The 72,089-nt window shown below is 38.6% G+C and overlaps 1 protein-coding gene across 1 annotated transcript; it reads right to left on the bottom strand.

The window, feature by feature from the left end:
• Positions 1–28,661: 28,661 nt before the first annotated feature.
• Positions 28,662–69,953, bottom strand: LOC147627681 (uncharacterized). Its single transcript, XM_086814259.1, has 2 exons — positions 68,599–69,953; positions 28,662–28,809 (listed from the first exon to the last, which is right to left on the bottom strand). The coding sequence occupies exons 1-2, from the start codon at positions 69,951–69,953 to the stop codon at positions 28,662–28,664; spliced, it is 1,503 nt and encodes a 500-aa protein (XP_086670385.1).
• Positions 69,954–72,089: the final 2,136 nt, after the last annotated feature.

The raw sequence follows: 72,089 nt of genomic DNA, 5'->3' as shown, positions 1-72,089 counted from the left end.
TGTCTGTCAATTTCTTCTTTGACTTGTTTGGCATAGTTGGGGTTCATTATGTACCTCTGCTGTTTGACTAGTATGGCTCCTTCTTTTAAATTGATGCTATGCTGAAATAATATAGGGTTAACCAAGCAAAGACATCTTGGTATTCTTTCAGTAAGGACACCAACTCTTGCTTGAATTCTTCTTCCAGTTCCACACTAATCTTCACAGGATTTTCTTCTTTTTCATCTCCCAGATTCACCTCTTGTAGTCTGTCCGAGCTTACTTCCAAGGCATTTTTCTTTTGGTTCTCTTTTTGCTTCTTCACCCAATCATAGATCTCTTGAATCTCTGCCTCTTGCTCTAGATTACAGGCCCATTCAATCTCTTCTGAGGCTTTCTCTTGCATGGTTTTGCTTAGTTTTGTTCTCCTTGAGCCCTCTGGTTTTATGCAATTTGATTCTTTTTTCTTCATTTCTTTGGATGCTTCTTCTACTTTTTCATATTTTACTTCTGTATAGTGTCACCCCATTCCTTCATCCATATGTAACATGTACAAGGGCACCAAGTCGGGATGTTCACGGAGCATTCTATCTTCTTTATAATCATCGAAGCCTTCTGACATATTGCATGTCTCCACACATGAACTAACCTTTGAGCACGTGTTACCGATCCCTTTACATCGGAAAGATTAACATGGACTTTCCACTTCCCCTTTTTGATAGAGATTCTATTTCTGCCCCAATCCTGCTTTACTTTGCCATGTCTCAACCAGGGCCTTCCCCCAATAACATCTGGTAAGACCCTATGTGATTTTCAATGGTTATGACCACCAAGTTGACCTTGAAGTCTACTTGTTTGATTTTCATTTGGACATTCTTGATAATTCCTTTAGGAACCACCATTCTATTATCTGCCATTCTTATATTGAATGGAATGGGCTTCCATTTGAGACCCAATCCCACTACAGTTTCCTCAATAATGACATTCACTCTGGATCCACCATCCAGTATTGCATCATTGATGAGTATGTTATTTAGTTGGATTGTGACTTTGGCCACTTCATCATCTCTGTGGATGTTGGGAATTCCTCACCTTGCATTCTGTTGCATTCTGGGGTTTCTTCTTCTTTTGAGTGCTTTATTTCCTTGCTTAGTCCTTCAATGCCTGCTGCCATCAAGATTTTTGCCTTGAATCTTGGACATAAGTCCAGCACTTGTCTCAGCAAAGCTTGTCTATCTAATAGCATTGATACTACATTGGTTTGCAACCAATCAGCATCCTTCTTGCTTTCTTCCAAGCGGATTTCATTGTTGTGCTTTGCACGTATCTTGTGTAGATTTTTGCCTACTTCCAAGTGACATGCTGTGATGACTTTGCATGAGCCACCCTCCTTTCTGCTTGCCTTGCCTTCTTTCTATATCCTTAGTAGTTTGGATCCTCACCTTCTCCTATTGTTCCCAGTCCACAACTGCCTTCTTGCGGGCTTTGGGTGAGTCCTGATTATCTAGTGGAGTGATTACTACACCAGATTCATTTGTTTTGTCCCTTGTAACTGCCCCAATATGTCTTGAACCTCCATTTGTATGTCATCCACTTACATAATATTGACACTTGGCGGATTTTCTTTGAGTTCCATTAATTTCACCTATCTTTCTCCATCATATTTTTTCTTCATGGCACGTTCCACCTTGGTGTGCCCAGGCTGTTGACAATAGTAGCATGTGAAGGTTTTAGAGCCACCGGCATGTCCTTGGCTTCTTCTTCTTGAATAATTTCCGCGGCCTTTGCTCCTATATCTTCCCATCCCTGGGGGTCTTCTTTTCGCTCCTTCCATGCTGTTCACCATGGAAGGTTTAGATTGTACATGTTACAAATGGTACACGACGTTGGTGGCACTATGCATTCCTCCTTGAGGTGGCCTTCTTGTTTACATTGAGAGAAAAACACATTTTTATGGAATTTTGTGTCTCTTTTTCATCTCTTGCATATCAGCTACTTCACTTGTAGCACAAGTTCTCTGGGGCTTATTTGTGCCTTTGCGGTTTTCTTCTTTTTGTCCTTCCTTTTCTTTACTGCCCCACTAAAGTGTCCTCTGAGAGGTGTCTCTTGAACCATTCTCCTTAGTTGTGACACTTTTCTTGGGCTTTCTCTTTTGTCTTCTTTCTTGACTTCTTTTTTCTACCATTTTTGCCAACTCGACCAGCTCCTCAAACTCCTCTTCAGTTTTTGCCTGATTTGTGCTGACTGCTGCATGGATGTTCAGCTTAAGCCCTTGGAAAAACCAATCCACAACTATTTACATTGAGGGTCGGGTTTGTTCCGACACTCTCAACCTCAAGCTCAGTAGTTTTGTTGCATAGGCCTCTACATCCATGTCTTTTTGTCGGAGTTCTCTCATTTGATCATCACAGAGTTGAGTTGCAGACTTTAGCTTGTGGAATCTCCTTAGAAAAGGAATCATGACCTCTTCATAAGTCTAGAAATGGTTATCTTGGTATCTTGACACCCACTCTGTGGCTCTGTCTTTGAAGGTGTTCATGATGAAAGCATCTCTGTGGATTTCACTCAACTCTGGTTCTTCCACGTCCCGAGGTTTGGCCACTTTCTAGTATTGCTTAAACCTCCTTACATGCAGATTTGTATCTTCCCTTTCCTCTCTTGAGAACACTGATAAATTTGGCTAATGATGCCATGGCTCCCTTGAACCTTTTTTTGGGGTTTTATTGTTGTGGTTATCCTTCTTGGTTTTGTTACTCCACCCTTCTTAGGCTTTTTGGACATGGAATGTGCACAACTTCTAGCTCTTGGCACTCCTTTTCTTGGTCCAAATTGTGCTTGAAATCTGACGTTCCCTCTTGCTTGTGTGGGGCTGAAGTTTTCGCGCTCTCTTCCTGATTGAAATGTTGTGAGACACTCCCATCAGCTGCGAGCCTCCTGGAGGGTTTCTTGGAAGGCATTACTTTTCTCCATCCTTAGGTTCATAATCATGTAGAAGGCATGCTTGAATCCATTTTTGTTGGTTGGGTTGTGTGGTGGAAGGTTCTCAGAACAACTTGCCCAGAATCCATGCTATGGCTTCTCCCGTAGACTTGTTTTAGGAATCTAATTTTCGGGCGAGGGGAGTCTTCCGGGCCCGGAGGGACCACCCGGGCTAGCCTCTCATCTTGGACATCCACGGGCGAGGCCCCAAGTGTGGATCCCCGCTCTGCGCGGGAAGCCGACGTCGCTTCCGCCACGCCAGAACGTGCACCACGGAGGGGGCGAGGACCTCACAAGACCAAAGAGCTGAGATAGGACAAAGTGAAAGTAACCTGATCTAGATTAATCTAGCAGTCTCGGGGATTGTGCGCACTAGAATGGCAGACTCATACCAAGACCACAGGTCTATGCCCAACCTAGAACATAAACCCACTCTCCAGGGTCCAAAAACATCTTATCAAAGAGAGAGAGCCTACCCTGCACAATCCTATCAACCTTCCGCAGTGATGTACCAACAGTACTCACCCCGTGGGATATACCCTGGATACCATATGGGACCCTATAAAAGTACCAACCGGTCCTCCTTTTAGACAAGGACCCCCAATGGTATATCACCTGCCCTACATAGCTCCCCCACCTATCTTACCCCAACCCGCACTAGCTCTTGCCATGGCAGGACTGACAATGAAAATGTTGAGGATAGCCATGGAAATAGGGAGGGGGGTAGCTGTAGGAGTAACACCGGCACCGGCTTACCCAGTACAAGGGCCTAGATAAGAAAGGAATAAACTAGCCCACATCTCTAAATTGATCACCAAGTTTGATGGAACTATAGATCCCATACTGCACCTGAAGATGTTCAATCAAATTTGTGAGGCATTTGGCCACGTGGATGACCAGGTTAAGGTAAGTGCCTTCAGCCTCACCCTAGATGGAAAAGCTGGGCAGTGGTTTCAATCTCGTTGAAGGTAGAGGATAAAGCCAGCTTTGAAGCCTTGAAAGAGGCTTTCAAAGTGGGATACTCACAATAGGAAAACCAAATGGAGCCCAATCGAACAACTGTACAACGAAAAATGGAAGGATGGGGAATCCATCCGGGACTATATCGGGTGAGATACCTCTATTCCTGTTGTAATGGCAGAGACAAGTTCTTGGATGAAGGTTGATTGGGAAGTTCCTTGAGGCCCTTGAATATGTACCCTTGCACAACTCCTTATACGCTCTAGCCCACACCTCCTTTAAGCAATGTTGTAGGAGTGCTATGGACTTTGAGGATAAATTCATCAAGGGAACTTGTTCCCAAGAACTGCATGAGAGCACATCTGAGGCATCCTTCAAAACTACCAACATAAGATCTTAACAAGAAGGGAAAGAGTCCTCCTCAAGACAACAGGTTGAATAGTTGGCAGCAGCCTTAATGCAGCAAATGACCCAACATTGGAGAACGGGCCAAGGATGGGAGCGAGCGGGTAAAGAGGGAGTTAGTATGGTGCCCGATTTGTTGAGCTAACCATATGGAGTGTCCACATTTGAGACCCTATCCCACTCTCTACTGCACTGATTGTCAAAAATGGGGCAATCATGAAACCACAAATTGTTACCATCAAAGAGTTGGTCAAGCCCAAGCCCTATCCCCAAGCTTTTCCCACAAACCCTAGACAACTGCTGGCCTTGCCAGCACTGGCATTACATAATGTACCTCAATCAGGCACCATGAAGTTACTCAGAGAGGAATTCTTAGGATACTCAAAGTTCCAGTTAGTTAACCATGAAGTTACTCAGAGAGGAATTCTTAGGATACTCGAAGTTCCAGTTAGTTAACCATGATTGTAATCTTTAAAGAGGGTGATGAAGGGGAAGTAGCTGAAGGGACCACCTTTGAGCCCCTTAAATCAAATAGTCCACCCTCCTAGATCTAAAGTCACTATGTGACAGATGTACCCCGTTTACCTAGCAACCCCAACTCGAATCAAACATTCCACCCCTCCCAGATCCTAAGTCACTACATGATGGAGGGAGACCAGATGTACCTTGTTTACCTAGCAACCCCAACTTCGCGGGCGGGGACAAGACTTGAATAACATGGCTAAACGACCACCGATGCGATGTTATCACTGTGCAAGAACTCACTGAGTAGCTGAGTGTCTGGTTAAAAAAGGGATGGCTATTACTCTTGTGAGGACCTTCACCTTAACTCCTTTATGCACAGGGTGTGGAATAGACCATATTTACAAGGATTGTCCACTAAGAATAAGCGCAATGGGGAAAACACATGAAGCTAATCCTAGCACCAACATTAATTTGCTAAGTGTACAAGATGGCTTCATCTATTTGGTCCCTCTTAATGTAGTTACCAGAATGTAAAGTAGAAGAAGGGCCACAACTCACGCTACTACATAGATGAGGCATCGCACCTTGGACACATAAAAGTTCTATCCCATAAGGAAGTCCCAGAACAATCATGCATGACAAGGCGCTCAAAAGAAGAAGGCCACAACAAAGATAGGCAAAGGGGATAGCCACATGGTCATTAAGAGTGAGTCTGAGGACGGGGAACAACCACCAACACAATGAGTTAACCACCAACACAATGAGTCAACCTCCTCATCTGAAGAGGAGAAATTGCTACCTTAAGCCCCTCTCATTAGAGGACAGATAGACCCCAAACAGTTGCCCCAAAAGTTAGCTAAATATCCTAACCACATTGAAGAGAAGGAAAGCCTAAAGGCGGCTAAAGAGTTGGTTAGGGGCTGTCAAGCTCAATTGGAAGAGGAATCTCAAACAGCATACCTTGAAGAATGTCCCTAAATCCCTGACATAAGACCAACTGAGAAAGCTCAAGAATGTAACATGGGTTTCCACATGTAAGATTCCTCCCCAGCCTCTCAATCAAGATGTCCAGCATCTTCCCCTGTAATCAAATCCCTCTTCAGAAATATAAAAGATCTTGTTTCTACCAGTTTTGGCCTACAGAGAGAAAATCTTCTAGAGAGTGGTAATTCAGTTTTTAAATATTTTTGGATGGAAAAATATCTCTTCTTATTAAAATAAGTTCCCTCGAAACAGAAGTTCAAAAAGATTTTCAGAAGGTGCATTAGAAATTAAGTATAATCTATTCAAGAGGCATTATCCTAGAGATCAAGATTTTTTTGAAATTTTAAATTAAGGTTTCTATGGACCAATAAGGTTCCTATAGACCAATAAGATTCATCCAAATTTTAAATTAAGGTTCCTATGGACCAATAAGATTCATCCAAATGTAGGGAGGAGATAAATAGAAGAATAAAAGGAAAATCTCCCAAAAATGAGTAAATACTCACATAAGATGAAGAGTTGACTAAGGACAAGGTTAATAGTTAAAAAAGAGAGATATTTAGATGAAATGATGCATTTTTGACACCTCAGTATGGGGATTCCCCTCATGAAGGAGGCGCCTATTTCACATGTGTGGGAGAGTTTTAAACTCCCAAATAATGAGATATTTTTATCTCTCCTCTCTCCTGTTTCAACTAAATCCAAAAAGTGGACTAAACTGACCCAAAAATAGTCAAAAATTGACCAAACTGATCTGGAACATTCTAGAATCAGTTGGCTTGGTTAGAAGCTCACTTTTTCCTATAAATAGAAGCCTTCCCCTTTGTTGAAGCTTAATAGTGTTTTTGCACTGTTACCCTACTTCTCCCAAGAGCCAAAAACTGTGAATTTACTCATAATTCATTAGTTTTTGACCTTCCCTCTTCTAAAGATTGGTGGCCACTCTTGTTTCAAACAAGAGTAGAACCCTCAAACCATCAAGCCAAAGGAAAACTCTCAAATTCCTTTGTAAGTTGGAAATTCTCTCTTTTTTCTATTCATTTTATGGTTTTTTATGATTTTTGTCTTCTCTAAATTGAATATGATGCTATGCCTCATTGAAAAAAGGCATTCCCCTCTCTTCTTTAGTAAATCCAACCATTCTTTATCCTAGATGAATGATTAATGGATAAAATCAAGTTTTTCATAATGTTTCTCTTTGATAAGTAGAAAATGTTTACATTAGAATGATTTAAATTCTCTTGGTGAACTTTTAATTAATTTTAGAGAGTTAAAAATTAAAAAATGGTCAGCCATACAAAGGAGGTTATGGCAAAATTTTCTAAAATTGTGAAAAATAAGTTTTACTTTTTTTATTCAAAAAGAGTAATTTCCATCGTATATGTATTCTTAAAGTGTTATTTTTCATCCTAGGTATAGAAAAATGCATACTAAAAATACTTTATAAAAAAATGTTACTTTATTTAGAATTAAATTCTATGTATAGAAGGAAGCATATTGAAATTTTTTTATTTTGATTATAAAAGTGTTATTTTCATCATAAATGGATTTCTATGCATAAACATATGCATAAAAGATAAATTTTTTATATTAAAAGTGTGATTTTCATCATAAATGATTTTTATGCATAAATAGATGCATAAAAGAAATTCTTTTATATTAAAAGAGTGATTTTCATCATAAATGATTTGTATGCATAAACATATGCATAAAAGATAATTTTTTTATATTAAAAGTGTGATTTTTATCATAAATAAATTTTATGCATAAAAGAAATTCTTTTATATTAAAAGAGTGATTTTTATCATAAATGATTTGCATGCATAAACATATGCATAAAAGATAAATTTTTATATATTAAAAGTGTGATTTTCATCATAAATGATTTTTATGCATAAATAGATGCATAAGAGAAATTCTTTTATATTAAAAGAGTGATTTTCATCATAAATGATTTGTATGCATAAACATATGCATAAAAGATTTTTTTTAATATTAAAAGTGTGATTTTCATCATAAATGATTTTTTTGCATAAATGGATGCATAAAAGAAATTCTTTTATATTAAAAGAGTGATTTTTATCATAAATGATTTTTATGATGATAAAAGTGTGACTTTCATCAGAATTAGATTTTATGCATAAATAGATATATATAGAATTTTTATATTTAAATAAGGGTTCTCTTAATCCTCTGTTTAATTTTTGCAAAAATTAGAAAAATGAATAAGTAGATAATCTGTGAGAGGAAATGCTACCATTTCATATTCACTAAGATGGTAATGAGAAAATTCAATTAAACTATCGAAGTCGGAGATCAAGATAAATGATTATTTTATTCCTCATAGGAAATTCATGTTTAGTTTAGAAAATTCATGTAAAAATTAAGGTAGGCATACCACGTACACACCCAATATGAAATTGCCATTTATAACAGATTCGGCTGGCTTTAAAACAGATTTGGCTGGCTTTAAAATAATCCTTCAATAGAAAAAATTACTAATCATCATCCTCCAAAATTCTGAGTCCATTGTATTACAAAATGTGTCCTCTGGACTCTCCATTGAAGACCAGCTGGCCAACCAACAAGATCCAGTATCAAAATTAAGGTAGGCATACCACCAATATGAAATTGCCATTTATAACAGATTTCGCTGGCTTTAAAACAATCCTTCAATAGAAATCATAATATTACTGATTATCATCCTCCAAAATTCTGAGTCCATTAAATTACAAAATGTGTCCTCTGGACTCTCCATTGAAGACCACCTGGCCAACCAACAAGATCTAGTATCGAAATTTGGTTCACAAAAATCTTTCTTTTCAGTCCATCCGAATCTTCCTTGACACACGCATGGGTGTTCTAGCAACCACGAGCCCGTGCATCACCTGGTCAGAACCCTCTAGGATCCTCCTTAGGTGTCCTAGCACTTCACTCATGGACCGCTTTGTCGGTCCTCATCCACATACCGGCGGAAGCAAGTAAAATTCCTAGTTTGAGATTGGTTCCACAAAAATCCCTTTTTCCTTAATTTTCCAATTTCATAATGAGAATCCTTGATCTCTCATCAAGGTAATCTACCCATCATTTGACCGATTGTCCAACTAGATTCTTGGTGATTTCGGTCAAAGGAAAACTAGTTTAGTTCAACGGTAGTCTATTCTTTGTATTTAGAAACTGGAATTGGTCACGAAGTTTTTTCTTGTCGAGAGATGGACAAGTAGGTTTACTGTCCGTCCCACTCGTAGTCTAACCAAAATCATTCGGTTTAGTCCTGACAAGGATTTACTTCAGATAAACATCTATTTTTGGTTAAATACCAATTTAGTGATTTAACCAAATAAAATATCTAAAGATATTTAGTGATTTAACCAAATAAAATATCTAAAGATATTCTTTCTACCACACTTAATTTCTCAACCTTAATTCCCTTGGTGAAATTTCATCTTTTGACACCAAAAATTAATTTCAATTCTTTCTTTACTTAAATATCATAAAAATTTTCTTTTAACTAAATACCAATATCTATTTTTTGAATAAACTTGAAATACCTCTTTTTCTCATTTAATGAGTGCAATCAAATGTCATGGGAATTGCTCTTTTATCATAAATTAAATCTATCTAAAATTCCTCCTTAAATTAAATAAAAATATTCAATATTCCAAATATACCAAGAATTCCTCTTTTTCCATTTAAATGATTGAATTCCAAATATGATGGGAATTCCTCTTTCATCATTTAAATTTATACATGCATAAAATAGTTTTAACTAAAATTTCTCTTAAAAATTAAATAAAAATATCCATTAATCCTAATATGATAAGAATTCTACTTTTTCCATTTAAATGATTGAATTCCAAATATGATGGGAATTCCTCTTTTATCATTTAAGTTTTTCTTATGCAGAAAAATAAATTTAACTAAAATTTCTCTTAAAATTGAATAAAAATGTCCATTAATCCAAATATGACAAGAGTTTCACTTTTTCCATTTAAATGATTAAATTCCAATTATGATGGAAATACCTCTTTCATCATTTAAAATTTTCATGCATAAAAATAATTTATCTAAAATTCTTCTTTAATAGAAATTGCTCCATGAGAAGCATCATTTGAATTGAGAATTGGTCATAGGAATGACCATTCTTTAGGGAAGAGAGATATACACAAAAAACATCATAAATTAAGCATAAATGTAAACTTTATGTGATTAATCATTAAAATTCATTAGAGAGCTTCATTTGCATTGAAAAACCATTCAATTGAATACTTCTCAAGCTTGAGAGGGGTTGAGAAGTGAAAAACATTTAGAAGATTAAGAAAAACCATAAAGTCACACCTTACCTCTTGTTTTGCTTGATTCTTTATTCTTAGGAGAGGCCCCCAACCAATCAATTAGTATGTTGAGGAAAGCTCCAAGGAAGGTTGAAGAGAGAAAGAAGCTCCAATCTCTTCAAAATGTAGAGGATTTTTAGGGGATAATAGAAAATATACTTATTTTAAGGTAATACTGGCATGGTCTAGTTCACAGATGAGAATACAAAAGAATGAGAGTCTATTTATAGGTGAGGGAGGCCACTAACTGAGTCCAACTAAGTTCTAGAATTTTCAAGCTTCAGTTTGGCTAAATTTGGCTGAATGTGGACAAGATTTGGACCAGTTTGGCTGAATTTGGACAAGATTTGGACTAGTTTGGCTGAATTTGGACAAGATTTAAACCAGTTTGGCTCTTTTTTTAATTTGGTTTGATCCAAGAGAGAGGAGAGATAAAAATATCTTAATATTTTTGAGTTTAAAACTCATTCACATGTGTGAAATAGGCACCTCCTTGAAGGCTCTCCCTTTCCTTACCAAGGTGTCAAAATTGTACGATTACTCTAAAATACTTAGCCCACTCTGTTGCCTTTTGCAACTAGCCTGCACTTATCTTTAAAGTCTTCTACATAACAGCCATCATGGTTAAACCAAAACCTGCAAACCCTGCTCAATCATCTGGTCAACAGAAACCAGATTCTTTGTAATGTTCGGAACATGAAGTACATCTACAAAAGGCACTTCACCTTACCATCCTGCATAGACAATGGCACATCCCCAACATGGGCAATCGGATGAGCAGTGTCATCCCCTGTTTCAACAAAACCTGGTCTTTCAAGACTCTTCATTTTCTTGAACCACTCACTATGACTTGTCATGTGGTTCGAAGCACTTGAATCAACATACCATACATCATCCTTACATGCTGTACATCATTTCCAGACATAGCATTAACCACATGTTGCATAACAAACAACCTCTCATTATCCTCATTATTTCTGCTAGAGGATGCATAGTTGTTTTGCTACACTTTTTCATTTTGCATGTCACTTTGTTTCTTATAGCAATCTGCCTGCACATGTCTAGGCTTACCACAATAAAAACACCCTCGTGTGTCATTATGCTGCCTTTGCCAATTACCACGACGACCTCTTTGACTCCCCTTGCCTCTAAACTGGCCCCTTCACCTGTATGTTGTTGTGAATCCTGGGACTGTTGTTGCTATTGACCATAATTCTGATTCCCGGTTCAGCCACCACCTTGGCCACATCCACAACCTCTACCTTGTCCTCTACACCTGCACTTGTGTAGAATGCTATTGTTCTGAACTATTTCTGTTTTGTGGACTGTTGATCTTCACCCAAGTTCTTCTCTTCAATGATCAACATTGACACCAAATCTGTGAAGTTGGGAATGTTCTCCTAAATAGACGTCTTGAACGCCTTGTATTGTGGCTCGAGACCACGTAGACATACTTCCACCTTATCATCATCATCAATAGAAACACCAATGATGCAAGGGATTCCACAATGCCCTTGATCTTCAAAGCATAATCATTCACAAAAATATTCTTCTTTTCCACAGTATGAAGCTCATTCTTTAATTGATTTTTTCGTTCCTTGGTGTTGGTTTCATACAACTTTACCAAGGTGTCCCATACCTCCTCAGGTGAATTTTTCGTTCCTTGGGGTTGGTTTCATACAGCTTCACCAAGGTGTCCCATACCTCCTTAGGTGAATTTTTCGTTCCTTGGGGTTGGTTTCATACAGCTTCACTAAGGTGTCCCATACCTCCTTAGGTGACTTGGCATCTTGTATATGCCCAATCATAGTGTCTTGTATGCTGATAGAAAGCCAATACATGACTCTCCTTGCTCCTTGATTCCAATCCTTGAACTCTTTTATATCTGCAGAGTAGTTGGATTAATCTTCGGTATCTCTGGTGCCTCTTTATGTTCACCTTCAATGTAGTCCCAGTAACCTTTTCCCATCAGTAGGAAATCCGTCAATCTAAACCTCCAAGCATGGAAGTTGTTCTTGTTAAACTTCTCTACAACAATCTAGTTTATTCCATCATTTGACATCTTTTTTGTAACACAAATTTACCAACAACAACACTCTTGCTTGAACTACACAAACTGTTGTATTCTCTGCAAGCGATACTATATGTTGAGATATTGAGCTCAACTAGTGCTACGGCGGACATTGATGACCCGCCTGGGTGATAGCTTCCACATCTACACCACTGGCATGGTTGGTGAGATTATGGGTGATATGTGGCCAGTGGGATGACATGCTGTGTGACAGCCATTTTGGATTACTAGAGATTGGCATAGTTATAGCACCAGCTCATTTAGTCGGGTTCACATTATGGACCTAACCTTGTAGTAGTTGTGAGTACTAACCCATATAGTGTGTACTCTTATCTTTATGTTATGTTGGTTGAGTAGAGAAGAAGAAGATAGAAGAAAATTCAGCTATCCATCTCTCTCTTGTGTCTTGCTCTCTCTTGTGTGTGTGTGTTTGCTTGCTAGGGTTTGAAGCTCTCCCTCTCCCCCACATTCTCTTTATGGCATCAGAGCTTGGTTTGTGTGAGAGCTAAGGAAACAAGCAAGAGGCAAGAACAAGAAAGGAAGGAAGCGATACTACATGAGTAAGAGCACCATCATATCTTTCCCCCTCCTGGTTTAGGTACAACACCCCCCTAGTAGATTTGGGGAGCTACACATCTCTGATTGAGGAGTTGTTGGGAGCAGAGCTACAAGGCAGGTACATTGTCCTATTGAACAAGTCCTATTGGACAAAATTTTTTCAGCTAGATTTACGTTTCGGGCGCGTTTCGGGCCCCGTTTCGTCACTGTAGGATATTTTCATCAGTTTCCTGGAAGTTCTGGTAGAGAACTGTTTCTACTCAAAATCTGGTTATTGTAGTGTAGCTGTGCACTTGGAAAAGCAAATAGGGTTTGCATATGTATTATTGATATTGGGTGTATGTACATGTACTCTGGTCACATTTGGTGACACATAGGCTGTGCTGAAGTACGGTTGCTACATTAGTTTACAAGAGATATTGCTGTATTACAGGCTCCATACAGAAGTTGTCTGCTTGTAGGTTATTTGATTGCTGTAGGAAAACATGTCTGACGGAGTTAATCAAATTGTTAGTGCATGTACTGGCTTTCAATTAGTGGCACAGACACTATGATAGGACACATATAGGATGCAAACACTTTAACAGTTGCATGGCAGAATCTGGTTCAGATGTTCCAGATTAACATGAAGGCAACGAAGTTGCAATTAAAGTAAGAGTTACATACTGTGGAAAAGAAAAGCATGTCCATCAATGAATATGACTTAAAGATCAAGGCCATTGTTGAATCCCTTGGGTCTATCAATGTATCAGTAGAGGATGATGATTTGGTGAGTGTCTGTTTGAGTGGGCTTGGCAAAGAGTACACACCATTCAAGACCTCCATTGTACTTAGGGAGAATATTCCCAACTTTCAGGACTTGATATCTATGCCGATCATAGAAGAAAAGGCTTTAGGTGAGGATTCTTCTTCACAAAGCAAGAACACATTGGAACAAGCCTTCTACTCTAATTTAGAGACAGAGGTAGAGGCCGTGGTCAAGAGGCCAAGGTGGTGGGTTGACAAGGAAATCAGAATTTTGGACAGTAACAATCCAATGATTCACAGCAGCAGCAATCATACACAGGTGGAATAGGCTAGTCTAGAGGTAGGGGGAGCAAAAGAGGCCGAGGTGGTTGGCAAAGAAATCAAAACACAAATAGCATAGAGTGCTATTACTATGGCAAACCAGGACACATGGGGCAAAGGACTACTACAAAAAGTAGAATGACATTAAAAGTGGGAAGTAGAATGACATTAAAAGTGGGAAGTTGTAGTAGCAAGGCAACTATGTATCATCTAGCAAAACATGGAGGTGATGACAGAAGTGAGCAGCTGTTTGTGATGCAACACATGCTTAGTTCCGAATAACAGGGGATGTGTCACAATCTTAAGATATATGGTGTGTGGATTCTAGTGCCTCTAACCACATGAACAGTCATGCTGAGTGGTTTAGAGATATGCAGAAAATAGAAAAACCAGGTTATGTAGAAACAGGTGATGATACTGCGCATCCCATTGCGCATGTTGGTAAAGTGCCATTGTCTATGCAGGATGGCAAAATGAAGTACTTGTTGATGTACTTCATGTTCTGAATATTACAAAGAACCTGGTTTTTGTTGGATAGATGGTTGAGCAGGGTCTATAAGTGAGGTTTAATCTTCAAAGATGTTTTGTGGAAGACTTCAAAAATAAGTGTTGCTTGGTTGCAAAGGGTAACAAAAAATAAGTGTCGCTTGGTTGCAAAGGTTGCAAAAAAATAAGTGTCGCTTGGTTGCAAAGGGTAACAAAAATAAGTGTCACTTGGTTGCAAAGGGTAACAAAAATGGCAGGATGTTTACTTTGGATGTGAACATGCCTGAGATAAAGGTAGCCATGTTTGTAAATGAAACAGGTCTCATTGCAGATACTGACATATGGCACAAGCGCTCTGGTCAAGAGCCTTAACTAACTGAATTGATCCAACCAAACACGTAAGTCCCATGGTCAGATCAAGGAAAAGACTTGCACTTGGATCATAGGAAAAGACTTGCACTTGGATCATAGAGACCAACGCTTTTTTCCTCATTGAGAGGCACAGTCGTTGATTCTTTTTTCCATAGAAAAATTTCTATCCTGGATTTACTTCATCTATCGTACCATAACAGAATTAAGTCTCATTTTAGGGATCCATCAGTCCAGCCTAACCCCATCCACAGTCCCATGGGTTAGCCAACCGCCCAACCACTGCAGTGATGGGATCCAATTAGGAATTTGGTTAGGTTTTCTCCCGGGTACCAGGGAAAAGAGTTCCCAGGCCCCCTAGCCGGAACTTCATGCAAACTTCAAGCTAGTCATACCACTTACACCCCCAATATGAAATTGCTTGTTTCACAGATTCAGTTGACTTTAAAACAATCTTTTAATGAAATCATAGTATCACTGATCATAATCCTCCAAAATATCTGGTTGATTTCTCATTTCCAACCATTCTTTCATCGGTGTACCTATGGTATCATTGGTAACCAGAACACTCACCCCCCACCAGTCCACTCAGGGGCCTTTTTGATAGTTTCTAGCTCATAGTACCCGACAATTTACTCACTTATAAAAATCAAAATGGAATCTCCATTGAAGATCAGCAAGATCAACCAACAGATCCATATAAAAGAGCCATGGACTCATCCGTTGAGGACCAGCAAGGTCAATCAACCAGATCCATGCCCGGTTTCAGAAAACAACTCTTACTCCTTGTTCCAATATCTTCCCCGACGCACGTCTGGGTATCTTCGGTGACCCAAAGCCCGAGCACCGTATGGTCAGCACCCTCTAGGATCCTTTGTAGGTCACCTAGCGCTTCACTCATAGGCCGCTTCCTTGGTCCCTCATCTACCGTACCAGAAGCTCACCATTTAAATCGAACCGAGACTGGTCAAGACCTCGGTGGACCTTGCTACACGAGACGTCCTCTGTTGACTCTCCGTCAGCTGTTGCAACTTTATCAGTTAGCTCTCCTCGACCTCATTCACAAGACGATCAAAATGCTTCCCTAGCATTATTGACATAAAACAGTTATTTAAAAATAGGTCATGAATATAGTTTCTATAACAAACTCTCGTCTTTCCACATTGTTCCACATCAATCCACATTACTTAATCCACATCCAATTCATGTGTATTCGCATTCTCATCCAATCACATCATTTTCCATCTCATCACACATTTCCTCATTTATTCTCATCACATCACATCACATCACATCCATTTCACCTCACATCTCATTCATTCATATCTATCCCGATTCACATCCCATCACATCTCATCCATTCACATCACATCACATCTCATCCATTCACATCACATCTCATTCATTCACATCTATCCCGTTTCACATCACATCACATTCATTCACATCACACATCATCCATTCACATTACACATCATCCATTCATATCTATTCCAATTTACATCACATCTCATCACATCCATTTCACATCACATCTCATTCATTCACATCCCGATTCACATCACATCACATCTCATCCATTCACATCTATCCCAATTTACATCACATCACATTCATTTACATCACATCCATTTACATTCATCACATCAGATTCATTCACATCTATCCCAATTTACATCACATCACATTCATTTACATCACATCCATTTACATTCATCACATCACATTCATTCATATTCATCACATTCATTCTCATCACCATCCCATCACATACATTCTATCCACATTACATCAAATCACATCTATCCACATCATATCTCATTCATCCCATCCACATTATATCACATCCACATCATGTCTCATTCATACACATCTCAAAGAAATCACATCCCTCTACATGCTAAGCGCCACGTGTATGCACGAAGTTACAAGTCATGAGCCTGGGAATGATAATAGGGAGGAACCATCACGGGGAAACCATTTGCGCAGAGCTCGTAAACCTAAGGGTTTTTTCAAGAAAGAGCATATTTCTTCCCTATTGACTCAAAAACACATTAGTTGAAATATGTAGGGGCTATCGACCACATACTTTAGCCAAGGTTGGCAAAAGGAGCTCGCCAATGTCTCAGTTCTAGCCAATATGCTCACATCTGAACTAAAGGAACCCATTGATTCCCAACCTGAACCTCAAAAGCTTTGTTGCTCTCTGCACAAGGCACACAACAAAAAGTCAATGCTTGTAGAAAAAGAAGCCAAAAAAGTGATAAAAGAAGAAAGTGCTAAAGATGAGGAGACTAAACAAGTCCATGAGCACTTCCGGACCTTCAAAATGGCTGATCATTTTGTACAATATGACTCGACCCAAAGAACCCATGATGGAGAGCTAGGGACATCTTATGATGGTCCGTAAACAAGTTAGTCGCAACAAGAAGGAAGCCTACAACTTCCTCCATAGATTCTCTGGATATTATCAAGTGCTGATTGATCCACACAAAACAACCTTTTCTATACTGAATGGGGCACGTATGCATACTGTGTCATGCCATTTGGGCCGATCAATTCCCTAAGCACCTTCCAATGCCTAATGTGCACAGCTTTTAATAAGGAATATCTTTGGAAATTCCTTGAAGTATTCATGGATGACCTCTATGTCAATTCTACTTGGAAAGCACGCTTATAGCATTTTTATGGGAAAGTGCTAGAGAGAAGTCGATTCTACCGAATCTCTCTCAATCCTCTTAAATGCCAATTTTGGGTTTGGCACGGAGTAATCTTGGAACACATCGTCTCAAAACATGAAATCTCTACAGACCAAAACAAGGTGTGACTCATTCTTAAGCTCCCACCGCCAACCAATTTCAAAGGAGTCTGGTGCTTAATGGGACATGTCGGGTATTATCAACGTTTCATCTTTGTGAGATCCCTCTGCTCCCTCTGCACACCACCGGACTCCCGGTAGCTGACAGCGGAAGCAGCCCCCTCATGTGCGGGGCAGGGTTTCTCACTCGGGGCCTCGCCCATGAATGTTCGGGCACGAGACTAGGCTGGTGGTCACTCCGAAAATCGAAACCGAGAAAATTTCCCATGCCCGAAAAGCGGGGACGATTCCACCTTTTTGAATTTTCTTAAACGAATTTTTCTAACATGATCATTTCTAAGCTATCCTTCACCTGAATAAACTAGATAGAAGGAAACTATTACTGATATAATTTGATCATTTGAGTAAATTCAACGCTTTTTTCCTGATCAAGATCAGGCACAGCCGTTGATTCACTCATTTGAGAAATTTATCAGGGAATTGACTAGCTACTCGAATCCTAGCGTAATCCTAAGATTTTTCACTTTGATTATTAAAACTCCACTGATTCCAGCCTATTCGGCCTATGGTTTAGTCACCACCCTACCGCTGGAATCGGAGGAACCAACAAGTACTCACCCACCCATAATTGAAATGCCATTCTCAACTTTAGCTTTAGAAAACAGATACGCACACACTCCTCTTTAAAACTTTAATCTATAAAACAATCCATTGACAAACAATTTACTGGTTACACATGTCATACTTCAAAATTTCCATTGAGTCTTTGTTTCTCACAAAACAGTATCACTCTGGACTCTCCGTTGAGACCAGCGCGTCAACAAGATAGATTACAATAAACATAGATCCATCATATAATATCTTCCTCGACATACGCATGGATGTCCTCAGCACCGCGAGCCCGTGCATCTCCTGGTCAGAACCCTCCAAGATCATCCTTAGGTGTCCTGGCACTTCACTCAGGGACCGCTTCGTCGGCCGTCGTCTATCATATCGAAAACGCACCATTTTAACCATACTGAGGCTGGTCAAGACCTGGGCAGGCTTTGTCGCGTGAGCTATCCCTTGAACACTCCCCGCCAGCTGTTGCAACCGAACTTCCCTTAGAAAACATAAATGCCAAATGCTCCCTCCAGCATTCTGGCGTAAGACAGTCCTTTTAAGAAAGCAGGGTTTCTATGCAAGTTTTCAGTTTTGATTTTGTTTGAATACCATGAATAAATCTTAAATCAGTATCCCAATACTTCTAGATCCAGGTCTGAATTCCAAACAGAATTTCTCGAATTCTGTTAACTTGATCCTCAGATCAAAATCAAAAGTCTTAACTTAGTTTCAGATTCGGAGGGAAATTTGAGTACATTTTTCCTGAACTGGACACATCGTCATTGATTGAAATTGACGAAGGAATTAGGTCTTGGTCAATAGTCTGAATCAGAGTTTGGGTCTGTAAAGGTTCCTCCTAAGCTATTTTACTATTTCAATTTCTCTTTTTCTAAATTTTGTACGCGAATATTTACTTACAGATTTCTAAAACATGAATTTCTTATGAGGAATAAAATAATCATTTATTTCGATCTCTGACTTCGATAGTTTAATTGAACTTTCTCATTACCATCTTAGTGAATATGAAACGGTAGCATTTCTTCTCACAGATTATCTACTTATTCTTTTTTTCTAATTTTTGTGGAAATTAAATAGAGGATTAAGGAGAACCCTTATTTTATTATATAGATTCTATATGCATCTAATTATGCATAAAATCCAATTCTAATGAAAGTCACACTTTTATCATCATAAAAATCATTTATGATGGAAATCACTCTTTTAACATGAAAGAATTTCTTTTATGCATATATTTATACATACAAATCATTTATGATGAAAATCACACTTTTAATATAAAAAAATATCTTCTATACATAAAAATCTTTTACGATGAAAATCACACTTTTAATATAAAAAATATCTTCTATGCATATGTTTATGCATAAAAATCTTTTATGATGAAAATCACACTTTTAATATAAAAAAATTATTCTTTTATGCATACTTTTATGCATGAAAATCAATTGTGATAAAAGTAATTATAATTAAAAAATAATAATCTTTTATGCATGAAAATCAATTATGATAAAAGTAACACTTTTATAATAAAATAATAATCTTTTATGCATAAAAATCTATTTTGATGAAAGTAACACTTTCATAATAAAAAGAAAATTATTCCTTTTATGTATAAAAATCTATTTTGATGAAATTAACACTTTCATAATAAAAAGAAAATTATTCCTTTATGCACAAAAATCTATTTTGATGAAAGTAACACTTTCATAATAAAAAGAAAATTATTCCTTTATGCATAAAAATCTATTTTGATGAAAGTAACACTTTCATAATAAAAAGATTATTCTTTTATGCATAAAAAAATAATAATAATCAATATGCATCTTCTATGCATGAAAATGATACTTTTAGAGTATAGAATTGATAGGAATTACTCTTTTAGCATAATAAAAGATAATTCTTATTTCCAAAAATTTCGCCATAACCTCCTTTGTATGGCTGACCATTTTTCAAAATTTTCTACTTAATTTTGTCTTAAAAATTAACTCTAATTGATTTAAAGTAATCTATACTAATCAAAATTCACTTATAAAAGAGAAAACATTATAAAAAGTTTAATTCCAACAATTATCACTTAACTAGAATAAAGAAGGGTTGATACTAAGAAGATAGAGAGGAAAAGCCTTTCGATCAAGGCATAGCATCCATTTATCACTTCAAACAATCATAAACATTAGAAAAACATAAAATCAATAAAGAGAATTACAAGAATCTCTACTTACATAATTTCTTGGAGCTTTCCTTTGGCTTGATGGTTTGAGGGTTCAACTCTTGTTTGTAAAAAGAGTGGCCACCAATCTTTGGAAGAGGGAAATGTCAAAAACTAGTGAATTATTAATAAATTCACAGTTCTTGGCTTGGGAGGAGTAGAGTAAGAGTGCATGAACATTATTGTTTTTCAACAAAGGCGGAGGCTTCTATTTATAGGAAAAATTGAGCTCCTAACCAAACAAGCTGATTCTAGAATTTTCCAAATCAGTTTGGTCAATTTTTGACCATTTTTAGGTCAGTTGAGCTAACTTTTTGGAACTAGACTTGAATTAGGAGAGAGGAGAGATGAAATATCTCAATTTTTGAAGATTTAAAACTCAATTACACATGTGAAGTAGGCGCCTCATTCATGAGGGGGAATCCCCCATGCAGAGGTGTCAAAAATGCATCATTACTTCTAAATATCTCCCCTTTTTAACTAGTAACCTTGTCCTTAGACAAACTCTTCATCTTATGTGAGTATTTACTCATTTTTGGGGGATTTTTCTTTTGTTTCTTCATTTATCTCCTCCCTACATTTGGATGAATCTTATTGGTCCATAGGAACCTTAATTTAAAATTTTGAAAAAATCTTCACCCCCAGGATAATGCCTCTTGAACAGATTATACTTAATTTCTAATGTACCTTCTGAAAATCTTTTTGAACTTCTGTTTCGGGGAAACTTATTTTAATAAGGAGAGATATTTTTCCATCCAAAAATATTCAAAATCTGAATATTCTCTCTCTAGGCTAAAACAGGTAGAAACATGATCTTTTATATTTTTGAAGAGGGAATTGATTACAGGAGAAGATGCTGGACATCTTGAGAGGCTGGGGAGGAATCATACATTCTCTCCCACTTGAAAAACGCGAGATGTCCTCATTTCGCAAACTGGGGGTAATCTCACAACAGATCGGCTTCTTCTCCCATGTGGATAGAACTTCCATTTGACCAATAATTCTCTCAGAATTCTGTTCCTGAGAATCTTTTCTCGAACATCAAGGATTTCTTCAGGTTGGAGTTCCATCTGCCCTTGGGTTGAAGAAGTTAAGATTTCATCTCATCAAGCGCATGATTCGGGCTTGGTATATACTTTTTAAGAAGGCTGACATGAAATGCATTATGTACTTTAAGATGAGGAGGTAGAAGAAACTCGTAGGCTAAGTCACCTACTTTCTTTGTAATCAGATATGGCCCACAATATCTGGGGGACAACTTTTTGTACTTCCCAAGAGATAAAGAACTTCTTTTGGGGTGTACTCGAATGAAGACTATATCTGCTTCTTTGAATTCTCTGTCTGTCCTCTTCTTATTTGCATATTGCTTCTGTCGATCTTGGGCAACTTTAATATCTTTACGAATTGCTTGCATCTGCTGTTCCATGTCGTCAAGCATCTGTCTGGACATCTTGACCCTAATCAATGGGTCGGACCAAGTTAATGGAGTTAAGCAATCTTGTCCATACAGAGCTTTAAAAGGGCTCATCTCGATACTTCGGTGATAAGAAGAATTGTAGGCGAACTCGACTAGGTGCAGATAGCTTAGCCACTTCTTGGGTTCTCTGCCACAGCATGACCGAAGTATATCTTTGATTACTTGGTTTACCCTTTCAGTTTGACCATCGGTCTCAGGGTGATAAGCTGTGCTGAGATCCAAGAAAGTTCCCACTGCTTCGAAAAATGTAGTCCAGAACCTTGAAGTAAACTTGGGATCTCGATCACTTACTATTCTCCTGGGTAGGCCATGCAATCTGAAGATTTCTTTGAGAAACACTCTGGCCACATCCACTGCAGTGTAGGTTTCTTTTACTGGGATTAAATGTGCAACTTTGGTTAGTCTGTCAACTACCACGAAAATGGAGTTGTAACCTGATTGCACTGAAGGTAATCCAGTAATAAAGTCCATACTGATACATTCCCACTTTATCTGGGGGATGTCCAATGGTAACTTCCCAGGCATTTTTACTCTTTCAGCTTTGACTTTCTGGCATGTCAGACATTGACGTACATGATTTAGTACATCCTTTTTCAGACCAGGCCAAAAGAAGCTTTTCTTTACAGACATGTAGGTTTTGATGAAACGTGGATGTCCTACTATAAGGCTCTCATGGGCTTCATTTAGAATTTGGTCCTTGGTTCCCTCATCATTGGGAATGCATAGCTTGTAATTATAATACATAATTCCATCATCCAAGCTGTACCCTTGAACTCAGTTCAATTCCTGTGGAGTTTTGCTTTCCTGCATAAGTAGGGTAGCAATAGGGCCAAAGAATCTATCTTGCATGATCTTCTCTCTTGTTTCAATAATCAAAGGATTTGACACTACAGTAATTGCAAGCAAGGAGGCTTTCCTTCTGAGGGCATCTGCTACCACATTTTCTTTGCCTGGGCGATACTTGATTTCAAAATCAAATTCTTGCAAGATCTGCATCCACCTTCTTTGGCGCATGTTGAGATCCTTCTGAGTGAAGATCCACTTTAAGCTCTGATGATCAGTCATCAAAGTGAATCTTTGACCCAGTAGGTAATGTCTCCACAACTTCAGAGCATATACTACTGAAAGTAGTTCCAAGTCATGGACAGCATAATTCCTTTCATGCGCTCTGAGTTTTCGGGATTCATAGGCCACTGCATGACCTTCCTGCATGAGTGCACCTCCCAGGGCAAAACCACTAGCATCAGTTTACTACCTCAAAGGGTAGAGAGAAATCTGGCAGCTTCAGAACGGGATTGGTTACCAAGGCAGTCTCTAGCTTATCAAAAGCACTCTGGCACCTGGCAAACCATTAAAACGGAATATTCTTCTTGAGAAGATTAGTCAGGGGGGAAGCTATGAGAGCATACTTTGGTATAAAAATTCTATACCAACCAGTCAATCCCAAGAATCCTCTGACTTCTTTCACTATCTTTGGTTCAGGCCAATCTATGACTACTTGGACTTTTGTGGAATCTGGAGAAATTCCATCTTTTGATACCAGAAAGCCCAAGTATTCAACATGGTCGGCAGAGAAAGTGCATTTGCTCTTTTTGGCAAAGAGTTGGTGCTTCCTTAGAATCTCAAGAACTTTTCTGACATGAGTCTCATGGTCAACTGCATTCTTTGAGTAAATCAGAATGTCATCAAAGAAAACTAGAACAAAATCATCCAAGTATTCTCTGAGGATGTCCTGCATTAGGCGATTGAATGTAGCTGGGACATTAAAATGCACAACATCTAGTGCATTTCTACTCACATTTCTGTTACGTGGATATACATGCTTTGTTTGTTTTCCAAATTGGCATGCTTCACATATTTTCTGCATACCTTCAACTTTAAACTTTGGCAGTCCTGTCACAATTCCTTTAATATGCATAGACTTCATTCTCTGCACATTCATATGTCCAATTCTTTTATGCCAAATGTCTGTGTCTGCAATAATTCCTGAACCATTTGCAAACATCATAGCACTCACTTCAGGCATGTTTACATTCAACGTAAACATTCTGCCCACTTTGTTGCCTTTTGTAACCAACCTGCACTTGTCTTTAAAGTCTTCAATATAACAACCATCAGGGTTAAACCGAACCTGCAAACCTTGCTCAATCATTTGGCCAACTGAAACCAGATTCTTTGTTATGTTCGGAACATGAAGTACATCTACAAGGTACTTCACTTTGCCATCCTGCATATAGACAATGGCACATCTCCAACATGGGCAATTGGATGAGCAATGTCATCCCCTGTTTCCACAAAACCTGGTCTTTCAAGGTTTTTCATCTCCTTGAACCACTCCTTATGACTTGTCATGTGGTTCAAAGCACCTGAATCAACATACCATACATCATCTTTATGTGATGCTTCAACATTTTCAGACATGGCATTAACGACATGCTGCATAACAAACAACCTTTCATTATCCTCATTGTTTCTGCTCGAGGATGCATAGTTGTTTTGCTGCAATTTTCCATGCATGTCATCCTGCTTCTTATAGCAATCTGCTTGCACATGTCCAGGCTTACTACAATAAAAGCATCCACGTGTATCATTATACTTCCTTTGCCAATTTCCACGACCTCTTTGACTCCCCCTGTCTTTGAATTGGCCTCTTCTACCTGCGTGTTGTTGTTGTTATTGTTGTGGATTCTAGGACTGTTGTTGTTGCTGCTGTTGGCCATAATTCTGATTACCTATTCGGCCACCTCCTTGATCGCATCCACGGCCTCCTCTACCTCCTCGTCCTCTTCCTGAACTTGTGTAGAAGGCCTGTTGCTCTGAACTGTTTTTGTTTTGTGAAGACTGTTGGTCTTCACTCAAGCTCTTCTCTTCTATTAATCAACATAGACACCAAATCTGTAAAATTGGGAATGTTTTCTCGAGTCTGAATAGACGTCTTGAACGCCTTGTATTGTGGCCTGAGACTATGAAGACAAACTTCCACCTTATCATCATCATCTACTGAAACACCAATAGATGCAAGGGATTCCACAATACCCTTTATCTTCAATGCATAGTCATTTACAGACATACTCTTTTTCTCCATAGTATGAAGTTCATTCTTCAACTGTATCTTTCGCGCCTTGGTATTCGTTTCATAGAGTTTTACCAAGGTGTCCCATGCCTCCTTGGGGGACTTGGCATCTTGTATGTGCCCAATCATGGTGTCTTGTATACTGATAGAGAGCCAATACATAACTTTTCTGGCTCCTTGGTTCCAATCCTTAAATTCCTTCACATTTGCAGCAGCAGTCAGATTGATCTCCGGTATCTCCGGTGCCTCTTCATGCTCACCCTCTATATGTAGTCCCAATAACCCTTTCCTGTCAGGAAATTCGTCAACCTGAACCTCCAAGCATGGAAGTTGTTCTTATCAAGCTTCTTAGCAACAATCTGCTTTATGCCATCATTTGACATCCTGCCAGACACACAAATTTACCAGAAACAATACTCTAGTTTGTCCTGCACAAACTGCTGTATTTTCTACAGCGGTACTGCACTACACTCAAATGTCACAACCAGTGACATTGAGGTCACAACCAATGACCTCAATGTGCATATATACACCCAATGGCAACTGTTGACCTCCTTGCAGCACACAGAGTGTCTGCACAGCCAATCTGTCTTCCTGCAGTTTTTAAAACAGAGTTCTGCAGAGAATCAATGACTTACCCGCAGTGCTCAAAATCGCCTGCTTTCTGAAAATCGGAGGTCGTGACGCGCCCGAAACGCATTTTCGGTGCACAAATTTCTGTCCGATAGCTTTACTCCCGGGAAGAAAGCTCCTCAATTAGAGATCGTTTGTCGGTGCCTCTCGTAGAGCTCCCGACAAGGGTGTAGTCACCAACACAAATAAGGTGAGAGGCTCAAAATCTTCTTCTTCTTGACTCAACACTCAACACACCATATACAAAGATAAGAGTACACAATATGAAAAGGTACTCAACCAAATACATACTAGGGTTCTCTATAGTGTGAACCCAACTGAATGAGCCCAACTAAATACATACTAGGTTCTCTATAGTGTGAACCCAACTAAATGAGCTGGCGCTATAACTATGCCAGTATCTAGAATGGCTGTTACATAGCCTGTCATCCCACTGGCCGCATATCACCCATGATCTCACCAACCATGCCAGTGGTGTAAGTGTGTGGGGCCTATCCCTCAGGCGGGTCATCAGTGTCCACCGCCTCACTAGATGAGCTCAATATCTCAACATTTATGGTATCAGAGCCTGGTTCATGCTAAGGAGCTGAGCGGCAAGCAAGAGAAGCACATGAAGCGGTACGAGGGTAAGAGCTTCATTTACTCTTCCCCCCTTTGTGTTGGCTAATACACCCTTGTTGCCAGGAGCTCTTCGGGAGGCACCGGGATTAAGGAGCTTTCTTCACGGGAGCAAAGCTAAAGGGATAAAATTTTCAAGCCAAAAATGCGTTTTCGGTGCGTCTGGACCTCCGTTTTTCAGTTCGCCAGGCATTCACGGGCATTGCGAGGGAAGTTTTGATTCTTTGTAGAATTATAATTTTTGGCATTGAAAGAAGGGCAATTGGTTGTGTAGACACTGTGTGTCCTACAAAAAGAGGTCTTGTCATTGGTGGGTGTATGTATGCAAATTGAGGTCACTGGTTGTTGTGACAGATAGGGTGCAGTATAGTATCACTTTATAGAGAATACAGTAGTTTGTGTAGGTCAAATAGAAGTGCTGTTTTTGGTGAGTTTTTGTTGTAGATAAGATGTCAAATGATGGAATTAACCAGATTGTTGCAAAGAAGCTTCACAAGAATAACTTCTATACTTGGAGGTCTATATTAACAAATTTCCTGATGGGAAAAGGCTATTGGGATGAAGGTGAACATGAGAGGAGGCACCAGAGATACCAGAGATTAATCTAACTCCTCTGTAGATGTAAAAGAATACAAGGATTGGAATCAAAGAGCAAGGAAAGTCATGTTACAATGGAGACAACGTAAGCAATAGTAGGCACACAAAACAACGTACTTTATTCATGAGAGAGCCTGAATATATAGGCAAGAGATTTTTACATCTGACATCATTGATGATCCATGAGATGGAATCCAGATCCTTTAATCTCTCCCCTGATTACTCCACGATTCTCTCCACACCACACTTGTACTCTCCTAGATTCTAGCCTACACACACATGGGCATACTGCCTTACATCATAGATTAGATCACTCACACTAGCACACCTCTATTCCTATGTTCACCATGTGAACTGATGCTATCACCCCTATACATTTTAGTCCTCTTGAGTTTGATTTACCAACACCCCCTCTCAAACTCAGAATGTACAATAGTTTAGGCATGACATGACTTGGTCATCCATGACCAACGCAGGGACGTGGTTTTTCAGAGGTGTGGAAGGTGTAGGAGACTTGGGTCAGAGGTTTAGCCATGACATACAAAGAGGTTACCTTTGGGATTGGTATACAATATCAAGATGAGGTTAATGTGTAGGGGTTACATCTTCATTCAAAATAGACGGTCATCAAAAGAAGTTGAAGGAGTGTTGGAGGCCCCCTTCTTCTTCACTTCCATGCTGAGATGTACTTCCTCTTGATGCTCTTGTTCTTCTTCAGCATGTTCTTCATTGTCGGTGATGCACATGAGATAGGCCCTTTGAGCTTTCTTCCTTGAGAAACAGTCCTTCTCTTTGTGGCCTGGCTTGTGGCAGAAGTCACAAATGATAGTGTCATTATATTTGTATTTCCCTTTGCCAGAGAATCCCTTGTTGTGGTACAGTACATCTTCTCTTACAGATGATCTTGGAGATTCTTGCTTGAACTTATTCTTTTTCTCCTCCTCAAGCAAAGAAGCTTCAATTTCTTCTAGTTTCGGATCCGGCATATTGGTGAGGGTTGTTACAACATTGTCATATTCAGGACTAGGAAGAGATTTGAGCAATACACCAATGGAGACATCCTCATCAATGCGTAAATCAATACCCGCAAGTTGAGTCAGGAGACTTTTCATGTAATTTAAGTGAGAAGCAAGTGAGTTTTGAGGCTTCATTTCAAGACGGAAAAATTCAACCAGAAGTCCAAACTTAGAACTCTTTGACTTGGATCCAAAGAGTGTATTCAGAACATCCCAGGTGTCCTTGGCATTATTGCATTCATCCACATGATGGATGTAAGTGTCATCCAATCCTAGCTTGATTATGGCTTGTGCTTTATCATCGCAAACTTCCCATGCATTGGCTTGAGCAGGATCCCGAGGTTTCTTCTCCTTTCCATTTGCAATATTCCATAAACTTTTCTTCATGAGGACCAACTTGATCCTAGTTTGCCATGTATGAAATGAAGTTCCAGAGAACTTGAAGCTTAAATCATTATCCTTTGAAGGCATCTTGACCAGAAAAAAAACAAGAAAATAATGTCTAAAGCTCCTAACAAACACCCAAGAATTAACGGAAAGAACTAGTCTTCTTTGGGGCAGAAGAAATCACAATCCATACAAATGCATGTTCATAGCAAGGAACTCTGAGAAACCAAGACTTTTGGCATAGTGATATCCGAATGGTTTTTTTTCCTTTGTCTGATACTCCCAGAGTCTTTTGGCTGGTGTCTTCTTGACTTGATACTTGGCTCGCCTTTTTGACTTGGTCTTCTTTACATACGCCTCATTAGATGAACAGCAGGAGCTTGTCATTTGAAAATAACTTGATACAGCAGTAATTAAATATTTTCCAAATGCAATGACATACCCAAGAACAGCATTACGACTGGTTTTTCTCCATTTGCAGGCTGAATGCTCAGCTTCTTCTGAAGTTCATACTTGCTGAATGCCTTCATTTTGAAGTCGCCCAACTACTCCTAGACGTCGCCCAGCTGTTTTGAAGTCGCCCAGCTGCTCCTAGAAGTCGCCAAGCTGTTTTGAAGTCGCCCAGTTGCTCCTAGAAGCTCATGTCGACCTCTTCCTCCTGTGTCGAGTATTTGCAGGTTGTAGACTGAAATGGGGCAGCTAGAATGCAGGCAGCAGTAGTAGAATCAGCAGGCTTTGCTTTCATCATTGAAATCGCCCTGATGAAGGCTCTCTCTGGCTGAAAGGGTTTGGGTTTAGGGAGGCCATTGTGGCTCTGATACCATGTTACAATGGGGACAACGTAAGCAATAGTAGGCACACAAAACAATGTACTTTATTCATGAGAGAGCCTGAATATATAGGCAAGAGATTTTTACAACTGACATCATTGATGATCCATGAGATGGAATCCAGATCCTATAATCTCTCCCCTGATTACTCCACGATTCTCTCCACACCACACTTATACTCTCCTAGATTCTAGCCTACACACACATGGGCATACTGCCTTACATCATAGATTAGATCACTCACACTAGCACACTCTTTAGCACACCTCTATTCCTATGTTCACCATGTGAACTGATGCTATCACCCCTATACATTTTAGTCCTCTTGAGTCAACAAGTCATGTATTGGCTTTCTACTAGATTACACGACACTATGATTGGGCATATACAGGATGCTAAGTCACCTAAGGAGGCATGGAACACCTTGGCGAAGCTGTATATGAAACTAACACCAAGGCATGAAAGATTCAGTTGAAGAATGAGCTTCATACTATGGAGAAGAAAAACATGTTTGTGAATGATTATGCCTTGAAGATCAAGGGCATTGTGGAATCCCTTGTATCTATTGGCGTTTTCGTTGATGAGATGATGTGATAAGGTGGAAGCATGTCTACATGGTCTCGGGCCACAATACAAGGTATTCAAGACGTCTATTCAAACTTTGAAAAACATTCCCAACTTTATAGATTCGGTGTTAAAATGATAATCAGTGAAGAGAAGAATTTGGGTGAAGATCAAAAGTCTTCACAAAACAAAAACAGTTCAAAGCAAGTTTTCTACACAAATTCAGGTGGAGGACGAGGTAGAGGTCGTGGACGTGGCCAAGGTGGTGGCCGAATAGATAATCAGAATTATGGTCGCAGTAGTAGCAACAGTCCCATGAATCACAACAACACACAGGTGGAAGAGGCCAATTTAGAGGCATGGGAAGTCAAAGAGGTCACGGTAATTGGCAAAGGCAACATAATAATGCATGAGGCTGTTTTTACTATGGGGTAAGCCTAGACATGTGCAGGAAGATTGCTATAAGAAGCAAAATGACATGCAAAATGAAAAAGTGTAGCAAAATAACTATGCATCCTCTAGAAGAAGTAATGAGGATAATGAAAGGTTATTTGTTATGCAACATGTAGTTAATGCTATGTTTGGAATGTGGAATAAGTAATGTGGACTGAGGAAGGATAATGTGGAAAGACGAGAGTTCGATATAGAAACTGTATTTTGTGACTGTTTGTAAATGACTATTTTATGTCAAGAATGTTGGGGAAGCATTTTGACCGTCTTGTGGATTAAAGTCATGGAGACCTAACTGATAAAGTTGCAACTGCTGACGGAGAGTCAATGGAGGACGTCTCGCGTAGCAAGGTCGGCCGAGGTCTTGACCAGCCTCGGTTCGATTTAAATGGTGAGCTTCCGGTACGGTAGATAAGGGACCAAGGAAGCGGCCTATGAGTGAAGCACTAGGTCACCTGCGAACGATCCTAGAGGGTGCTGACCATACGGTGCTCGGGCTCTGGGTCGCCGAAGATACCCACACGTGCGTCGTGGAAGATATTAGAACAAGGATTAAGAGTTGTTTTCTGAAATCGGACATGGATCTGGTTGATTGACCTTGCTGTCCTCAACGGATGAGTCCATGGCTCTTTTATATGGATCTGTGGGTTGATCTTGCTGATCTTCCACGGAGATTCCATTCTATTATATGAATATATTGCCGGTTACTATGAGCTAGGAACTATGGAAAAGGCCCCTGAGTGAACAGGTGGTGAGCGTTCTGGTTGCCGATAATGCCATAAGTACACCGCTAAATGAATGACAAGATATAAGGATTCAACCAGAGACTTTGAGGATTGTCATCAGTGACATAATGGTTTTATTAAAGGATTGTTTTAAAGCTAGTTGATGCTGAGAAAAAGGCAATTTCATATTGGGTGTGTAAGTGGTGTGACTAGTTTTATGTTTGCATGAACTTCCGGCTAGGGGGCCTTGGAACTCTTTTCCTTGGTACCCGAGACAAAATCTAACCAAATTTCAAATTGGATCGCATCACTACAGTGGTTGGGCAGTTGGCTAACCCATGGGATCGGATGGGGTTAGGCTGGACTGATGGATCCATAAATCGAAACTTAATTTCTATTATTACGATAGATAAAGTAAATCTCGGATAGTAATTGTTCTATGGATAGGAATCAACGGCTGTGCCTCTTGATGGGGAAAAGAGCGTTGATCCAAATGATCCAAGTGCAAGTTTCTTCCTTGATCCGACCGAGTATCCTTATAGGTGCAGTTGGATCAGCGTGATCAGTAATGATCTTGACTACGTTAGAGTAAAAAGTTATCCTAGTGGAATCGATCGTGCTTTCCGGGTAAGGGAAGTTTTTCCGGGTTCGGTTTTGGAAAAACCGACGGATTAGTCTCTTGTCCGAATATCCGTGGACGAGGCCCCGAGTGTGGGACCCTGCCTCGCGCAAGAAGTGCTACTTTCGCTGCTTACATCCGAATCCGTTGCGCGGTGGGGGACAGGGATCTCACAGTTGGTATCAGAGCAAATTGGCTAATAAAGATCAACTGAGAAGCCAAATATGTCAAAAATTTATCAAGAAGCACAAAAAGGTTGTAATTGTGTGAGATAATTCATACAATTTGATTTTCAAACTGAAAATTCGTAAATTAGTAATTGGGTCTTCAGATGGAAGTATCGCAATTCTATGGAACCCTAACTTGCTTGAGGCCTAGACATGATGGTATTTACCTTATAGTTCCGAGTATCATGACTACCCGTATATACCGAGGGTATAACTGCAGCTCTTTACCGACAGTATATACGGGTAAATCTAAGACTTGAAATTATAAGCATTAATGCTATCCAGATGATGATTTCGAATGTGGTTGATATGATTTTTAATTCTGTTTGAGAACTGATGAGTTGATTTGGATTCTGATTGAAAAATGATGATCCCTGAAATTTGGTTGAAATGTAATAAGCTGAACGAATCCTCAATGAGGATGAATGGGACGAGTCCCTGTGATGATATTAATAACTGGAATGATGATAATGATTTCAGCAAATCACTATGAGATTAGTGGATTGTGCTGTCAAATTACTAAAGTTAACAATTGACATGGTAGATCAAGTTAAGGGATGACAATTTGAGAAATTGCTTAACTTAAAATTCCGTGGAGGAATGTTCAGAAAGAAATTTTTCGGTTTAATGGACCATTATCGTGTTAATGATATGAATGATATGATCTGAATGAATTGTTATTTAATGATGAGTTCTATATAAGGGATATTTTATCCCAGTATTCTGTTGGGTTGACCAGAATATAAGGAACCTCAAAATAAATTGGATCTTAAGAAAGAGTTGTCCTCTACCTTGAGAGATGAGGACATCTCGCACTTTTTTAAGTGGGGTAGAATGTAAGATTCTCCCCCAACCTTCGAGGTATACAGGAGTAAAAACCTCCCTTTCTGATCTTATAATTATTCCCTCTCTAAAATAAAAGAAAGATTTTGTTTAAAAAGGAAGACCCTTTCCCCAGAATATTTCTCAGGAGCCCCACCTGTTTTAAGGATTTAGAACGATGAGTTCAGAAGTGAGAACCGGTGTTTCGGATACCAAGGTTTTGCTCTTCATTCGAGTACGGCCCAAAAGAAGTTCTTTATCTCTTGGGAAGTGTAAGAAGTTATCCCCCAGATATTGTGGACCATATCGGAATTCAATGAAAGTAGGTGACTTAGCCTACGAGCTTGTTTCTACCTCATCATCTCAAAGTTCATATTGTATCTCATCTAAACCTTCTATGGAAATGTGCCAAACCCAAATCATGAAAAGACGGTAAAACTTCAATGGCAAGACACCCCGTTGGCTTCTAGGTTACGCTAGTTCTTTCTTTTATATAAGTCGTAACTCCTACTTGTCGCTCGCAGTAATCTTACTTCCATCGATCTCCTTCTTCTTAATCTCTCTTATGGCTTGGCAGTAAGACTTAGTTTTATCCATGATGATTTCTCACCTTCAAGACGCAAGCGAGTCTGTGAAGAAGGATTTCATAGAACTGTATGAGCGCTCACTTTTCCCTCACTTGGGAACTTCTGTAGCTCCGACCAAATGGCGGACTCGTCGAGACATAACTAGGGTAACACCGTGGGGTCGGCAGCACTTTCGTAACAATGTCTGCTTGGCCATGGTTATTGAAGCTTTGGGTTTGGGTCCCCGATACTACTGCGTGATGAGATCAAGGCATGGTGTATTTTCTGAGCGGGTCTTCTTACTAGCGTGCTTTCTTCCTCACCAGAAGATATGCCTTTATCCCGTTTTCGGCTTGCCTCTTAGAGGCCCTTTTGTTAGATCACGTCATACCACTGAGGTAGGTGCTGTAGTATCCAGCCGAATTATTCCCATAGATGAGTTACCTTATACGTGTCCAGCTTGTGAGTGCTGCTTTTGTGACCATATGATGGACGGGCTTATGGAATTGTAAAAAGTTCTTCTATCTTGCTGTATATGTTCCAAGAGTGAATAAAGTTGAAATCTTTGTTCTTGTCTAGAGTCTTGCTCTCTTTGAGACTTTTCTTGGTGGTTAATCTTAATTAAATTTTCTCTCAGTCTCATATTCGTGCATCTTGTGAAATTACCCTCAGTTTGCGAGATGAGGACATCTCGCGTTTTTCAAGTGGGAGAAAATGTAAGATTCCTCCCCAGCCTCTCAAGATATCCAGCATCTTTCCCTGTAATCAATTCCCTCTTCAGAATTATAAGAGATCTCGTCTCTGCCTGTTTTGACATAGAGAGAAAAAATATTCTAGAGAGAGAGAATATTCAGATTTTGAATATTTTTTGGATAGAAAAATATCTCATCTTATTAAAATAAGTTCCCCTGAAACAGAAATTCAAAAAGAACTTTCCAATGTGCAATTGGAATTAATTGGAAATGGGTATAAAGGACCTTAGCCTAAGGGTCTAGATTTTCAGAAATTTTTGGATTATGGTCCAATTAAGGTTCCTATGGGCCAATAAGATCAATCCATGTGTGGGGAGGAGATAAATCCAATTTTGTAAAAGATGATACCCAAAAATGAGTAAATGCTCACATAAGATGAAGAGTTGACTATGTACAAGGTTTATTAATAAGAAACTATGAGTAATATCAAAAATATGAGATATTTTGGGTATCCAAAAATGAGTAAATGCTCACATAAGATGAAGAGTTGAAAATGTACAAGGTTTATTAGTAAAAAACTATGAGTAATATCAAAAATATGAGATATTTTAGGTATCCAAAAATGAGTAAATGCTCACATAAGATGAAGAGTTGAAAATGCACAAGGTTTATTAGTAAAAAAACTATGACTGATATTAAAAATATGAGATATTGTGGGTATAATGATTCCATTTTGACACATATGTAAGGAAGGGGAGTCCATTAAAGGAGGTGCATATTTCCATGCTTGAATGAGTTTTAAACTCATAAATAATGTGATATTTTATCTCTCCTCTCTCCTAATTCAAGTCTAGTTGCAAAAAGTTAGCTCAACTGACCTAAAGATGGTCAAAAATTGACCAAACTGATTTGGAAAATTCTAGAATCAGTTTGTTTGGTTAGGAGCTCAATTTTTCCTATAAAAAGAAGCCTCCCCTTTGTTGAAAAACAATAATGTTTAATGTATTATTACTCTACTCCACCCAAGCCAAGAACTATGAATTTAATTAATAATTCATTAGTTCTTGACATTTCTCTCTTCCAAAGATTGGTGGCCACTCTTGTTCAAACAAGAGTTGAACCCTCAAACCATCAAGCCAAAGGAAAGCTATCAAGGTCTTTAGTAAGTTGGTGATTCTCTTTTTATGATTTAAATGGTTTTTATGCTTTATGTCTTCTCTAAGAATGTTATGCCTCATTACAAAAAGGCATTCCCCTCTCTTCTCTAACAAAACCAACCATTCTCTATCCTAGGTGAATGGTTAATTCATTAATGTCAAGTTTTTTTAATAATGATTATTTTATTATAAAAGTGTTATTTTTAGCATAATTGAATGACATGCATAACGGTATGCATAAAAGATGATTGTTTTATTATAAAAGTGTTATTTTTAGCATAATTGAATTTCATGCATAGAGGTATGCATAAAAGATGATTATTTTATTATAAAAGTGTTATTTTTAGCATAATTGAATGACATGCATATAGGTATGCATAAAAGATGATTATTTTATTATAGAAGTGTTATTTTTAGCATAATTGAAATTCATGCATAGAGGTATGCATAAAAGATGATTATTTTATTATAAAAGTGTTATTTTTAGCATAATTGAATGACATGCATAGAGGTATGCATAAAAGATGATTATTTTATTATAAAAGTGTTATTTTTAGCATAATTGAAATTCATGGATAGAGGTATGCATAAAAGATGATTATTTTATTATAAAAGTGTTACTTTTAGCATAATTGAATTTCATGCATAGAGGTATGCATAAAAGATGATTATTTTATTATAAAAGTGTAATTCCTACTAAATTGAATTTATGCATAGGAAGATGCATAAAAGATTGATTTTTAATTCAAAAGTATCTTTCTCATCTAAATTGAATTTATGTATAGGAAGATGCATAAAAGATTGAACTTTAATTCAAAGTGTCATTCTCATTTAAAATAAATTTATGCATAGGAAGATGCATAAAAGATTGATTTTATTCGAAAATGTTAGTCATCCTTAAACAGAATTTATGCATAAATAGATGCGTAAAGAAATCTTATATCAAATATAAGAATTCTCTTGTATTCTATAAATAGATATGGGAAATGATAAGATGTGATAAGATGCATATGAGATGAGTTAGGATGTGATAAGATGAGTTAAGATGTGATAAGATGTGTATGGGATGAGGTAAGAAGTGTATGTGATGGGATAAGATGTATATGGGTTGTGATAGGGCGAGGATGGAAGTAATGTAAAAGAATAGATGTGAAGGCATATGTGGATGCATGGATGTGAATGTGGATGTGAATGTATGGATGTATGCATATAGATGTGGATGTATGAATGTAGATATAGATGTATGGATGTGAATGAGAATGTAGATGTGGATGTATACATGGAGATGTGGATGTATACATGGAGATGTGGATGTATGCATGTAGATGTAGATGTATGGATGTGAATGAGAAGGTGGATGTGGATGTATGCATGAAAATGTATGGATGTGAATGTGGATGTGTATGTATGGATGTATGCATATAGATGTGGATGTATGAATGTAGATGTAGATGTATGGATGTGAACGAGAATGTAGATGTGGATGTATACATGGAGATGTGGATGTATGCATGTAGATGTAGAAGTATGGATGTGAATGAGAAGGTGGATGTGGATGTATGCATGGAAATGTATGGATGTGAATGTGGATGTGTATGTATGGATGTAGATGTGGATGTGGATGTATAGATGTGAATGTGGATGTGTATGTAATGGATGTATGCATGTAGATGTGAATGTGGATGTGGATGAGTATGTATGGATGTATACATGTAGATATGGATGTATGCATGTAGATGTGAATGTGGATGTGGATGAGTATGTATGGATGTATGCATGGAGATGTGGATGTATGCATGTAGATGTAGATGTATGGATGTGAATGAGAAAGTAGATATGGATGTATACATGGAGATGTGGATGTATACATGGAGATGTGGATGTATGCATGTAAATGTAGATGTATGGATGTGAATGTGAATGTGGATGTGGATGTATACATGGAAATGTGGATGTATGCATGTAGATGTAGATGTATGGATCTGAATGAGAATGTGGATGTGGATGTATACATGGAAATGTGGATGTATGCATGTAGATGTAGATGTATGGATGTGAATGAGAAAGTAGATATGGATGTATACATGGAGATGTGGATGTATGCATGTAAATGTAGATGTATGGATGTGAATGTGAATGTGGATGTGGATGTATACACGGAGATGTGGATGTATGCATGTAAATGTAGATGTATGGATGTGAATGAGAATGTAGATGTGGATGTATACATGGAGATGTGGATGTATGCATGTAGATGTAGATGTATGGATGTGAATGAGAATGTAGATGTGGATGTATACATGGAAATGTGGATGTATGCATGTAGATATAGATGTATGGATGTGAATGAGAATGTAGATGTGGATGTATACATGGAGATGTAGATGCATGCATGTAGATGTAGATATATGGATGTGAATGAGAATGTGGATGTGGATGTATACATGGAGATGTGGATGTATGCATGTAGATGTAGATGTATGGATGTGAATGAGAATGTGTGTGGATGTATACATGGAGATGTGGATGTATGCATGTAGATGTAGATGTATGGATGTGAATGAGAATGTGGATGTGGATGTATACATGCGGATATGGGATTGGATGTATGATGTGGATGTACAAACAGGGATGTGTATGTAGAATAATGAATGTGAATGTGTGTGTGAATTAATGTGTCGTCGATATGAGGGAATGGATGAGAATGAGTACACATTGAATGGAATGTGGAATAAGTAATGTGGACTGAGGAAGGATAATGTGGAAAGACGAGAGCTTGATATAGAAACTGTATTTTGTGACTGTTTGTAAATGACTGTTTTATGTCAAGAATGCTGGGGAAGCATTTTGACCGTCTTGTGGATTAAAGTCATGGAGACCTAACTGATAAAGTTGCAACTGCTGACGGAGAGTCAATGGAGGACGTCTCGCGTAGCAAGGTCGGCTGAGGTCTTGACCAGCCTCGGTTTGATTTAAATGGTGAGCTTCCGGTACGGTGGATGAGGGACCAAGGAAGCGGCCTATGAGTGAAGCGCTAGGTCACCTGCGAAGGATCCTAGAGGGTACTGATCATACGGTGCTCGGGCTCTGGGTCGCCGAAGATACCCACACGTGCGTCGTGGAAGATATTGGAACAAGGATTAAGAGTTGTTTTCTGAAACCGGGCATGGATCTGGTTGATTGACCTTGCTGGTCCTCAATGGATGAGTCCATGGCTCTTTTATATGGATCTATGGGTTGATCTTGCTGATCTTCCATGGAGATTCCATTCTATTATATGAATATATTGCTGGTTACTATGAGCTAGGAACTATGGAAAAGGCCCCTGAGTGAATAGGTGGTGAGCGTTCTGGTTGCCAATAATGCCATAAGTACACCGATGAATGAATGACTGGAAATAAGGATTCAACCAGAGACTTTGAGGATTGTCATCAGTGACATAATGGTTTTATTAAAGGATTGTTTTAAAGCTAGTTGATGCTGAGAAAAAGGCAATTTCATATTGGGTGTGTAAGTGGTGTGACTAGTTTTATGTTTGCATGAACTTCCGGCTAGGGGGCCTTGGAACTCTTTTCCTTGGTACCCGGGACAAAACCTAACCAAATTTCAAATTGGATCGCATCACTACAGTGGTTGGGCAGTTGGCTCTAACCCATGGGATCGGACGGGGTTAGGCTGGACTGATGGATCCGTAAATCGAAACTTAATTTCTGTTATTACGATAGATAAAGTAAATCCCGGATAGTAATTGTTCTATGGATAGGAATCAACGGCTGTGCCTCTTGATGGGGAAAAAAGCGTTGATCCCAATGATCCAAGTGCAAGTTTCTTTCTTGATCCGACCGAGTATCTTTATAGGTGCAGTCGGATCAGCGTGATCAATAATGATCTTGACTACGTTAGAGTAAAAAGTTATCCTGGTGGAATCGCCCGTGCTTTCCGGGTAAGGGAAGTTTTTCCGGGTTCGATTTTGGAAAAACTGACGGATTAGTCTCTTGTCCGAATATCCGTGGACGAGGCCCCGAGTGTGGGACCCTGCCTCGCGCAAGAAGTACTACTTTCGCTGCTTGCATCCGAATCCGTGGTGGGGGACAGGGATCTCACATTGGATATATTGCATATGTGCATATTCTAGATGAGTTGCGTAATAAGCTGGATCCAAAGGTAGAAAAATGTGTATTCATTGGGTATTCTCTGAGCAAAATCGATATAGATGTTATAATCTTGCTACACATGAATGGTAAGCAGGGATGTATTTGATGAGATGAGTAGTTAGTATGCTATTGAAAAAGATGTTGTAAGGGCTGATGTAAGTGGAAATGTGGTTGCACAAAATGAAAGTCAGCAATAACAATCATTGAGTGGACCACGAGAGTCCTCATGGAGTGAATTTGTTGATAGACCATGGAGTGGCAGGCTGTGTCATAATACCAGTCCTCGAAATGTAGCTGGTACATCATATAAAGGTAAAGAGAAAGTGGTTGAGCCCCTTGGTATGCCTGATATTACTGCAAGGCATTCTCTTGTTGATGGAGTGTCTAGTGGCTCGGAGATGAGTCTTGATGAGGAGCTTGGGATTCTAGCAATGAGGACACCTAGTATAAAGAAAGCTTTGGAAGCCATGAATGCAAAGTTACAAAGATTTGGAAGAGTTTAAAACCCTATGCAGAGGTTGACTTACGATGGTTATGTGGCACATCACTATGCTTACATGGCAAAAGTTGTGCAGGTTGTAGGCCCACATGTTTTGATGAGTCTATTGGAAATGTGTATTGGTGGGAGAAAGCTATGGATGAGGAGATGGATGCATTGTATCGAAATGAGACTTGGGATTTGGTGCCATTGCTTGAAGGCAAGAAAACTTTTGGATGTAAGTGGGTGTATAAGGTGAAACATAACAATGATGGTAGCATAAGCAGGTACAAGGCTAGATTGGTTGCACAGACACATGGGATTGATTATGAGGAGACGTTTTCCTCGGTTGCAAAGATGGCAACTGTGAGAGCTGTGATTGCGGTGGCTGCATCAGATAAGGACTGGTTTTTGCATCAAATGGATGTAAAAAATGCATTCTTGCATGGTGACTTGCAAAGAAGTGTATATGGATTAGCCATTTGGTTTTGAGAATACAGGTCACCCAGAGTATGTATGTAAGCTTCATAAGGCCTTGTATGGGCTGAAGCAAGCTTCATGCACGTGGCATGAAAAGATTGCTGAGTATCTTGTCACTATTGGTTTTCATATGGCAGGTGTAGGTCACTCTTTGTATGTGCACAAGAGTGATAAGGGTATTGTGATAATCACTATCTATGTAGATTAACTTATTGTTGGAGATGACAACTTGGAAGAGATTGAGCATGTGAAAAGTCTTCTCAAAAGGAAGTTTAACATGAAGGATTTGGGAGATCTGCACTATTTTTTGGGCATTGAGGTAATTTGCACACCTGATGGTATTTGGCTGTCATAGAGATAGTATGTATTAGACATGTTGTCCAAGTATGGGATGGCTGGTTGTAAGCCAATCTCGGTGCCATTAGATCAAAATGGCAAGCTCAGTGAGGATGCAGATTATGTGTTGGAGGACCCCACTATGTACAGGAAGATTGTGGGGAGTTTGATCTATGTCACGATCAGTAGGCCAGATTTGAGTTACACTATTGGCTTAGAGAGCCAGTTTATGCAGGTTTTGCGTAAACTACATCTTGCCAGTGTGCGACACACACACTTTGGTATTTGAGGGCCACTGTTGATTATGCATTGTTTTATGCAGCAAGTGTACCATTGGAATTATATGGGTACATAGATGCAGATTGGGCTGGTAGTATTGCATATAGGAGATCTACCAGTGGGTTTATGTTTTCATTTGGGAGTGCTAGTGTGACATGGAGGAGTAAGAAGCAGCCCATAGTTGCCTTGTCGAGTATAAAGGTAGAGTACAAAGGAGCTGCAGTGGCAGTATGTGAGGTAGCTTGGTTACGCAAGCTACTTGCTAATTTGGGTTTGCATGTGGAGAGAAAGATTGTCATATATTGTGACAATCTTAGCAGTATATAGTTGGCTAGGAACCCAGTTTTCCATGCGCGGATGACATTCATTGAGGTACACTACCACTTCATGGGGAGAGAGTCTTGGCAGCAGAGCAGGTGACATCGACTTGGCCTACATCAATACACAAGATCATGTTGCTGACATCTTCACAAAGGCCTTGGGAGCTGAGAAGCTCCGCAGATTTTGAGATATGCTTGGAGTTCACGAGCTGGAGTTGAGCCTGAGGGGGAGTGTTGAGATGTCGAGCTCAACATAAGCTGACACTCACGAGGTGCCTACATGACCGTTCGACATTTACACCACTAGCGGGTTTGGTAGCTGGCACCGACATATCTTTGCTTGAGATTCTACAGTTGGACTACACTGACTAGTCCACACCTACCCACTCCACTTTAGCGTGTTCACATTATGAACTACATTGACTAGTCCACACCTACCCACTCCAGTTGGACTACACTGACTAGTCCACACCTACCCACTCCACTTTAGCGTGTTCACATTATGGACCGCTTGTATATACTCTAGTATATATGTTAGTCATTTTATCTTTTTTTTTAAAAGACCTCTTTTGTTGAAAAAAAAGAAGAAAGATTTTTAGCCTCTTATCTTATGTGTTCTCTTCTAGGGTTTGTGTGAGTGTGTGTGCTTGCAAGAGCCTCTCATCTTGTGTGTTCTCTTCTAGGGTTTGTGTGTGTGTGCTTGGAAGAGCTCAAGCTCCCTTCTCCCTGCATCTTTTCAATCACCCCACAAGAAATCCTCCCGCTACTATCCCCAAGCCAATGGCCAAGCCAAAAGCACAAATAAAGTCCTTTGTGCCATTCTGACCAAAACAATTGAGGCTAGCTAAAATGATTGGGAACAAAAGTTGCCAGCTGCACTTTGGTCATATCGCATAGCATACAAGACAACCACAAAGGCAACACCCTTCAGTTTAATCTATGGTACTGAAGCGGTCATGCCTATGGAGTTCTTAGTACCTAGCTTAAGAGTTGTGGTATAGGAGAAACTCATGGGCAATCTCCTGAGCTCCCGCCTTTTTGAACTTGAAAGGCTGGATGAAACATGCCTCCTAGTTGTGTACACTATGATTGTGGAAAAGCTAAGGCATAAATAGTGGTTTGATGACCAAATTAAAGACAAGGAAATGAGTGAGGGTGATATGGTCCTCCTCTACAGCATGAAGAACCACAAAAAGAAACTTAAATTCAGCGGCTTGGGACCTTTCTCCTGGTCATTGAAATAACCCCACAACGCGTAGTGTGCATAGAAACACTCAACGGGCATCGAGATGGTAGAATATTTCAATGGTAGCAAACTTAAATGCTACTATGGCCCACTCACTGAAACCACATTAAGGGACATTCATGCCAAAAAATAGTAAAAGAAACATCACATCACAAGGAAATGAAAGAAACGGCACAATGCAAAGTGTAAGATCCCTGTCCCCACCGCACAACAAATTGAGGGGTGCTAGCAGCAGAAGTAGCACTTCTTGTGCGGGGCAGGGTCCCACACTCGAGGCCTTGCCCACCATGGATATCCGGACAAGAGACTAATCCATCGGTTCTTCCAACTCGGAAAAACTTCCCTTGCCCGAAAAGCACGGGCGATTCCTCCAGGATAACTTTTCTCTAACGTAGTCAAAAGTCTTATCTAACATAACTGATTTGACCAAACTCGTAAGCCCCATAGTCAAATCAGGGAAAAGATTACACTTGGATCATAGAGACCAACGCTTTTTTCCTCATTGAGAGGCACAGCCGTTGATTCTTTTCCATAGAACAAATTTTGTTTGGGATTTACTTCATCTACCGTACCATAACAGAATTGAGTCTCAATTTAGGGATCCATCAGTCTAACCCCATCCAGTCCCATGGGCTAGCCAACCACTGTAATGATGGGATCCAATTAGGAATTTGGTTAGGATTTGTCCTGGGTACCAGGGAAAAGAGTTCCCAGGCCCCCTAGCCGGATATTCATGCAAAATTAAACTAGTCACACCACTTACACACCCACCCAGTATGAAATTGCCTTTTTCACAAAATCAGCTATCTTTAAAAACAATCATTTAATGAAACCATGGTGTCACTGATCATAATCCTCAAAATCTCTGGTTAAATCCTTATTTCCAATCATTCCTTCATCGGTGTACCTATGGCATCATTGGCAACCAAAACGCTCATCACTTGTCCACTCGGGGTCTTTTCGATAGTTCCTAGCTCATAGTAACCGACAATATATTCACATATCAAAATGGAATCTCCGTTGAAGATCAACAAGATCAACCAACGGATCCATATAAAAGAGCCATGGACTCACCGTTGAGGACCAGCAAGGTCAATCAACCTGATTCATGCCCGAATTCAGAAAACAACTCTTACTCCTTATTCAATATCTTCCCCGACGTACTTGTGGGTATCTTTGGCGAACCCAGAGCCCGAGCACCATATGGTCAGCACCCTCTAGGATCCTTTGGTCACCTAGCACTTCACTCATAGGCCGCTTCCTTGGTCCCTCATCCATCGTACCGGAAGCTCACCATTTGAATCAAACCGAGGCTGGCGAACCGAGGCTGGTCAAGACCTCGGCCGACCTTGCTACGCGAGACGTCCTCCGTTGACTCCCCGTCAGCCGTTGTAACTTTATCAGCTAGGTCTCCACGACCTCATTCACAAGACGGTCAAAATGCTTCCCCAGCATTCTTGACATAAAACAGTCATTTAAAAACAGGTCATAAATACAATTTCTATAACGAACTCTCGTCTTTCCACATTAATCATTACTTAATCCACATTCATTTCATATAAATTCCCATTCTCATCCAATCACATCATTTTTCATCTTATCACTTCTTTCCTCAAATATCCTCATCAGATCTCATCCACTCGCATCTACCCATATCCACATCTTATCACATCAGAACTCATCCACTCGCATTTACCCATATCCACATCTTATCACATCATATCTCACCCACTCGCATTTACCCATATCCACATCTTATCACATCACATTCATTCACATCTCATCCATTCAGACTACATCACATTCACTCACATCACATCTCATTCAGACCACATTACATTCACTCATATCACATCTTATTCAGACCACATCACATTCACTCACATCACATCTCATTCAGACCACATCACATTCATTCACAACACATCTCATTCAGACCACATCACATTCATTCACATCTATCCCGATTCACATCCCATTACATCCATTCACATCCCATATCATTCATTCACATCCTGATTCACATGACATCACATCCATTCACATCCCATACCATTCATTCACATCCCCATTCACATGCTATCACATTCATTCACATCCCTTATCATTCATTCACATCTTGACTCACATGCCATCACATTCATTCACATCCCTTATCATTCATTCACATCCCAATTCACATGCCATCACATTCATTCACATCTCTTATCATTCATTCACGTCCCAATTCACAGGCTATCACATTCATTCACATCCCTTATCATTCATTCACATCCGGACTCACATGCCATCACATTCATTCACATCCCATATCATTCATTCACATCCCGATTCACACGCTATCACATTCATTCACAACCCTTATCATTCATTCACATCTTGATTCACATGCCATCACATTCATTCACATCCCAATTCACAGGCTATCACATTCATTCACATCCCTTATAATTCATTCGCATCCTGACTCACATGCCATCACATTCATTCACATCCCTTATCATTCATTCACATCCGAATTCACAGGCCATCACATTCATTCACATCCCTTATTATTCATTCACATCCTGACTCACATACCATCACATTCATTCACATCCTGACTCACATACCATCACATTCATTCACATCCCTTATCATTCATATCTATCCAATTTACATCACATCTCATCGCCTCTATTCTCGTTCATATTCATCACATTCACATCCACATCTATCCTTTCACCTACATCTACATCCATCCTTTCACATACATACACATCCATTCTTTCACATACATCCACATCCATCCTTTCACATACATACATCCACATCCATTCTTTCACATACATCCACATCCATCCTTTCACATACATACATTCACATCCATTCTTTCACATACATCCACATCCATCCCATATCATTCATTTACATCCTGATTCACATGACATCTCATCACTTCTATTCACATCACATCTATCCATCCATTCATTCACATCTATCTGATTCACATCACATCTATCCATCCATTCCTTCTTTTATAAAAATCAACTTCAGTGGGAATAACACTTTTATAAAAATCCTTTTATACATCTATTTATGCATAAATTCAATTTTAAGGAAAATAACACTTTCGAAATGAAAATAAATCCTTTATGTATCTTTCTATGCATAAAATAAAATTTAATGAGAATAACTCTTTTGAAATCAAAATAAATTCCTTTATGCATCTTTCTATGCATAAAATCAAAATTAATGAGAATAAATCTTTTGAAATAAAAATAAATTCCTTTATGCATCCTTCTTTGCATAAAATCAAAATCAATGAGAATAACTCTTTTTGAAATAAAAATAAATTCCTTTATGCATCATGCATACAATCAAAATTAATGAGAATAACTCTTTTGAAATAAAAATAAATTTCTTTATGCATCTTTCTATGCATAAAATCAAAATCAATGAGAATATCTCTTTTTGAAATAAAAATAAAATCCTTTATACATCTTTCTATGCATAAAATCAAAATCAATGAGAATAACTCTTTTGAAATAAAAATAAATTCCTTTATGCATATTTCTATGCATAAAATTAAAATTAATGAGAATAAATCTTTTAAAATAAAAATAAATTCCTTTATGTATCTTTCTATGCATAAAATCAAAATTAAATGAAAACAACACTTTTATAATAAAAAGAATTTCCAATATGCATCTTTCTATTCATAGAAATTAATTCTAATGAAAATAATGCTTTTACAATAAAAATATTTCCAATATGCATCTTTCTATGCATAGAAATTAATTCTAATGAAAATAACGCTTTTACAATAAAAATATTTTCAATATGCATCTTTCTATGCATAGAAAGTAATTCTAATGAAAATAACGCTTTTATAATAAAAATATTTCCAATATGTATCTTTCTATGCATAGAAATTAATTCTAATGAAAATAACGCTTTTACAATAAAAATATTTCCAATATGCATCTTTCTATGCATAGAATGAAAATAACACTTTTAGAATACACAAACGGAGGGAATTACTCTTTTACAGTAAAAATATTTCCAATATGCATCTTTCTATGCATAGAATGAAAATAACACTTTTAGAATACACCAACGGAGGGGATTACTCTTTTTAAATAACATAAAGATAAAAACTTATTTCCACAAAATTTAAAAAAAGTTTGCCATAACCTCCTTTGTATGGCTAACCATTTTTCAATTTTTACACTCTAAATCTACTTAGAATTTACCCCAAGATGAATTTAGCATTCTAATTTAATCAATTCTCATTTTTTAAAAGAGAAAACAATACGAAAAGTTTAACTCTATTTATTTGATTACACATCTTGGATAAAGAAGGGCTGAATTAAATGAAGAGAAGGGGGAGGCCTTTCCATCAAGGAATAACATCCAATTTCAATTTAAAAGAAGCAAGAAATCATAAAACCATAGAATAGAATTAGAAAAAAGTAGAATTTCTAACTTACATGGGGTTTTGTGAGTTATCCTTTGGCTTGAGGGATTGAGGGTTCTACTCTTGCTTGGATCAAGAGTGGCCACCAATTCTTTGTAGAGGAAATAGTCAAAAACAAGTGAATTATCAATGAATTCAATGTTTTTGGCTCTAGGGAGCAGTAGAGTAACAGTGCATAAAACACTATTAACCTTTACAAAGGGGGAGGCTTCTATTTATAGGAAAAAGTGAGCCTCTAACCAAGCAAACTGATTCTAGAATTTTCCAGATCAGTTTGGTCACTTTTTGACCATTTTTAGGTCAGTTTAGCTTACTTTTTGGATCTAGTTGAAATAGGAGAGATGAAAATATCTCATTATTTGTGAGTTTAAAACTCATCCACACATGTGAAATAGGAGCCTCCTTCATTAGGTCAGTTTAGCTTACTTTTTGGATCTAGTTGAAATAGGAGAGATGAAAATATCTCATTATTTGTGAGTTTAAAACTCATCCACACATGTGAAATAGGAGCCTCCTTCATGAGGGGAATTCCCCACACTGAGGTGTCAAAAATGCATCATTTTCTCTAAATATCTCTTCTTTTTTAACTAATAACCTTGTCCTTAGTCAACTCTTCATCTTATGTGAGTATTTACTCATTTTTCAGAGATTTTTCTTTATTCTTAAATTTATCTCCTCCCTACATTTGGATGAATCTTATTGGTCCATATAGGAACCTTAATCCAAAATTTTCAGAAAATCTGGACCCTCAAGCTAAGGTCCTTTTTACCTATTTCAATTTATTCCAATTGCACACTGGAAAGTTCTTTTTGAATTTCTGTTTCAGGGAAAATCATTTTAATAAGAAGGGATATTTTTCCATCCAAAGATATCTAGAAATTGAATTATCTCTCTCTAGAATATTTTCTCTCTCTAGGCTAAAACAGATAGAAACAAGATCTGTTATTATTCTGAAAAGGGGATTGATTACAGGGAGAGAAACTGGACATCTTGAGGAACTGGGGGAGGAATCTTACATCCTACCCCAGTGAAAAAATGCGAGATGTCCTCATCTCGTAGGTGGAGTATGATCTCTCATCATCATCTTCTTCTTCTTCAATCACTTCTAGCGTTACTGCCTTGGAAGTGGACGGTCGATTTGTGAACAACTCACTTTGACTTCCCCTATTCTGAGGCAGAGGTCTTGCATTACTTTGGTTTGAAACTGCGGGTTGGTTAGAGGGTCTACCTCTGGGATTTCCCTAATTTTGGAGGATAGAAACCTGATTACTCTAGAAGGAAGGAGCTAGAGTTTAGAATCTTGATCCCTGATTTCCCTGCCGTGAAAACCTTGATCCAAAAGGAGTTGGAAAATCCATACTGCGATGTCCAAATCCTTGACAGCTATAGCATTTCACTCCCTTGATCAAGGGTGGAACTTCTGTAGTTGAATTCCAGGGGATTGAGTTTCGAGCAAAGGACATTCGTTCCATTCTGGAACTTTTCATATCTTGGGCTTGACCCTGATATCTCTTAGGCGGTGGAAGGTTGGAATCACCTTTTGGAACTAAAAACCTTTTGAAAGGTGAAGGTGCTGGCTTTGGTGGGACCTTGACATTAAAGGCCTTGGAGAAATCCTTCGCCATCCGCAGTGCTTCGGCCATGGAAACTAGATTGGCATTCTTCACCAAAATATTCAAAGGTTCGTTCAGTCCCCAAATGAACCTGGCCATCAGCTGTTCTTCATTCAGGCAGTGGGTGGTGAGTATTTGAGGAGGAGAGCGAACGCTTGGTGATTTACTTCAATAGTTTTGCTCCCCTGGGTTAACTTTAAGAATTCGTTCATCTTTGTTTCCAAAAAGCCGGGAGGACAGAACCTCGTCCTTAGGTAAATTTTGAGATCATTACATGTCTGGGTATTCCGATCCAGACGGTTTGTCTCGCAGTGGTTTCTCCATGCCACTCTGGCTATTTCTACTATCTTTAGTGTTGCAAGAGCCATTTTGCTCTTCTCATTGTACCCGGTGACATCAAAGTACTCTTCCATTGCTTCGATCCACTTCTCCACAGCCTTGCCCAAGTTTTCTCCTTCACCCTTGAAAGGCCCAGGCTGCGAGCTATGAAGAGTTTTACGAACATCCAAGTCGAACTCTTCCTCATCGAGTTGGGGGTTATCATTTCTACCACGACGACCTCGATCCATGTTCCTATCAATACGAAACATCTTGTTAAGTCCCTTTATTAATCTGATTTTTGATTCATCTGATTCTGGGGTTCTTTAGATAGGTCGGCTCCCCACAGAATCGTGGGATAAAGATACTCACATTATCAGATAACAATTCATTCAGAACATATCATTCATATCTTTAACACAATAATGGTCTATTAGACCAAAATTTCCATCTGAACAGTACTCCACGGGGGATTTCAATTTTATAGATTTTTAATTTGCCATCCCTTAACTTAATCCACTGGGTCGAGAGTTAACAGTAGCAATCTGTCAGCACAATCCATTAATCTCATAGTGATTTGCTGAAGTCATTCCAATTACGAACATCAACACAGGGACTCGTCCCATTCATCCTCATTGTGGTTTTTGCTCAGTTTATCGCTTTTCAACCAAAAATTGAGGAATCATCATTTTTCAATCAGAATCCAATTCAACTCATCAGTTCTCAATCAGAATTTTAAAATTATATCAACCACATTCGAATTCATCATCTGGATAGCATTTTAGCTTATAATTTCAAGATCTTAGATTTACTCGTATATACTACCAGTAAAGAGCTGCACACGCCCTGACTCACATGCCATCACATTCATTCATATCCCTTATCATTCATTCACATCCCAATTCATAAGCTATCACATTCATTCACATCCCTTATCATTCATTCACATCCTGACTCACATGCCATCATATTCATTCACATCCCTTATCATTCATTCACATCCCAATTCACAGGCTATCACATTCATTCACATCCCTTATCATTCATTCACATCCCAATTCACAGGCTATCACATTCATTCACATCCCTTATCATTCATTCACATCCTGACTTACATGCCATCACATTCATTCACATCCCTTATCATTCATTCACATCCTGACTTACATGCCATCACATTCATTCACATCCCTTATCATTCACATCCTGACTTACATGCCATCACATTCATTCAAATCCCTTATCATTCATTCACAGGCTATCACATTCATTCACATCCCTTATCATTCATTCACATCCTGACTTACATGCCATCACATTCATTCACATCCCTTATCATTCATTCACATCCCAATTCACAGGCTATCATATTCATTCACATCATGACTCACATGCCATCACATTCATTCACATCCCTTATCATTCACTCACATCCCAATTCACAGGCTATCACATTCATTCACATCCCTTATCATTTTTCATCACATTCACATCCACATCTATCCTTTCACCTACATCTACATCCATCCTTTCACATACATACATCCACATCCATTCTTTCACATACATCCACATCCATCCCATATCATTCATTTATATCCTGATTCACATGACATGCCATCACTTCTATTCATATCTATCCATCTATTTACATGACATGCCATCACTTCTATTCACATCACATCTATCCATCCATTCATTCACATTTATTCGATTCACATCACATCTATCCATCCATTCATTCTTTTATAAAAATCAACTTCAGTGGTGGGAATAACACTTTTATAAAAATCCTTTTATATATCTATTTATGCATAAATTCAATTTTAAAGAAAATAACACTTTCGAAATAAAAATAAATCCTTTATGCATCTTTCTATGCATAAAATAAAATTTAATGAGAATAACTCTTTTGAAATAAAAATAAATTCCTTTATGCATCTTTCTATGCATAAAATCAAAATTAATGAGAATTACTCTTTTTGAAATGAAAATAAATTCCTTTATGCATCTTTCTATGCATAAAATAAAAATTAATGAGAATAACTCTTTTTGACATAAAAATAAATTTCTTTATGCATCTTTCTATGCATAAAATCAAAATTAATGAGAATAACTCTTTTTGAAATAAAAATAAATTCCTTTATGCATCTTTCTATGCATAAAATCGAAATTAATGAGAATAACTCTTTTTAAATAAAATAACTTCCTTTATGCATCTTTCTATGCACAAAATCAAAATTAAATGAAAACAACACTTTTAAAATAAAAAGAATTTCCAATGTGCATCTTTCTATGCATAGAAATTAATTCTAAAGAAAATAACGCTTTTACAATAAAGATATTTCCAATATGCATCTTTCTATGCATAGAAATTAATTCTAATGAAAATAACGCTTTTATAATAAAAGTATTTCCAATATGCATCTTTTTATATGCATAGAAATTAATTCTAATGAAAATAACATTTTTACAATAAAAATATTTCCAATATGCATCTTTCTATGCATAAAAATTAATTCTAATGAAAATAACGCTTTTACAATAAAAATATTTCCAATATGCATCTTTCTATGCATAGAATGAAAATAACACTTTTAGAATACACAAACGGAGGAGATTACTCTTTTTGAATAACATAACGATAAAAACTTATTTCCACAAAATTTAAGAAAATTTTGCCATAACCTCCTTTGTATGGCTGACCATTTTTTAATTTTTACACTCTAAATCTACTTAGAATTTGCCCCAAGATGAATTTAGCATTCTAATTTAATCAATTCTCATTTTTTTAAAGAGAAAACAATAGGAAAAGTTTAACTCTATTTATTTGATTACACATCTTGGATAAAGAAGGGCTGAATTCAATGAAGAGAAGGGGGAAGCCTTTTCATCAAGGCATAACATCCAATTTCAATTTAAAAGAAGCAAGAAATTATAAAACCATAGAATAGAATTAGAAAAAAGTAGAATTTCTAACTTACATGGGGTTTTGTGAGTTATCCTTTGGCTTGAGGGATTGAGGGTTCTACTCTTTCTTGGATCAAGAGTGGCCACCAATTCTTTGTAGAGGAAATAGTCAAAAACAAGTGAATTATCAATGAATTCAATGTTTTTGGTTCTGGGGAGGAGTAGAGTAACAGTGCATAAAACACTATTAACCTTTACAAAGGGAGAGGCTTCTATTTATAGGAAAAAGTGAGCCTCTAACCAAGTAAACTGATTCTAGAATTTTCCAGATCAGTTTGGTCACTTTTTGACCATTTTTAGGTCAATTTAGCTTACTTTTTGGATCTAGTTGAAACATGAGAGAGGAGAGATGAAAATATCTCATTATTTGTGAGTTTAAAACTCATCCACACATGTGAAATAGGTGCCTCCTTCATGAGGAGAAATTCCCACACTGAGGTGTCAAAAATGCATCATTTCCTCTAAATATCTCTTCTTTTTTAACTAATAACCTTGTCCTTAGTCAACTCTTCATCTTATGTGAGTATTTACTCATTTTTGGGAGATTTTTCTTTTATTCTTCGATTTATCTCCTCCCTACATTTGGATTAATCTTATTGGTCCATAGGAACCTTAATCCAAAATTTTCAGAAAATCTGGACCCTCAGGCTAAGGTCCTTTTTACCTATTTCAATTTATTCCAATTGCACACTGGAAAGTTCTTTTTGAATTTCTATTTCAGGGGATATCATTTTAATAAGAAGGGATATTTTTCCATCCAAAGATATCTAGAAACTGAATCACCTCTCTCTAGAACATTTTCTCTCTCTAGGCCAAAACAGATAGAAACAAGATCTGTTATTATTCTAAAAAAGGGATTGATTACAGGGAGAGAAACTAGACATCTTGAGGGGCTGGGGGGGAGGAATCTTACACAAAGCAAAAGAGCAGCTTAGGGGCAAAAAAATCGTGGTAAACATGGCCCAAGTAGTGGACCTCAAAGAAGAGGATTGGGAAGTGAAATCCGTGCGGTTATGGTTAGGAATGACCACCCCAACGAGTTTCACACAAAAATTGGCTCTTGTTGATATAGGAGCTAATCAGAATCTAGTGTCCTATGACACATGGCACCCCCTTAGGAGGCCACCATTAGTGAACACCCTGGCCATGGTCACTATTGTTATTCCGCAAAATCGATCCAATGTTTATGCCCAATTACAACTCTATTTCACATTGGCAATAACCCCTTGAAAGGGAAGTTTGTGATGCCTACAAGAACAATGAGCGAAGAGATCCTTCTAGGGAATGGATGGATAGGGGGGACACAATCGGTGTCAAATTGATTGGGATGCAAGGACAGCAATCGTGCAACAACTGACCTCATGCCAAGTTATAGTCTTGATGTGACAGATGAAGAACCCTTGTCACCTAATCACCCACCCCAAGTCGACCACTCCCTTAATGACCATCACTCTGCTTTCCGACCAACATAAAACTATGCCACCCAAAAATAGGCCTCCCCCCATAGTGAATACTCAATTGCCTCACCAAACCTCATCTACAACAAGCTCTGCCTCAAGCCCACATCAAAGAAGCCACTACCACTACTAACCCCACTAACAAGACTAACTAACCCTAGGTACAACTTTGGCCCCAATACACAAAAGCTAGGAATTCTCGCACCTGGGGTGCCCGAGAAACTCCTTACAGCCTAAGGATATTATGCGGGTGCTACAACTCTGTGGATTCCCATGAAGATCCACTTTTCCAACTCACGCCCTGACAAGGGCAACTCCTCGTACCTCTTTGGTGACATCCAATTCAACAACCACAAGCCCACAAGATACAGGAGAACCTTAGGCACAGACCTTCAACGAGGCCCAACCATCATCACCACCAACCTCGCCCTCACACCCTCGCCCTCACACCATGGCCACCTACAAGTGAATCCCTAAACCTCTCCTACAAGCTCTATAGGCAATCAAAAAAATTGGGTGCCGCAAAACAACCAAAGTGTACTATTCTTACTCTCATGATTTTGAAACCGCACAAATTCCAATGGTAGCCCAAGATAGCCTCCATTGCCACACCACCACTACTACCGCACGGGACAAAGGGAAAGCAAAAATTCAAGAGGACACCATGCCCAAGATAGCCTCCATTGCCACGCCACCACTACTACCGCACGGGACAAAGGGAAAGCAAAAATTCAAGAGGACACCATGCCCATACAGCCCCCGTCCACTATCCCCGACAATGATGTACGTTCAACTTTGGCTACTCTACCACCCCTTATCATCTGACTCCCTTGGTGCACCCCTCTCAATCCCTTGCTTCTCCCACACCCTTTACCCAGTTGGCCCTCCAATGGAGCCCCCAAGATCTCAAGGAGCTACCACCCTCACCAAAACCTAATTGGAGCCACCTTCTCATTCTTGTAAACTGGGCAAGGAGTTAGTACAAAACCCGTTGGGTTGGTAGCTATATAGCCTTAGGGTACAAAACCTATTTAAAGGGTTCCTCAAAAAAAAAATCTCTAAAGACACAGCCATTCCCTTATAAGGACAAGGGAACCTACTTGTATTCTCAACAATCTCTACTTCACTTACACACTTTTATGAGAGTGAGTTTGTAAGTGACCTTATCATGTCACTTCACTTATACTTCACCAGAGGAACATATGCAGTTGGCACTGCTACCAGACCAGCCCACGTTAACAGCTGAAGATGTACACGAAGGGCAAGCCATCTTGATGGAGACCAAGGATATAATAAAGCAGATGAAGAAATATCGCAAGAAGAGAATAGATAGAAATATGAGGGGGGTGCTCACCGATGTTGTTGTTGAGTCACAAAGACTGGAGGAAGAAGTGGCCATAGAAATCCATACTTACCAAGAGACACTAAAAGAAAATATTATCAGCCATACCACACAGGAACCCCAGCAACAGATCACTCCTCCAACAAGCCCTGCCCAACTTATATTTACAAACTTATCTCCTCTTAAAAACTCAAGTTTGACAGACACACCAATAGAGAGCTCCAGAACCAACAACGCTCATACATGTTGAGGAAAGACAAGATGTAGAGGCAGCCCCACAGCCCAAGTACAAGAACTAGAGTCCCCCATGGAAGCAAATAAAAGACAAAGAACTCTAGAGTTGTCAAGTCCAAGCAAGAGGAGAAGATTGGAAGATGAAGAAAGACTACCATAGCTGGCCTCCCTACAGAACATCCATTATCAACAATTCTTGCTTCAGGAGACTGTAGAAGGACTTGACGAGCTGCTCAACCAACCACAAACTAGGCTGGAGACAGAATCATGCACTAATGCAATGTGGGAGTAGGAACAAAAAGTTTGGCGATGCCACCTCCTAACAACACATATGCTCCACGACCGTAACACTACACTCTCAAAGATACATTAGCACAAGTTCAAAAGTTAAAGGCAAACTTGGAAGCAACTGAGACAACCCACAAAGAGGTCATTATGAAGAGTTTGAAAGCTACAGAAGAGCAAGAGAAAGGTACAATGCACTGGAGAATAATAATCTTGTATTAAGCCAAACAATAGTACAAAAGATCAAAGAGAATGATGATCTTAATGCCAAATTGGAATAAGCAAAATAACAACTCCAAAAATAAGTCAACTACACAAAGGAACTCATGACACTCCATGCACAACAAGTACAGGACTTCCAAGCCAATTCCAAGGCCAAGGAAGAAGCATTGCAACACCAAATCACACAGCTAACAGCACAGTTCAAAGTAGAGGAGGAGAGGACAAACCATCTATAATAGGAAAGGAAAAAGACCAAAAAGGCTCATGCAGAGAAGATTAGAGCTCTCAATGAAACAATAAGTGCAAGCCATGCAGAAGCACACATAGAAATGAGTTGGCACACAAGGAAACAGTGACACAACCTATGAAATAACTTCAAGACACTGACAGGTTGGTGGTCCAAAGACTCTAACTGATTACCGACGCTTAGGCAAGGGAAGCAACGGCCGCCCAGTGAGCCCAAGAAGATGCAACATGAAGATTTGAAGAACTCGATGCTACAAGGATGGTCAGAGAGACAGCAATTTCAAACCTCATTAGCAACACAGACTCCCACCTAGAAGAATTGGAGAGTCAGTTCACCATCCAAGAAAGAAGTCAACAGGCGCCGGAACCCAATGATGATCTTCATCTACTCCTTGAGCGCGCCTCCAAGTTGGGACAATTGCCAGTAACTCCTCATGCCCCTCCTCAAACTATGTTATGTGCATATACTAAGAGACTAACCCACATTAGGCTTGTGAGCATGGTGGGAGCATGGGAACAAGCTCTAGTGGAGCATGGGTTAGGACTAACCTTAAGGGTTAAGGTTAGGGTCAAGCATCCAAGGGTCACACATGGGAAATGAAGAGTCAAGAGTCAATTGAGGGCCCTCCTATATATAGAAGGCGCATGGGGCACACTCAAGGGATGTGATCTTGAGGCTAGGTTATGTTATGTTCTCTTGTGTAAATGATCATATCTACTCACCTACCATTTCACACTACAGCTACATGCTACTAGATTGGAGTCATACCTCTTCATGGTATGCGACATCAAGGTAAAGGTATGATGTACTTCATTATAATTCATATGTGCATCCCTTGGGCTTGAGTGGATGAGTTTATGCTTGATTTGTGCATGTTTATGAATAACAATTATCTAGAGAGATCTTAGGGTTTTAACAGTGGTATCAGAGCAATCTCTAGTTAATTGTTGTTATTTTTTCTTTTTTATTTTAATTTTTAGCATTTTTTAAAGTAAATTTAATATTTACTAAATAAAAATGTTATTTTGTTGATTTGTTTCAATGATTATCACATGGATCATCGATATGGAAATTGGAATGCATGTTTCTTCTATTCAATGGACAAATCGACATTGCGGGGGAATTCCGTGAGTTTAATGCTATTTTTCCTAATTTTTTGGTTTAAAATAAGTATTTATGGAATTTTTACCAAAATACCACACATTTTATTGTGGATATTTGTGGTAGAGTGAATTTCCTAAATTTTAATAATTTTGGGAATTTTTTCTATTTTTTTAAAAAATTTTAGAGCACTTTTATGAAAAAAATGTATTTTTTTATGCATTTTGGTGGGTTTTTGCGGAGATGCTATCAATTTTCTACCAATTTTGCTAAAATGCAGTGTGGGGCAGCCAATTGATGCACTAAGATCTCTCCTGTGTGCGTGGGATTCTTTTCTCTTGTCAAATCTGAATTTTTCTTCTATTTTCCTCTCTCGCGTGTGTGAACACCTCTTAATAGTAGGCACATTTAATTAAATATTAATCATAATTAAACTTTAATTATGATTAAAAGAAGTTTAATTAAAACTTAATCCTCCTCTCTATTAACAGAGAAGGAGGGGGTGGAGAAAGAGAGAAGGAAGGAGATGAATGGAAGGAAGGAGAGGGCTCCTCCCTCTCTAAGAATTTTCGAAACGGATCATGGGGGGGGGGGAGGGGGTTCGCCAGTTGGGCAAAAACAAATCACCACCCCCCCTGCAAAATATTTTTTAGAAGCTTTAAAGCTTCAATAAAGCTTTTATTTGAATTTTGAAATTTTTTTAAGAGTTTTTTTAAAATTTATTTAAAAAACTTTTCAAAGCTTGGAAAAAGCCTTTAAAAAAAAGACAAAATATGATATTTGGGAGAAAAAAAAGTCTACTTTGGAAATAAAAATAAAAATTATTTTCTTGAAACCTTTTGGCTTTCCGCATTCCTAAGAAACCTATTGGCTTTCTGAATTCCGAGAAATCTTTTGACCTTTCGGATTCTAAAAACTTTTGACCTTTCACATTCTGATTTTTTTATCTTTTCATTTCCCCAAAACTGTTGGCTTTCTATATTCCAAGAAAACCGTTGTGATTCCAAAATTTTTTGACCATTTGTATTCTAATGCATTCGGGGTAAATTAAAATTTTCAAAAAATTTCTTGAAATTAGTGGAAAATTAGACAAAGGTTATTTTAAATTTCTGGAAAATGTGGGGTTGGTGATTGGCATGTGGTGTGTCTATTCAGGCGCCCATGACTCCTTTAAAAATCTATTTTTTGCCTAGAAAAATAAAAAATCCATTAAAATTATAAATTTTCATTGGACTTGAGAATTATCGGGCGGAATTGAAAATTTCGTGAACGATGGGATTCTAAAGAGAAATTAGGAATATTATAAATTTTATTTCTAGAAATCCTAGAAATTGGTATTTTTTAAAATATCAATGGTATTTTGGCAAATCTAATTGCTAATTTTTTTTTGGAAAATATAGATTGGAATGCCATAAGATAGGTTTGATGGAATTCAAAATTATTGTATTTTGAAGCCCTAGAAAATTAGGAAAAAAATAAAAAATATCATGATAATTCTTTTTCTCAAGAATTTGATATTTTGGAGGTTTATTTAGTGTTGAAGTACGTTCACGTGCTGACATTAGATAGATGCGGGTTATTCGCATATTATTAATACAGTTATACCTCGTATTAGTAGACCTTTTGGACATGTTCCTTACTTTCTTCAATGATGGCTAGAATCTACGTTCAAAGTGTGTCTCACCTTTGACATTTGTCCAAGATATTTTATTTTGCACTTGTTTAAATGTGGTCTATGCTTAATTTCTTAAGCCTAAAATAAATTCTGTCATGTGTTAGTTGATCTGTTTGTTTTGGTGGATTTTATTAGATGTTTTTCAAGTTTTATATGGACTCATCAAGTTTTGCCTAGATCACTTGTGTCTAGGGGTTCTTTTAATGAGTGCTACGCACATGTGTTTCACTTGCTTACTTTGGAGTTTTGCTTGAATGACACCATGTTCATATACTCTAGATTGATGAGTTGGCCACTAATTTTAATGCTTCTTTTGGCATGATTAATGACCATTAGATGGCATGCATTGAATTTTATGATCAACTATGGTTTTCATGGATTCGAGGAGCTTCTATGCTTTTATCCATGGTTTTATAAGGATCTTTTGGATAATATCATGTGCTTTGAAGGTAGCATTTGCCTTTGTTTTTTGCACGTAATTTTAGAGTATATTCCTTATACTCTTGTACATATTCTAGCTTGGATACCTAGTTGCTTATGTATGTAGATGAGTTATTTTTCTACCCCATCTTTATTGTGTTTGTTTGGTAGTTATCATTAGAAAGGTGCCAATAATTCAAATTCTTTTCTAATGATGTACTCGAAAAGAGTTATTCCTTGATGTGGTCTCAAGAATATAGAGACAGGTTTTAGTATGTGAAAGCCTAGGATAAGGCCATATTATTCTTTTATACAAGATTTTATTCATATTTCCTAGACGGCATACTAGGAGTTCCAAATTGGTAAGGAATGTATGGGTGGTATCATGGTGGTATGAGACGCTAGTGATCCCTCACATATATTATCGTATCCGATAATTTGGTCTCAAGATTGTTGTTTTGCTTACATCACTTGGTATGTTGACCTCAACATTCAAAGACAAATCTCATTTTTTGACTTCACTTGAAGTTGTAGTGTAGGAATTCTCTAAATAAAGTTCTTTTATCTATAGTCTGCATGTTTTGATGAGTGTAATCTTGTCGGCATATTCAATTGTTGAAATCTTTTTCTTTAGAGTTCAACGAATTTATCTTATTATATTTGGATTAAGAAATTTTAGATTCAGTCCACCTGATGGTTTACAGATGTACATATGTGACTCATCGAGATGTTGATGACTCTCTATGTTGATATGGGTAACTCGGGACGCAATAATTTCATGTGTAGATGTGGGTACGTCGAGCCGCCGATGGATCCCTAGTTCCTTCTGTTATAATGCCATGTTTTCCTACTTTATTCTGAATGGTTTACAACGAGGAAACTACTTTGAATATGAGTTCCTTCGATCATCCGCAATTTGATGGGCAAACAGAGCGTGTGAATCAGAAGATTGTAGAGGATATGCTTCATATATCTCTCGAAAAGCATCAAATTGAAAAAAGTATCTTCCAATGATGGAATTTTCCTATAACAGTTCTAAACATACGGCTAATGGTTTTAGTCTGTTCATGCTTACACTTCATATATCTCTCGAAAAGCATCAAATTGGGAAAAGTATCTTCCAATGATGGAATTTTCCTATAACAATTCTAAACATACGGCTAATGGTTTTAGTCTGTTCATGCTTATGTATGGGTATCAACCTAGTGCACCTATTGATGTCAGTCTTAAGAACATTGAGCTTGATGCATCAAGGGATTTCTTACGTGATATGCAAGAAATGTGACCAAAGCTCGGGATTCTATTAGTACTCAGGATAGGGCATGGTTTTATACTGATAGATGATGCTCACCTCGGTTTTTTTTGAACCAACAAGAGCGTTAGTTTATTTAAAGGTTCTTAAAGATTCTCAGACTTTGTCAAAAGAAAAATGCTCAAATTTATCTCCTAGATATTGTGGTACATTTTGAGTTATACATCGGATTGGCATAGTTACGTATGAACTAAACTGCCTCCATATGTTAGAGTTCATCTAGTCTTTCATGTCAATAGATTGAAAGGGAAACTAGGAGGTGAGGATAACACAATTACTCCTCAAGAACTCGTTGAAGTCGAGGATTTATCCTATGTTCCACATGAACCTAAAAAGGTACTTGAATTTAGGGAAAGGAAGATTCACAGTTGACTAATCCCTAAGGTTAAAATTGGGTTGAAAGATAGTGAAATAGGATTCAACCTAGGAGTTGGTTGAGAATGTTCAGTGTAGATTTCTTTCCTTTCATTGCAAAAGTGCAATGTTTTGAGAGAGGGGAAGTATGTTATGTGCATATACTAGGAGGCTAACCCACATTAGGTTTGTGAGCATGGGAGCATGGGAACAAGCTCTAGTAGAGCATGGGTTAGGACTAACCTTAAGGGTCAAGGTTAGGGTCAGGCATCCAAGGGTCACACATAGGAAATGAAGAGTCAAGAGTCACTTGAGGGCCCTCCTATATAATAGGGACATGGGGCACACTCAAGGGATGTGATCTTGAGGCTAGGTTATGTTATGTTCTCTTGTGTAGAGGATCATATCTACTCACCTACCATTTCACACTACAGCTACATGCTGCTGGATTGGAGTCATACCTCTTGATGGTATGGGACATCAAGGTAAAGGTATGATGTACTTCATTATAATTCATGTGTGCATCCCTTGGTGGGCTCGAGGGTGGTTGGGTGGATGAGTTTATGCTTGATTTATGCATGTTTATGCATAACAATTATCTAGAGAGATCTTAGGGTTTTAACAAACTCTTTCTTTGTTTTTGTCTACACTAACCCTCTCTCTACTTCAATATGACATAAATCTATCTGAAGATATAGGCCTAGGAGAACTAACATTAATCAAACAAAATACGAAAAGAGACGTTGTTCCTACCGTAATCATGGGAATTTTGAGGGGTGACTTAGTATTGACTAATCCCCATGACATCTTTTTCTATCCCCTACATCCTATCATGCTAAACCTTTGAAGTTGGTGTCGCGTTCTCTAAAACTCAGAAATTCTAGACAACATTGTTGAAAAATTAAGCCTGTTTGTCCCATATGACATTCCAGAGATGCCCACCAACTACAAAGTCATAGCACATAGTTACCAATGGGTCATAAGTCATGGTGGCTGGCTAGAGGTATATAACACTCACCAACATCTAAACCTATGTGAGTCCACTCTCTATCATCCTTTTGGCATTCTAAAACTCTACACCAATATCTACAAACATTTAGAAGCCATGCTGACAACTGTATAATACAATTTTGATGCTACCCATATAGAGTATTCCACTACAATTTTGATGCTACCCATATAGAGTATTCCACTATAAACGAAGAAGAAATTCTAGACTTACGAGAATTTATTAAGTCTCATAAGCCTAGTCACCCACCCCCTAGCACAACATAGGGTCAAGAAGCATCTTCTTCTTCATTTTCAAAATCCACTTACCCTGTCTACTCTAATGTCGCTACTAGTAAGCTACTTAACCCATATCCTAACACGCAACCTACTAACACATCTCAGGCTAAATGCATTTTCTCATCTTTTTATCCTCCCGAGATAGATTTTCCCACTAACACTCTCACCCCCAAGGAGGTACTGGCACCTACCCCATCTCTAACAAGGCACTCTCAAGAGGTAAGACACACCATTCCATAAGATAATCCTGAACCATTTATTACTGATGATACCATCTTGGATTCTTTGTCAGCTGTGCAGAGTACAAGGGGCTCATACAAGCAGGCAATCCTCTTTGAAGCCCAAATTAATGTTTAAGGTACTCATGCAGATTATTCCCTTTGATCCCACACGGTGGCTCATGCCAGAAGCATATTCAGAAGTCACTCCAACAAAATAGCATAATGTACCATACCCTCTCCGCGCCCCACAACCTGACTTAGAAGAACTTCTTCCATTGGTGGGAGAGGGCACCTTATGGGAAAATGTGGCCAAGCACACAAAGCTGGCCAATCCTCAGTTAGCTGATTTGCTGGAGATAAGGATAGTAATAGTTATGATCAACTACTATTTCCACAGGAGGCGGCAGAAAGCAAACCCCATGCACACAAGAGGTGGCTATGCCATAATAGTCACTATTGAAGAGGTCCCCCGCCTAGAAGATTTTGGAATTCAACCCAACTGGAGAAAAGAGTACCTGGCAATTCCATAATATAGCCAAGTCTACATGAGAAAACCACCAACATTGCGGGTTGATCCATTATACATGCCAGTTAAAAGAAGATGGACACCGCTAGAGTTTCAAGAAGCCAAAAGGTGTGACTCGCATGTGTGCTACAACTTCCCCATCTTTATATCAGCAACATTTTCCCACATTCAGGAACAAAGACAGCAGATATTGACATGGATCAGGGCATGGCACAGCATTCTCGACCTCGCTATTGTAGCAGTGTCCAATTTTTGAAGGTAGTGTTAGTGCTCATAGACCAACCAAAGGAGCCTTATGATGGCTATGAAGTAGAACACCTGAGGTTCGCGACATGAACCAAGGGCCATCAGATAGGGGAATCATGCTTTATTACCGCCACCTTCAATGTCTTCCAGGATACATTCGCATCACTTTCAAAGACATGGTGGATACCAGATTCTAGAGATCACATTCAGCTTTCCGACGTACACTCAAGAAGCTCCAATCTAGGAGAAAGCTCTATCAACATGAGTTTGGTGACCAAGTCTTCAGACCTCGGTAAACAGGTTTTGCAGACAGAACCTACATCAGGAATGGGGGGATGTTAATACCATTTTGGATTAACAAACATGATCCTCAATTGAGGACATTAATAAGTGTCATGAAAGGGCACTATAAAAGTTGCACATTATGAGATATTGGCCACCCAAGGCCTAGTAAGTGAGTTTTGGGTACCCAAGTGTGAATAATGGCCAAATGAATATAATGCAAATGAAAGACACAATCCCCTTTGTGCTATAGAGAGCTCTCCCTTGTGTCTTGAGAGAGAGAGAGCTAAAATTTCTGCATGAAGATCCCCATGTACCAAGTGTCATTGAAGCAAGGAAAGCTGATGCTATGGTGGATATGACCTTTGAGTCCATGGCTTGTGAAGTGGGCAAGAAGAGCATTGTGCCTCTTTCATGCTTGTGTGATTCATGCTTGTGTGAGAGAGTGAGAGAGAGAGTGATTGCCTTATGCGACGGTGTGAGCAACTCTATATGGTGATAGCGTGGAGGTGGAGCTTGGAGGTTGGAGCTTAACAAGTGAGCTTGGAGGCCTCAAGGGACTCAAGTTCGAAGCATTGGTAAGTACTCTACGACAGTTGTGTATATTGCTCATCCCTTAGGTGAATGTGTAGAGTTCCCTCTTGGAGGTGTGGTAGCCCATAACACCCACCATAGGGGTTGCATCATGCATTTCTTCCAAAATATTTTGCTTTTATGATGAATGAGGTACCAAGTAAACCTTTTCCTTGTAGTATATGAGACCATTTTAAAGTAAAAAATGTGGCAACTCATCATGAGTACCTTATATATATGTGTGTGTGTGTGTGTGTGTGTGTGTGTGTGTGTGTATGTATATATATACATATATAATTTATGAAAAATTTGAGATATCTCCTCATCCAATAAGTCCTCCTCTTGTATGTCTACAATCCAATTATTATGCACCTCACTAATGGTTAAAAGTGAGCATGCCCACATTCTTGAGAGTGCATCCACCACACTAACGATTAAAACCGAGCATGCCCACATTCTTGAGAGTGTATCCACCACCACATTTTCTTTCCCCTTGGTATATGTGATCTTAAAGTCATATCCTTGAAGTGTAGCTCTTTGCTTGGGTGTGAGAGTGGCTTCAAACATAAATACTTCAATACCCTATGATCACTCCTCACATAGAATCAACTTCCATAGAGATAATAAAACCATTTCTTGATTGCATGCAATATGGCAATCATTTCTTATTCATATACATGCATAGCCATTTTCTTCTCATCAAGATTTTGGCTTTCAAATGTAATGAAACCATTATCTTAATAAAGAACGGCACCAATTACCCTTCCACAAGCATCCACACGAATAGTGAGAATGTCTTTGAGAAATCTGGACACACCAAGATAGGAGTGAAAGTGAGTAATCTTTTCACCTCTTCAAAGCTTTTGTCAGCAATATCATCCCAAAAGAAAGACTCTTTCTTTAACCTATCGGCCGGTGAGTAGTGCCGCCACTTGAGCATACTTCTCAATAAACCTCCTACTAATAGAAAGAGGATAGACCGAAAACCCTTTAAGTGGACTGGTATTTTAGGTTTTTGCCACTTCTTCACACACTCCTTCACACACTCCACCTTCTTGGGATCAACCCTTATGCCATCCTTGCTTACAATATGACCAAGATACTCAACTTCACTTGCCATGAATGTGCACTTTCTTTCCTTAGCAAATAATTAATTGCTCCTCAACACCTCAAGTACCTTCCTCACATGCATAAGATACTCATCCTCGGTCTTACTATAGATGAGGACATCATTGAAAAATACCAACAAAAACATATAGAGGAATGGCTACTGCAACATCTTGTTCATCAAGGCTAGGAAAGTTAGTGGGTGCATTACAAAGACCAAATGGCATAACCATGAATTGGAACAACCCTCTTTCCATCCTAAAAGATGCTTTAAACTCATCCCCTTCTTTCATCCTTATTTGATGGTATCTCGACCTCAAATCTATCTCTGAAAAATAGTGAGAATCCTTCAACTCATCCAAGAGGTGTGTGTGTGTGTACTACAACTTTGTTAAGATAAGGACATGTGGTAGAGAAAGGTGTTTCAAATGAAGGCATGACAAGATACTTGGATGCATGTTATGTGTGTTGACATTAGAAAAATGTTGACAAACTTATAAAAATGATATGCATGATAAAAAAATCAATGTCCAAAGATTACAAGTTTATCTTTCAATGTACATTTTGAGATGACGAAGATTTACAGAGTGTAGTGGAGAGAAAAAATAACAGAAAAACTACTTTTACAGAGTGGTGCACACACAATGAGTTATATGATTATACAAATGATTTTCTTTATAAACGACCTTCTATACAAGTGATTTTGGAATGCAAATATTCAAAAGTGTGGACTACAATGAAGTTAGGTAATAGCACTAGCCACGTGTGTAATTTTTCTTCATTTAGTGGTGAGCAAAATTTCTTACATATGTTACTTATTATTTACAAAGGTTATAAGTCTTTTGATGAGCTACTTTATCCTAGTTTCAACATAGCGCGTATAGCTACTAGAGGTCTATTGAAAAGTGATGAAAAATGGTTTATTTGTATGTAAGAGATTGCGTTCCATCAAACTGGCACATAATTAAGACACATGATGTTTGTCAAAATTTTGGTGTTTTGTAAGTCTTGTTGAAATATACAAGTGAATAGGGTGTGTGCGGGAACAAGCCCTTGGTTAGAGGCTGTAAAAGAGAAGATGTTGAGGCAGTCCGGGGCGGGCAACAAGAAGAGCGGCCTCTAAGCACTCCTCAAGGCTCCCGTGTTGCTCAATGGGCTTGGGGCACAACGCAACACAAACATAAGAACCCCAAAACCACACACCCAACAAGAAAAGGGGCACCACCTAGTTATGTGTGTGAACTAGGACACCAAAGATCTTTCCTTGTAGCCAATCAATACATGCTAACCATATACATCAATCAAAAGACACACACACTCTCAACAAACACTCATAACATATGGTATTATGTGTGGAGGAGACTAGCATAACACAAATAGATGCACACCAAACTTGGAGAAGAACTTAGAGAGACAATATGAGCTTGATTTTGTTGTCGCTATGCACTTGGTCTTAAGGTTACGGAGCCCTCTCACCATACAACCCTCTTACCATGAATTGAAAGGCAACAAATCAAAAACAAGCCCTCAAGCCTCCAAGCATAAAACCACGCCACAAAATACAAGGATTGAATTTACCTTAAATCAAACATCGGACCGCTTTGCTAAATCAACTTTGGAGATGTAGGAGTCCAAGATTTGTACACAATTGCACCCAAACTACTAATCTTATTTATGCACAAAGGCAAGATACAATTATGATAGGGAGTATGGCATCACTCAAGCCCTCACAATGACATAACTAGCTTCAAGCTTCAAGCTTCACTATTTCCTTACACACTAGAGTTAGGAGTGGTGTACAATGTGTGTAATCTCCCCCTTACAAGGAATGGAAGGGGCTCTATTTATAGGTTTGAGAAGCCCCAATTAGGATTAAGCCTAATCAATCTTATTATGGAAAATCATAGATTATGGATTTTTTATTTTGAAATGAGAGTGGGCCTCTTCTTATCCCTTGAGTCACATGGATGTGGGCTCAAGGTGAGAGAATTATTGAAGATGAGAGGAGAGTGTGATGTAGAGGTTTGAGCAAATAACTTGTAATAATGCCTACTCCAAAAGTAGTAGAGTGGGTGCTTATTTACAAATGTTAGTGGTTAGTAGTTAGTAATCACTATAAAAAGTTAGTAATACAATGTACAAAATGAGTGTGAGGAGTAAGATTTGGAAAGATCCTTTGTGTGGTTAAAAGCTCGAAGAAGCTTGGATTCTCCCATGTGTAGATCTTTAAGTTAACCGTCGGTCTCCTCCTTGCATTTGACGCCACAAAAGTTGATTGAGGTGAAGAACATGGGGATTTTTGTAGATGGAAACCCCATATTTGCAGAGGCTAATATGATACATTCATGCTGAATTTTTATGTATTTTTTGAGATTGGGAAAATAATTTAGTAATATGGGAGTAGTAGGGAGAGAAATGGAGATGAGGTATGGGTGTAGAGTAGAAATGAGAGATGAGGTATGGGTGTAGAGTAGAAATGAGAGCAAATGGAGATGGAAGGAGAGGGAAAAGGTGGAGAGGGTGAGAGAGGACATGAAGTTTGCAGGTTTGATGGAGTGAGAAAGGAATGAGTAAGTATGTAGGTGATGAATGTGTAAGGGAGGTGAGAAGAGACTAGGTGTACCTTGCCAAAAAGTGGGCAGACTGGGGTCCAATAACAAATTCATATCTCACCGCCATTAGCTCCAAAAATTCTCAAAAAAATTGAGCATATTCCTGAGCTCCCGAGCTAACTTTTGTCTTTTGATGACCAGTCCAAATTCGGAGTGGAGGCGGGCGCAAAACATTTAGCAGAATCATGTATTTTCTGAATTTTTAAAATCTTTGTGTGGGTCCCCATTGGTGGAATTTCTTGATAGCTTCAAGAGTGAGCCCCCCAATACATCATACCTTGACCTTAGAGACTCAAGTGTATGTGGACACTTGCATGGAGGAGATTTTTTCCATTTTATAAAGGATTTACATAATAAGAAAAAACAAACTAGTATTTAACTAGTCAACATATCATGACAATATGGTTATTATGATAGAAAAATAAATAAAGAGATCTAATTGTGAATAAAATATACAAAAATAATTGATATATGAAAAAGTATTTAATAAAAATATATAAAATATTTAATAGTAAAAAATATATACAAAAATACTAAACTATGGAAGTCAAAAGGGAGGGAGACCCTCATTATTTTAGGGTAGATGAGAGAATAAAAGATGAAATAGTCTAAGGGAAAAAGTGATTTGGGTAGTAGACTTTCTACATGGTGTGGATAGAAATGTGTGGGCATAGGATTTACTTATGTATGGTGAAGTTGAAGCATATGTACAATGATGGTCCAAAAGTATTATGAAGAATAATAATAATAGTAATAAATAAATAAAAATATAATTAGGTTTTGTAATACACACACCTAATGAAGTATTTACATAATTAGAGAAAATAAAGACCCCCATATTTAGGCCCTTGTATGAAATGAAATATTTACACAAAATGGGCCGTAATAATTTTATGTATTTTTGATGAGTAGCTAGCAAAAAAATATATATAGAAGATATGGGTAAAGTCCCTAACGCACACACGTCTATTTACAGTGAAAAGGTATTTATGACAAAGAGTTTATATGAATTTTCCTTGGCCGAGGTAGCTCCTTGTGGTAATGTGGATAGCCGAAAAAATGGCTATCATTTAGCCCTCCCCCTAGATGATGGTATATTTATGTACCATCATAATGTAGGCCTTCTAAAGCAAGTGGTGTAATGTGATCCTCTTGTCCATCTTTCTTCTGTTCCTTGTGTTTTGCACCACATCCATCACTCAAACCACATAACTTACATGCCCTTTTATCTCCTTTTTGTGGTTGCTTCTGTAAGTCTGTCGGTAGAATGCGACTCAAGTATGGCTTGAGTCTATAGCCATTAACCTTCTTAGAATGTTCTTTGCCATCCAAATCCATGAGCTGATAATAGCTAGAGTTAAAAACCTTCTTGACAATGTATGGTCCCTGCCATCTAGTTTCAAACTTGGCATCAAACCGATTATCAAGTCGATTGTCATACCTTAGCACAAGATCTCCTTCTTTGATGCCCTTGTCTTTCAAAGTTGCATTGAACTTCTCCGCTGCTTGCATGGCTTTTCTTCTATAACACTCGTATGCAGCTTCTCTTTTCCACTCTAGCTCAACTAAAGTGAGAAGTTGATCTACCCATGCATCTTGATCTCCTAGTCCACCTTTTCCATGTAGCCGCATTGTTGGAATGTTGAGCTCAATAGGCTGCAATGCTTCTTGACCATAAACCAAGTGAAAGGGCGTAAACCCCGTTGCTTCTCTGTAGGTAGTCCCCGGTATGCCCATAGTGCTCCATCAAGGAACTCATCCCAAAGCTTCGTCTTGTTCTCCACCATCTTCCTTATGATTCCTGCAATGACACCATTAGCCTTCTCTACTAACCCATTTGATTGGGGATAGTAGGGTGTGCTATGATGATGTGAAATATGAAGCTCTTCACAAACTTCGGTGAGCAAACCTTTTCTAAAACCTGGACCATTGTCAGAAATAATCTCCAAGGGGGTGCCAAATCTGCAACATATATGAGTGTAAACAAATTTGCTTACAGTCTTTCCATTCACCCTTGCCACACTTTGAGCCTCCACCCACCTAGTCATGTAGTCTATGGCCACTAAGATGTACATTTTTCCATTTTTAGTTCTAGGTAGTGGACCCATAGCATCAATGCCCCATTTTTCAAATGGACCACTTGCAATGACTAATTGGCGTGGACCATGTAGCAACCTCTTATTACCATTGACTTGGCAGTTATGACAGCTTTTACACCAATGTTGGACATCCACATGTAAGCTTGGCCAAACATACCCAGCAAGCAAAATCTTTTTCACAGTTAATTCTTGAGCAAAATGGCCACCACATGCTTCTTCATGCAAACCCTCTAAAATGGCTGGAATCTCCTTGGTTGTTGGTACTCTTCTGCACACTTGATCTTTTCCTTTTTGGTAGAGGGCACCTTCTAAGAACAAGAAAGAACTTGCCCTCTTCATGAGCCTCCTCTTTTGTGCCTTTGTGAAGTCTTGTGGGAATTCACCTTCCAAGATGTAGCTCACTATGGGAGCCAGTGCCTCCATTCCTTGGTACCGTGGTTGCTTAATAGCTGCTGCAGCCAAGACTACTACTTGCATTTCCTTCTTAACACATGCAACAGCTTGTTGTGCAAGTAGATTAGCATCCTCATTTTGTTTCCTAGGAATATGATACAATTGCACCTCCTCAAATTGATTAAACAGCCTACGGATAGCATGAACCTTTTGCCTTAATCTTTCATTCTTGCATGCCCAAATGCCTAAAATTTGCCTTACAATAAGAAGTGCATCCCCTTTTACTAGGAAACGTTGTATCCCTTGATTGATGCACACCTTCAAACCATGAAGTAGTATGTCATAATCTGCCTCATTGTTGCTGGTAGAACTTGGCAAGTTGACCTTCTCCTTCATAACTGCCTCTCCATTTGGGTTGAGCAGCACCAGCACTTCAGGCACCTTAATCTCCTTTTCATGCACTCTATAAGTGAGAATCCCTGCCAATTGTGCACGCACACTATCTTCTACCTTGAAAGAGTATTGGAATTCTTGCAATTCCATAACCCACTTTGTGATTCTAGCACTGATAGTCATTTGAGAAGACACCCAAGGAAACAAATTTTCTGTAGTGAGAATTACAAAAGGTTTTGGTAACAAGTAGGATCTAAATTTTCTCACCGCAAAGATGAGAGCAAGCATCATGAGTTCTGCTTCCGTGTAGCCTTTCTCCAAGACATTCATGACCCTACTAACAAAGTAGATGGGCCGCATCCTAGTACTGTGGGGATCTTGCTGTAACAAAACTGCACCCACTATTTCCTTTCCAACACTAGAGCTAACAAAGAAAGTGTACTCCCAACAAGGAGGCATAGGTGTTGGTAGCTCTGACAAAATGACTAATGTTACAAAAGTACTCCTCAAGCTCATTAGACCATGCAAACTCTACTTGTTAAGTCAATTTTTGCAAGGGGTGAAGTAACTCTAAGGCTAAGTGAATGAAGCGTGACATGTACTTCACCTTTTGAATGAATGAGATGGCTTCCTTGAGACTCTTTGGAGATGGTAGGTCGATAAGAGCCTTTGCCTTTGTAGGATCCACCTCAATGCCTTTGGAAGAAACCTTATGACCCAGCAAGATTACTTCATTCTCAATATGACATTTGTCCGGGATTGAGTTGGCCCCCCATGTCGTAGAGTTTCTTCAAGCCTTCTTCCACCCTCTGCACATGCAATGACTTAGAGCTATAGATGCAAAAATCATCTATGAACACTCTAATGGATTTCCCAAAGAATGCTTGAAACACCATGTTCATGAAACGTTGAAATGTCGCTGGAGCATTGGTTAAACCAAACGGCATGACTCTGAAAGCATAACAACCCCAAGGAGTGATGAAGGTTGTTTTCAATTGATCCTCCAATGTAATCCCAATTTGAAAGTAACCCGAGTAGCCATCACATATTGTATACTTCTCATGACCTACCACCTCATTTAGGATCTCATCTTGAAATGGAAGAGGAAAGTGGTCCCTTTTTGTCGCCTCGTTGAGTGGACGATAGTCCACACACACCCTCCATTTGCCGTTCTTCTTGGGAGTGACCACGATGGGAGAGACCCACTCTGAATTTTCTACAGGATATATGAATCCCGCTGCTAGAAGCTTCCTCACCTCTTTGAGTAGTGCTTGCTCCTTGATGACTCCTAGTCTTCGTAGCTTTTGTGCCTTAGGTTTGGCTTCTGGCTTTAGCTCGATCTTGTGTCGAATGGCCTCTACGCCACGCACATCTGTGTAATCTTTAGCAAAAAACTTGGGAAATTTTCTTAATACACATTTAAACTCCTCTCCTTCCTCCGATGTAAGCGTTTTTGAGAGCATAGCATCAAACATTTCTTCATCATGCACAATTTGGTCTTCTTGAGAGCCTACCTCCTCCAAACCTTGACAGGGTGTCTCTTTGTCTTTTGCTCTGAATCTTACCCCCATGACTTCAATGGAAGACTCCTCGTCCATAGTGCTACTGCTGCTTTCTTCCTCTGAGGTGTCATCGGTCCAATCCTCCTCTGTTTCGCCTTGAGAAGATTCTTCATTTATCTCCTCTTGTCGTTGCTCCTTCATGTCAAAGATAATCTTCTTACGATTTTCATTCCTGCAAATTAACTTTCCATTTTCCCAATCCTGCAAAGCTCGCATTCTCATTAGCCATGGTCTACCTAGGATAAATGGATAACCACTTCCCTTGGTAGACATAACATAAAAATCAACAACCTTCTTAATGCCAAAAACTTCCACAGAAACATTCTTACAAATCCCAAGACACTTTGCTTTGCTATTGTTTGCCATTTTCACCTTAATTTCAGGTGTTTCATGAATATGCATGCCTAGTTTTTGCATAAGGTCCTCTGTCATGATGCAAATTTGTGCACCCCCATCTACTAGACCCTTCTTAACTGGACATAAGGCTAGAAATTGAGGCCACGAGATATCAGGACCCTTACCTCTCATGTCTTCCAAAAGGTTGTATGGAGCCATACCATGTCCAAGGGGGAAATCTTGGAGGTTTATACGACGTCGTCTCCTCTTGACTTCCTTGTTTTCCTTCACTTTCTTTCCTCGTCCATAGTCACTTTGTGATGCCACACCCTCCTTTTCCTTCTCTTTTTCACGCCCTCGTTTGACACCATTTGCTTCAATGTCTACC

This window comes from Cibotium barometz, chromosome 20, assembly GCF_041138505.1.
Source record: "Cibotium barometz isolate CiBa-2024 chromosome 20, ASM4113850v1, whole genome shotgun sequence".
Classification (NCBI taxonomy): Eukaryota; Viridiplantae; Streptophyta; class Polypodiopsida; order Cyatheales; family Cibotiaceae; genus Cibotium; species Cibotium barometz.
The sequence above is the reverse complement of the archived record's forward strand: the minus strand, read 5'-3'. Positions and strand labels throughout refer to the sequence as shown.

Bases quoted from the DNA above. Each gene is read 5' to 3' on its own strand.
- LOC147627681 (XM_086814259.1), bottom strand. From the start codon at position 69,953: ATGGAATTGCAAGAATTCCAATACTCTTTCAAGGTAGAAGATAGTGTG. The intron at 28,810-68,598 runs GTTTATGGTCAA...CCTGCATTCTAG, and splicing joins GGTTTACGCCCTTTCACTTG to CTGCCCCATTTCAGTCTACA.